The sequence below is a fragment of the Ipomoea nil genome, unplaced genomic scaffold (genome assembly GCF_001879475.1).
Source record: "Ipomoea nil cultivar Tokyo-kokei standard unplaced genomic scaffold, Asagao_1.1 scaffold1129, whole genome shotgun sequence".
Classification (NCBI taxonomy): Eukaryota; Viridiplantae; Streptophyta; class Magnoliopsida; order Solanales; family Convolvulaceae; genus Ipomoea; species Ipomoea nil.
Window position 1 is genome coordinate 1,176,288 of NW_017617557.1, and position 72,089 is coordinate 1,248,376.

Genomic DNA, 72,089 nt, shown 5'->3' on the forward strand with positions numbered 1-72,089 from the left:
CTGACTCGCCCGAGCCTTGGGGGTCGACCGCCTACGTATCAAGCCTCGTGGTCAGGAAAGTAACTGGAGCCTGTGAAGTTAAGAGTGCCAGGTTGGTATAGTACAAAGAAAAGACTGAGGAATTGCTAAAAGGGTTGACATCGTACGAGATAGAGCATATCTCACGAGCAGAGAATACGAAAGTCGACATCTTATCGAAAATCGCTCTGGAAAGGGTGCCGGACCACCTCTTAAAGATCTGTCAAAAAGAAGAGCTGCGTCGACCAAGCATCAAGGAGTCGGGGGAAAAATTCAACAGGTGACAGTGCTAGACTGGGATCGTGCTAAAAACCCCGAGATGTTTTGGATCGAAGACATTCGGCACTACAAGGAAGAGGGGAAACTGCCCGACGACCCCGAGGTCGCCGCCCGAGTCTGTAAAAAAGCTCCCTCCTTCGTAATTATAGATGGGCAGCTATACAAAAGATCATTTGGGGGTCCTATCCTCAAATTCTTGCTTAGGCCAGAGGCCGAAAAGATACTGGACGAGGCCCACCGCGGGATATGCGCCGCTCACTAAGGGGCCCACATCCTCGCACGGAAATTGGTCATCCAAGGGTACTATTGGCCCACCATGATGAGGGACTGCATTGATTGGATAGCTAAGTGCACTATATGCCAAGCCTTCGCGCGAAATGACACTCGACCTGCCACTTTTTATACATCGGTCGCCACCGCCATTCCATTCGCTAAATGGGAAATCCACCTGTTGGGCCCTTTACCACTTGCTCCGGGACGCTTTAAGTTCTGTGTGGTGGCCATTGATTACTTCACCAAATGGGTGGAGGCGGAGCCCTTAGTCACCATCACGGAGTACCAATGCCGGCATTTCCTGTGGAAGAAAGTGATCTGCCGTTTTGGCTTGCCCGAGCACCTAGTTAGCCATAACGGCCGACAATTTGATTGCTAGCCCTTCGCAAAATTCTGCCAGCGGCATAGTATTCATCGACACACCAAAGTATCGGTCACCTATCCTCAGGCCAACGGACAGGTCAAAAACGTGAATCGCACCATTGTGGATGGCATCCGCAAGAAGCTTGAAGATGTGGGAGTAAATTGGGCCGACGAGTTAGATCGAGTACTATGGGCCTACCGAACTATCCAGAGACGGGCTACCGGCTAGAGCCCCTTCTCGCTGGCTTACAGCTTCGAAGCAAAGGTACCCATGGAAGTGGTCAAGCCCACGCACACGGTCAGCCAGTACACGGACGAGGGAAACGAGGAAAGCTTAAGAATTGAAAAGAATTTCCTCGAGGAACGAAGGGAGACAGCAATATCAGCAAGCTGTCAAACGGTATCGCGATAAACGAATTCGACCTCGAGCCTTCCAAGTGGAGGGGGAACTTTTGTTGCGCGATCGGCAAGCCAGCCGATCCACCGAGGGGGGGAAGTTCGCGCTCAAATGGGAAGGACCGTACCGGATAGCGGCTGTGGTGCAAGCTGGCACCTACAAACTAGAAACCTTTGAGGGAGAGCCTGTCTGTAACACCCCAAAATTTCGAAACTTTTAAAACTTATATAATAAAGGTAAATTCTCATTAAATCCCAAAACACAGTATTACTAAACATAAGAGTGCGGGGTGCTATGCCACATCTGAGCTGGAAAACTCAGATGCACAGGCTAAACTAACTAAATATCCTCAATACATCATCATGGCACGCAGGCCGAAAGGAAAACTATCTATCTAATCCAAGTTCTTCTAGCGCGCTCCGGAAGCTAATCATCTGTGCCTGAAAGCCAAATATATCTGTTCAGCGAATGATGCCGGTAACCCACTCCAACGCGTTGAAATACAATATAGGTAAATATATATATAGATATACGAAAACCATTTTGAAGCAAGAAGATATATACTTAGGAGACTCTAGCTTTAAAACCAGGAATAAATTCAACAGGTAGGGATAAGCACATTAAACAAGAATAATCAGTTATATAGAGATAATATCAAAAAGAACATGTATCTAAGGTCACAATTCACTTTCAACTCATTCACATCATCATTCGATCAACATTCATGTCCACAAGCACACTTTGGTGGCGCCACGGGACCAATCGCATGCCCCGAACATGAGGGTTAGTACATATAGTACTAACACGGTCCCGCAGCACCCTACCTCATACCGCAGCATGAAGGAGTTTACCGCAGCCAACTGCATAGACCGTCGATAGTTTCAACGGCGGATCACAGCCCCACACACCGCTGACGCGCTCAGTCGGTTGACTGTGATCCTCTTTAGGGGACTGCGACCCTACACTCCACTTGACGAGCTCAGTCGGTGGGTCATAACCGATCAAAGCCCTACACACCGCTTGAGGGACTCATTCAGTGGGCAATGATCTTCGGGGACTACGACCCTACACACCGCTGGCACATACACTCGGTGGATCGCAGCCGACCATAGCCCTACACACCGCCTGATCACTCATTCGGTGGACTATGGCCTTCCTCAGACTAGTGGCCCTACACACCGCCTGGCGCGTCCAGTTGGTGGACCATAGCACACAAGGCCCATGTGGACCGCAGCCCAAGAAGTGAGTCACTGACCGCAGCCAGGAGAATGAACCGCAGCTCATGAGTAACCAGTTTGACCGCAGCCAACTTCTGAACCGCAGCTTAGGAATAACCAATTCGATCGCAACCAAATTGGGGTATCATGCTCACATAACACATAGTAACACATAATAGCACATTGGGAATGGGGAAAGCGTATAAATAAACTTATGTGTGATTATCCACATACTAAGAATAGTCCTAAGGGGTACCCGAAACATCAACTAGACTCATGCACGACAAACGGAGTCCGTTGGGACACCACGGGGATTGGGGAACATCAAACGGGGAAGCCAAACTCCCGAGGTGGGCAACAACCAGCGGGTAGCCGGTGGGTGGATGGCCACCCGCCGGCGATAAACTTCCGGGCAGCGGGTGCCCGGCGGGCAGTCGCCTGCCCGCTGCCGGCGGAGTCTCTTTGGGCAGCGGGTAGGTGGCGGGTCCCCCTACCCCCACCTATCCCTCACTGACTCCTTATCAAAATAAACGTCCCGGGATCCTTCGTGGAACCCGAAACCATGCTTAGACACCTTTAAACGCAAATAATGACACCACGAAGACAATTAATGGATCGAAAGCAATGATCACATAGGACACATCCTATCATGACTTCTAAACATAATAACACCCGAACATGTGAATTCCCGCCCAAATATACCAAGAAAATCCCAATACGAAATTCATGATTCAACCTAGGGCTCTAATCATATTTAAATCAACAAGATCATAGTTCATCTTTAATATCAAGACTTATCAAGAATATCACACAATCATCAAGATCCTCTTATCATCATCAAGATTATTAAGATCACACATAAAATCATCTCATCAATCATCAAGATTACATCACAATTATCATATCAAGACACAAGCATATAGATGAAGCCAAAGAAGAAGATTATAGCAAAGAAAATAGGTTTTGTTGAGACATGGGTTACCTCTTAGCCTTAATTAAATTCCTTGGCTATGAAGGGTCTTTCTTTAAGATCTCTTCTTTCTTGATTTCGCCTATGGGAGTTCTTAGAATTCTTGTGTGGTGAAAGTTATTGTGGTGTGGGTTCTAGGTGCCTCCTATGCCCCTATTTATATATCTAAGAGTTCTAATTAGGGTCTAAATGGTATGGGCTTGCTAATTCTATTCCTTACAGGACTAAGGGGTTGGTTTTAGGGATAAGGGTCCATGGGCTATGGTGGACCCCTTTTTAGTTAATTAATGGATTTTAATTCTCTTTTTAGGGTAGGTAATTAAATAATTATTTTGGGTTAGAGGTCGTAACACGGGGTGTTACACTGTCGACCATACCTGGAATGTAAAATAAACATAAGCTTCCGTGTACTCAATACGAGCAAACTTTGAATAAATATCTTCGGCCCTTATTGCACGAGGTCGTCTTCGCTTAAAAGAGAAAAAAGCCTAAGGAGTCACCTCGACCACAAGCTTGGCAAGAAAATAAAAGAAACAAAGGGCACTGACCCTTAGTCGTTTCTTAAGAGAAAAAACCCAAAGAGTCACCTCAAACGAGGGACTCGAAAAGAAAATAAAAGAAACAAAGGGCACGGACCCTTAGTCGTTTCTTAAGAGAAAAAGCCTAAGGAGTCACCTAGATCAGGGGCTCGGCAAGGAAATAAAAGAAACAAAGGGCACTGACCCTTAGTCATTTCTTAAGAGAAAAAGTCTAAGGAGTCACCTCGACCAGGGGCACGGCATGAAAATAAAATAAACAAAGGGCACTGACCCTTAGTCGTTTCTTAAGAGAAAAAGCCTAAGGAGTCACATCGATCGAGGGACTCGGCAAAAAAATAAAAGAAACAAAGGGCACTGACTCTTAGTCGTTTCTTAAGGGAAAAAGCCTAAAGACTCACCTCGACCAGGGGCTCGGCAAGAAAATAAAAGAAACACAGGGCACTGACCTTAGATTTTTCTTAAGAAAAAAAAAAACCTAAGGAGTCACCTCGACCAGGGGCTCGGCAAGAAAATAAAAGAAACACATGGCACTGACCCTTAGTCGATTCTTAAGAGAAAAAGCCTAAGGAGTCACCTCGACCAGGGGCTCGGCAAGAAAATAAAAGAAAAAGGGCACTGACCCTTAGTCGTTTCTTAAGAGAAAAAAGCCTAAGGAGTCACCTCGACCAGGGGCTCGGCAAGAAAATAAAAGAAACAAAGGGCACTAACCCTTAGTCGTTTCTTAAGAGAAAAAAAACCTAAGGAGTTACCTCGACCAGGGGCTTGGCAAGAAAATAAAAGAAACACATGGCATTGACCCTTAGTCGTTTCTTAAGAGAAAAAACCTAAGGATTCACCTCGACCAGGGGCTCGGGGAGAAAATAAAAGAAACAAAGGGCACTGACCCTTAGTCGTTTCTTAAGAGAAAAAGCCTAAGGACTCACCTCAACCGAGGGACTCGGCAAGAAAATAAAAGAAACAAAGGGCACTGACCCTTAGTCGTTTCTTAAGAGAAAAAGCCTAAGGACTCACCTCAACCGAAGGACTCGGCAAGAAAATAAAAGAAACAAAGGGCACTGACCCTTAGTCGTTTCTTAAGGGAAAAAGCCTAAGGAGTCACCTCGACCAGGGGCTCGGCAAGAAAATAAAAGAAACAAAGGGCACTGACCCTTAGTTGTTTCTTAAGAGAAAAAACCTAAGGAGTCACCTCGACCTGGGGCTCGGCAAGAAAATAAAATAAACAAAGGGCATTGACCCTCAGTCGTTTCTTAAGAGAAAAAGGGAGTTACTTCGACCAGGCACTTGGTAAGAAAAAAGAGAAGGGAACAAAGGGCATCGACCTAAGACTCGGCAATATTTCAAGCAGAAACACAATATTTAAAACAGTCAAATAGGCAAGTGCTCGACAGAAATGCAATGTTCAAGTAGATGAGTTTTTTCATTTCTTTCAAAGGGGACAGGAGCCCACTACAAAAACATACAAGCTTGGGGAAAGGAAATCCGCTTGAGCTTCGCCTTTATCCTTTGCCATTGGTCCAGTCGGAGGAAAAAACGAGGGGCCTTCTGGTAAAGGAGATGCAACGCTCACAACAGCCGCCTCTTGGCTTGGGAGAGTGGTAACAGGCTGAGCTGTGCTAACCGTCTTGGCCACCGGTGGAAGCGGGGGAACTCCAGAAGGGACCTCCGAGGCAGGAGAAGGGGGCAGCATCATCATCGGCTTCAGGCCCTAGCCCTCGGGGGTGAAAGATGGATCACGTGCCAGTAAAGTAGCGTGAATCTCGGTTTGTGCCTCGCGATAGCCGATGCGGACGTCGCGCTCGCCCAGGTCGAGTAGATAGTCGTCCTCCTCCGGTGATGCCAGCCATTCCATGGCCAACTCTTTCAGTCGTCCCCGCGACCACTCCCTCGTGTCATCTTCAAATGCCGCTGACTCCTTGTAGCTAGCAACAGCGGTCGCCACCTTCTTCTTTTCCTCCTCCCACAGGCGTATCACTCTAAGAAGCTCGGCTTGGAGAGCTTCCCTCTCCTTACCAAAGGCCAGATGGTCTTGCGCTCGGCCTTAGTTTGCCTGGAGTAAGTGCGCGCTGAGGCTGGCGGCTCCTTTTTTAGGGCTTGCACCAATTTCGACATCTCCAGCTGGAGGACCAAATTCTGCACACAAAAAAAAATGGACGTTAGAAGTTGACACAAGGGGGAAAGCCTTAGCACAACATGAAAGGTGACCTACCCTATAAGACTGCAGAAGCGAAGCCTCGAGGATGTGCTCCTCTTTGAGGGGAATGGCCGACTCGAAATCTTTGGGTAGTATCACTTGCTCTGCCCAGGTTCGCACGGGATACGTCCCCTTCCAGATCTTGGCCTCGGCATCGACTTCCACGCCCCGTCTGATCTTCTTTGGAGGCGGGGTCTCAGAGTGACCTCGAATCCGCTTGGAGCTCGTACCCGCAGAAGAAGTACGGGCCAGTGAGGCCGTCGGGGAAGTCGAGAGGTCGACCAGAGCACTCAGCGAAGAAACCCGTGAGGGAGGTGGCACAGAGGAGGCAACGAGGCCGGCGCATGAGGAGGTAGAGAGGTCGGTTCAGAAGAGCCCCCTGCCGCCCGTTGCGCTAAACGAAGTTGCATCTTTTCGGAACGGTCGCCCATGACTTCAGGAGTATAGCCGACTCCACCGGATGAAGTATCAGAGTCGTCAAGGCCTACATTCAGAAGGGAGAAAAGTCAAAACCTTAGTAGACGACGAAAAGTAAAAGGGGGAAAAAGAGGGGGTTAGACGGAAGACGCTACCTATGGTGGCAGCCCCCGGAGGCAAAAGGCCCCACTTTTCCATGGCACGCAGGTGAGACCACCGAAGAGCGTAGTAAGGACCAAACTTCTTCAAAATTTTGGCACCTCGAACCGCCTCCTTCGTGAAATCGGTTTGCTGAACCTTGAAAAAGGTGGCCGGTCACATGGTCGGAACGGAGAAAGTTGGTAGACGAGGCCTCGGCCAAACAAAGAAAAAATAGGGCTTCCAGCGCTTCACTGAATCCGGAAGACCTTTGAACAACACATATCCCAACCGGTGGGATATGTGAACAAATCTCGGAGAAAGGGACCCTACCTTGTTCACGGTGTATATGCACCGGAACAATTCGATGCATGGCTCGCAGAGCCACCACCGGCAGAGGACCATGAAACATACTAGAAGCCGATGAGAGTTTGCCACTAGTTGGCCGGGGACCAGGTTGTAATAGCGAAAGAAGAGGAAGAGAAAGGGCTGAAACGGAATACGGAGGCCGAAAATCACAAAGTGAAGATGCACCCCCAGATAACCCTCCGGTGGGTCGTAGATGGGACGGTCCTCGGGGTTGAAAATTTCCGCCGATAGACCCAGAAGAAAGCGGGCGTTTTTATAGTCCGCCTCCGACATCTACGAAAGAATGACGTCCATCGATTCGAAAGAACCCTCCGAGCGAAGAAGCCCACCTGGGAGAGCCGCCACTGTAGTAAGCGGGGCCGGGCTCAGAGGGGTGGTTGCCTCCACTACAGGAGGAGGCTGCGAGGAAGAAGAAGGAGCAGACCAGTCGGGAGTCCCCACCGGATGGTGAACGGAAAAAGGGGAAGGGGGAAGAAACGAAGACGCCGTTTGGCGACGGGAAGAAGACTGAGAAGAAGATGTCGACATTGTGAGTAGAAGTGCTAACTTTGATTGTGGGAAATGGAAATTGGAGAAGATAAGGGAAGGAGCTTCAGTTACAAGAGGGTTTCCTTCTTTAAAACCCACTGTAACACCCCGTGTTACGGCCCCTAAAACCAATTAGTTAATTAATCAATAGTCCAAGAGAAAGAATAAATTATAATGATTAATTAGGGAAAAAGGCCCACCATAGTCCGTGGGCCCTCATATCTAAACCCAACCCCTAATCCCAATAGGATTAGACTCTAAATAAGATCCCTAGATCTATAAATAGGGAACTTAGGAGGTACCTAGAATCCCCACCACAATAATCTCTCACCACCCAAAGAGCTCCAAGAATTCCCCTAGGAGAAATCAAGAAATCAAGAAAGCTTAAAGAAAGATCCTTCATAGCCAAGGAATTAATTAAGGCTAAGAGGTAACCCATGTCTCAACAAAACCTATTTTCATAGCTATGATTCCCCCTTAGGGTTTCCCCCATATTATTGTGATTGGCGAGATATGATGATGATTATTGATGTCTGATGTGATGATCCCATGAGGGATCTTGATAGTCTTGATATTGGGAGATTCTTGATAATTATGGAGTTCTTGATGATTATATGGAGTTCTTGATGATTATGTGTTGTTCTGGATAATTGTGTGATGCTCTTAATGGTTATGTGTTATTCTTACCGAATCTTGCAATTAGAAGACGAATCGTATCCTTGTTGATATAAAAGTGATTAGAACCCTAGGTTGTATCGTATGTTATGATTCTTGGATTGTGGGGTGGGGAAATCGCATGTTTGGGTGTTGATTATGTCTAGAAAAGCATGATAGGTTATGTGCCGTTCGTTTCTCGTATTTGATCCGTTAATTGTCTACGTGTTGTCGTTAATTGCGTTGTAAGGTGTCTAAGCATGGTTTCGGGTTCCACAATGGTTCCCGGGGCGCAAAAGTGATGAAAAGAGTCAGTGGGGGGTAGGTGGGGGGGTAGGGGACCCGCCACCTACCCACGGCCGTGATACACCGCCCGGCAGCGGGTAGCCGGCGGGCGGGCAGCTGCCCGCCGGCGACCTGCTGCCCGGAACAGTACTTTCCGGCGGGCAGCCGGCGGGTGGCCCCCACCCACCGACTACCCGCTGGAATTTCCCCCACCTTGGGTTCCCGTCTTCCCCGTTTGATGTTCCCCTGTTCCCCGTGGTGTCCCAACGGACTCCGTTTATCGTGCCTATGTCTAGTTTGATGTTTCGGGTACCGTTCGTAGGTTTATGAGCCTATTATATTGCATGCTAGTTGAATTCGTATCCCGTTGACCTAGGTGGAAGGAGTATGAACCCCTTAGGACTATTCTTAGTATGTGATGGATCACGCATAGGTTTTGTTATGCGCTTTCTCCCCCTTCCCAATGTGTAATATGGGTTGCATGTGCTTGCTATGTGTTATGTGTGGGTGTTACCCCAATTCAGTTGCGACCGGATTGGTTATCCTGAGCTGCGGTTCAGAAGCTGGCTGCGGTCAGATTGATACTCTTGGGCTGCGGTCCACCGTTTGGTTGCGATCAAACGTTTCTATACGAGCTGCGGTTCGTCCTTTTTCCTGGCTGCGGTCAGATGACATTCTCTTGGGCTGCGGTCCACTGTTTGGTTGCGATCAAACACTATGATGAGCTGCGGTTCATCGGTCGGTTGCGATCGACCCCTCCGTGTTGCGATACGGGGCAGGGTGCTGCGGGGCCGTGTCAGAGCTATATGCGCTGACCCTCATGTATGGGCATGCGATTGGTCCTGTGGCGCCAACAAAGTGTGTTATGTGTTGTGACATGGACGAGTTGTGATTACGAGTGTCTTGGGGGATGTGACTATGGGATTTATATTGGGGATTGTTCATGTTGGGTTATGATCATTGTTTATGCTTTGCCTTATCTGCCTTATCTGTTGTGAACTGCATATGCTCGTTATAACTGTTGCTTGTGTCTGGCCTTATCTGTCGAGTCATTCCCGGTTTTTAAAGCTAGAGTTCGTAGGATATATCTTCATGCTCAAAATGGTTTTCGTATATCTATATATATCTCTATATGTATTGTATTTCAATGCGTTGGAGTGGGTTACCAACATCTCTCGCTGAACAGATATATTTGGCTTTCAGGCACAGAAGATTAAGTCACTGGAGCGCGCTAGAACTTGGAGTATAGAAGTAGACAGTTTTCCCTTTTGGCCTGCGTGCCACGTTTACGTAATTACGCTTTAAGGATATTAGTTAGTTAGCCTGTGCACTTGGGTTCTCTAGCCCAGGTGTGGCATAGCACCCCGTACGCTTGTATTTATTTCTTGGGATTTAATGAGATTCTACCTTTATTATAAGTTTTAAAAAGTCTTGAAAATCTGGGGTGTTACACCCACAATATATGCAAGCCAGAATGGAAAGAGGAAAAGCCTCCTCGGACGAACGAACGGGATTAAGACACGTGTCCGTCATCCGTGCCTTGTCAGAAGTGACTGATGGTATGACGAGACGTGAAAGGACGGGGCACTTAATGCACCTAGAAACCCGGAACGACGGCAGAATTAGGGTTTGAAATTCAAAATGGTGTTAAGGATCGTCAAGGGCCCGCTCAGCTCGACCCAACACCGGCCCCAGGCTCGGGCCGCAGCCAAGAATAGAAGGCCGGCCCAAAGGGCCCAAGGATGCGCGAGACAAGCAAATATATATCCTCTACTAGAAAATCGAGAGACCATTCGTCCCTACAGATCAGGTCGGCCAGAAACCTCCCGACAGTCTCGTCAGCAGGGACATAAGATCCTTATACGGTCGATCAACGAGTTCATCATAAGGTCAAGCGCATGATCGGATAAAAAGGAAAAAGCAAGGCGATATTAAGGGCGAGATGCCCTCTGATCATAAAAACCGACATCGTCGCCCAAAAAGGGAAAAGGTTCGTTATTAAAACGGTAAAGAGCATTCAACGAAGGGATAACATCCCAAATTAAAAAGAAACAACAGCCAGCTTTCCTCTCAGACGGACTGAGCAAAAACTCGACCATCTCGAACACAAAGAAACTGGAAGGAAACAGGAAAAAAGCTAAGGATCAGCTTTTTCTTCGGACGGCTTGGGAGGGCGCTCGGACGCAGACGGAGGAGGGCCCTCCAGGTGGAGCAACGGCGGATATGGAGTCCGGGCCGGTGCCTCATCCGGTGCATCATCGATGAAGATCGGCGGCACCTTGTCGTACACCATCTGCAGAGGAAGTTCCAGGGCACTAGGGGACATGGCCACGCCAAACAAGGGAGGTACCACCCACGCCTCCTCCTCGCCTGACGGTGGTCCCTCCGGCATGGGTTCCGCCCTGTGATCAACGGAAGGAGCAAACACCACGTCCAAGACATCTGGCAGAACCACCATGGGATCTGAGCGTGAATCCCCCGGTAGATAGCCACCTTGCTCTCGTCGGCGCTGCCATAAAGCCTCCAGCCTTGTCATCTCTTTCAGACGCTTGGAGTAACGCCGGTTACCATCACGATAACTCATGGGGAATGAAGGATGAGAGGACTGGAATGAGAGTAATAACGAAGGGTGGAAGTAGAGGCCTATTTATAGTCCGGTGGCATGAATATTCTGGAACCAATCCTGGAAAAGGAAACTGCCATAATCTGGCAAAGATGGGATGGAAATCAGGAATCTATCGCTATCAGTCCCATCCCGGCCAGGAAAGATTCCTGGCCATGTCAGAAAAGCAAGATTCTCCCTAGATATGGGAAGATTGTGACGGAGGATCACGTGACTAGTCCCCAAAGATATCCCAGAAAGTGGTCAGAATCTAACCACAAATACATATGAGTAAGAAAGGAAAGGAAAACTTGCATTTTATTAAAGATACGAGCAGGTACATGACAAAGAAAGACTTTATTTAAAAGAGATATTCAACAAGTCTTCTTCGAGGCACCTCACTTAGCTCCATCACCCCCTTCTTACGCACATCACTCCAACACCACCGCCAGCATAGCTCACTTCTCATTTGGAGAGGATGGCTGGTCCAGAAAGGCCAGCTCGTCAGACGAGCCAGAGTCAGCAGGAGAGGGGCAGACTGCGTCCCAGAAGGCCGGCATTAGCGGAGGAACTACAGGTGGCCCCTCCTCTGGGTACAGTTCGAGAAAACGAGCGTAGTCAGCCTCCGGATCATCCTCTGGCTCGGCGGGATCATAAACAGGCAGGGTGAACGTCATTTGGAATGACAGTTGCTCCGGGACAGCCACTTCTACGAAAGTACCATCCTCCGTTATCACGCGAGCTGTGGCCTGACGAGGTTGATTGGTCGGTGGAGAGGGGTCGGCGGCCCGAGGAGGAACCTCCTCCGTCAGTCGATACCTTGAAGATGTTGAGCCGGCGGAGCATTTGCGAGGAGCCGACTTGCAGATCTTCCTCTTTCCTTTTCCGGACTTCGATCGCTTGGCCGAAGGGGAACAAGAAGGAGACTCAAAGTCGATCTTTTTTCCTCTAATAGGAGGACAGCCCATGGTGAAGAATGAGATAGAGCAAAACGGAGCCGCCCTTTATAGGCTTGGAGGGCAGGTTGCAGGTCAAGAGTAAGGAAAGGAATCAAGAGGATTAAGAAAATCCGATCGTGATAGGGCCATTAAAAGGAAGATTGGCCGGGGAGCGATTCGAGTGATTTGCATTAAATAAGCGGATACTTTCCAACATTCGATCTAGAGAAAGGGCTCAATATTGGAAAGTGAGGGACTAGTTGATGGGGTACGGACCCAGGGGCCCAAGGCCCAAGAAAATAAAAGTGTCAGGCCCAGTGGCATGAAGGCCCAAAAGATAAACGCGAAGCGAAGCAGGAGGTCGGCCCGAGCCTGGACTCGGCGCGAGCAAGAGGTCGGCACAAGCAGGTAGTCGGCCCGGAAATAGCTGTTAGCCTTTAAGAGAACTCATTAAAGAGCCCAGTTAAGCAAGCCATTGGGAAACCTAGCAACGGCTCTATAATTAATGGAAACCAATTTATGGCCTATTGAATGTAAAGCTTTAAGGACCCAAGGGACAACCCACTATAAAAGGGGCTCATTGGGAATGTAAAAAGGGAGGATAACCCAAGAATACAAAAAGAACACTTTTGGCATTTCTTTTCTAGCAATTCTTGTGAAAGGTGAATCCACCAACCACAGTTGTGTTGTACCTCCCTGGGCCCAAAAACCCTAAAACCAACACACATAATGAGGCTTGGTCTGTTCGGATGAACGGAGTGAGGTCACCATGACGTAAGCATTAAACGCGCGCATTTTGTGCTTGGGCGCACACTGCTATGCGGGGCGTGGTGCACGATATAATTTGCCCTTATTGCTGGAAAATTATGTTGTGCAACCGTGTGCACCATGGTTGCAAAAATGACGATGTCTGACTTTTAAAAAAAAAATCATTTTTGATTGCCGTTAACAGTATTATGTTGTGCATAATTTGAACTATATATCTAGAATTAATGAACTATATATCCAGAATTAATGAACTATGTATCTAGAATTAGTGAACTATATATCCAGAATTAGTGAACTATATATCCACACTGGTTACTGGTACTTTGTTTTGGCTTATGGCAGTTCGCTATGTCTGTGCATTTAGAATGAATGAACTATATATTCAGAATTAATGAACTATAAATTCAGAATTAGTGAACTATATATCCAGAATTAGTGAATTATATATCCAGAATTAGTGAACTATGTATTCAGAATTAATGAACTATACATCCAGAATTAGTGAACTATACATCCACACCGAAATGGTGAAAATCCCGTCGATTGGAGTTTTTTAAAAAAATGATTGGTGGAGTTAAACGATGCCACTAACGGCACCGTTATTCTACCATAGTGAAACGACGTCGTTCGCAATCGTGTGCACCATGCATGGTGCACACGGTTGCACAACATAACGATTGCTTATTGCTCACAAAAAGGCAAAATTCTCGTGCTTCCAAGGTCCTCACACGATCATCCTAACCCGGCATGATAATGAATTGGTAAATCATAATGACTCAGTGACCCATTAAGTGGGAAGACTAGTGTCTGGTGTCCACCATATTAGATGTAACTCTAACATGGCCGCTGTCATGGCAATATTTTGTCCTTGTTTACAATCTACCACCCAAGACATGACTGAGCTATTAGTGTGGTTGTTTAGATATCTTATTTATCGATAAGGCTGAGGCTTATATAGATTTGAACTAGTCTTTTCTATGCGCGATGCACAAAAATATATGCCCAATATTTATAATTTTAAAAATAACTAATAGATTTTTACTAAATAAAATCTAAGTGAAATAAAATTTATTTATTATATTAATTCAATATATAATGAATATATAATGTCTTACAAATATTGTTATAATTAAAAAATATATAATAAAAGATATGGTGGATGCATGTGCATGGTATGTAAAAGTAATGAAAAAGATAATGGAAGTTATAACGGTAAGGGTATTTTTGTCCAAAAAATTGTATAGTACAACTTTAAAAGCACAATGTACAAAATGATTAGCTTTAAAAACATGGACATAAATGAGGGATATAACTTTGATTGAGACTTATTATATTTTTATTTTTATATTAAGGTGAACATCGGTTGGCTAAATTTAACTGGGCAAATTATGCTGTGGAACCTTGCCCACCTTGCAAGGTTGGCACAGTTCCACAACGACGTCGTTTTTGCCGTTCTAATTTAAAAAAAAAATCATATTTCACTTGTCGTTAACGGCATTTCTCTCTTCGCAATCGCAAAGTTTAGAAATTATGAATCTACTGTATTTAAATTATGAATATACAATATAGAAATTATGAATCTACAGTATCAGGTTTGTGAACATGTGATAGAGCTATATGTTCATAATTTTATAAATATATGTTCATAATTATAGAGCTATGTGTTCATACTTTTTGATGTTCATATTTCCAATTGTTGAACTCTATATTCACAAATCACAAGACTATATGTTCATAATTTGATAACTATACAGTTTAGAAATTATGAATCTACAGTACAGATATTATGAATCTGCAGTATAAAAATTATGAATCTACTGTATAGAAATTATGAATCTACTATATTTAAATTATGAATATACGGTATAGAAATTATGAATCTATAGTTTAGAAATTATGAATCTACAGTATAGATTTTATGAATCTACAGTATAAAAATTATGAATCTACAGTATATAAATTATGGAGGGTAACGGTGCCACTAACAACACCGTTACTCAACCACATGAAACAGCATCGCTTGGAACCGTGCCCACCCTGCAAGGTGGGCACGGTTCCACAGCATAACGATCCATTTACCGAATGCTTTACTGGGTTGCTACAATGTTGTCAACTTTATGGAATGTTACGAACCAACCTGTGTTACGTATAATTGATTGCCTCAAATTGAGAAAGTTAATAGGCAACTATCACAAGAATAATAATCTTAGTAACTTGTTAAGTCAGAATATTATTTGTAGCGAAACCCCCCCCCCCCCCCCCCCCCCCGTCCCTAAAATTATTGTGGAGGTAAATCATGAGTTGCGCAATCAGCCTACTGGTCAGATCCTCAATCCAAACCTTCCAATGTCTTTGAGTCTTTTTTTTCATACATTCTTCCAGTGAAATTCGAGGTCCCACAATGTTGCATCTAATCGTTATTTTAAATTAAGGGTGCGTTTGGAAACCCAAAAAATGACTTCTGGAAAATGTTTTCCGAGTTTCCAGTGTTTAGCAAAAAGGAGGAAAATGAGGTCAACGGAAAATGATGTTGTAGTCAATGGAAAATAAGCATGTTTTGGAGGAAAATGACTTCCCCTTTTTTTGGGGGGAATTCATTTTTCAATGTTCATGCTTGGTATGTATAGTATATAATTTGAGTGTGATATAGGTACACTACACATATTGTTAATATATATATATATATATATTTAGATGCTGCACACACACATATATTTTTTAGGGCTACTGGCTCTATTACAATGTATTGAGGCTCGAACTCACAACCTTCCAAATGAAAGTCTAACCCAGATACCATTAGACCACACACACACATATATATTGACATTCAAAATTATCCACAAGGCTTAATGAATACTATTAACAAAAAGATTTTTTTAATAAAAAATATCAAATAATTAAAATGTTGAAGTATACAATTTTTACCATTTTTCTACTCATTTTTTGAAAAATGAACCAAACACACGAAAACAATTTTCCGTTGTGCAGCTAAACATCAAAAATTAAAATATTTTCTGAAAAATGACTCATTTTTCGAAAAACATTTTTCAGAAGCCATTTTTTAAATTTCCAAACGCACCCTAATTGACGAACCAACTACGTTAAGCCCGAAACGTTTATCGCCAATTTTTCAATTGATGTTCGGAGGTTTTTCAAACAACGAACATTTGTACCTTATATTTTATATATAATTAAATCAGTTAAATTTATTTATTTGTTTATGTAGACACATATCTCACGTGTTATTTAAGGGGTCCGACCACAAATAATTGTGTCTCACTAGGTGGTGCACCATATGTGGTCCACTACTTTCCTTGAAATTACGCTATGTAATAACATATATTGTGTACATAGTTAAATCTTACCAAAAATCAAAACATAAATGTATAAATTTGACTATGTATTGGACACTAATATATATATATATATATATATATAAAAATTGAAAACTTGTAAGTGAATTGAAATATATTTACAAATTTACCTCACCCACACGTCTTCAAGCGAAAATAATGAAGGCAATTCAATTTGGACAATCATTATTGTATATTTGTATGGGCCTTATTTTGTATATACTATAAAATGATATACATTTAGTACACAAATAATGTATTTTTAGTATATTATATTAAAAATGTACTTTGTTTTTAGAAAAAAATACACTATTTGAATACTAAATGTAAATTATTTTATATAATGTACTTTTAGTATATTAAAAATGTATTTTCTTTTATAGTCCGTACAAGCTACTAGGATTCAAACTTATTTATACAGAGTGATATCGTATATAAATTACTAAGTATATAACTGCATAGCCCAATATAACAAGGAAAACGTAAAATAATTGTATAATATATAGTTTCACTTCATATAGATTTATCTCTCATGTATTATTTGCAAGCTATTACATAAAATAATATTTACCGCATACCCCTCAAATAAGAATTGTGAATTTTTCTCTTCATAACAAAAAGTGAAAGGTCAATATAATTGCAGAAATCGACTATTGTACATATTCACTATGCTAAAGAATTCTGAACTATATTTTTCATTCCTGAGTAATAGCCAAATTTATAAACACGGCTTAAGCAAATTTTGAATAGTTAGTTTCTAGTGGAATTATGGGAAAAAATAAGAGGAAATTTCAATTTTGGTCATATGACTATAGGGGTCTTGTTAATTTTAGTTCTTGACTTTTAAAAGTGTCAATTTAGTATCTTAACTATGCAATTTTTGTTAATTTTGATCATTCCGGCCAAATTTCGCGGAAAAATTTTAATAATTAAAATAATGAGAATATTTTGGTCGTTTCACGTCTCTTTTCTTCTTTCCAGGCGAGTCCATCCTTCCTCTACCGTTTTCGGAGAATGCAATGAACTAAGATGATGGGGAAAGGAGGCTTGATGATATTAAAGATAGGGTTTTCAGGGAGAAAAAATGCCGGAAACAGGAGAGAAATGGATGGATTCGCCGGAGAAGGAGAAAAGAGGCATGAAACGACCAAAATATCCTTATTATTTTAATTATTAAAATTTTTCGGCAAAATTTAGTCGGCAATTTGGCCGAAGTGATCAAAATTGACAAAAATTGCATAGTTAAGGTACTAAATTGACACTTTTGAAAGTCAGAGACTAAAATTAACAAGACCTCTATATAGGGATGGCAACGAGGCGGGCCGGGGCCGGGGAATGGGGTCCCCGTCCCCGTCCCCGAAATATTTCCCCATTCCCCGTCCCCGCCCCGTTCCCCGACGGGGATGGGAAATTATTCCCCATCTCCGTCCCCACGGGGAATTTTCGGGGGCGGGAAATCCCCGCCCCGTTTTTTATTTATGCCTATTAAAAAAAAGACTAATTTTTCTATAAAAAAAAAAAAAAAAAGAGACTAATATTATTACAAATCCATATTGTTAAGCCTTGAATCATTAATCAAAATACATAGATTAATAAAATTAAAATATTCAAACTCTAAAATCCCTACAAATATGCAAACTTACAAAGTTCCAACTTTCTAACATAAATAATAATCATAAAATGTTCAAACACTTTAAATTTTTTTAAAGTCCTCCAAAGTCCAAACATATTACATTAGTACATGACAAAACAAAATAAACTTCAAAACTTCAATTTTCAAGTTTTGAATATTCAACTCTTCCTCAAAATAATTTATCACTTCAGAGTCTACTACGATGAGGCGATATCAATCTACCACTAGTACTGAAAGCGGATTCTAAAGCAATGGTAGAAACTGGGCTAGTTGCTTGAGTTTCTGAAGCGGATTCTGAAGCAACAAAATAAACAAGTGTAAAATCAAAATAATAAGATAAACAAAAAGTAAATTTAATAATTTAATAACTACAAAAATACACAAGAATCTCACCTTCAACAGTTGGGCTAGTTTCTTGAGTTCACAGGCATTGGAGTAAATGAGTCACAAACGCCAACATGAGAATTATCACCTTCAATTCTAATAAGTAATAATATATGAAAAAATAAAATTAGTTTAACAATAAATTCTGTTTGTAATTATTTTAATACATTATATGAACCAGTGATTGAGAAATGGTAATTAAAATAACTAAACTGAATTACAGAAATGACTAAACAGAAATTAAAATATGCTAATTATTCTATGAACCAGTGATTGCTAATTATTCTAACTAAACAGAATTACAGAAATGACTAAACATAAATAGTAATACATTCTATGAACCAGTGATTGAGAACTATGCTAATTATTAATTAGTAATTAAAATAACTAAACAGAAATGAAAAATGGTTCATTTACCTTCACTATTGCAGACTTGTAGCCTGAGACCCGTAAGAATAGAGATGGAGTCAGGGAGGCGGCGGCGCGGCGAGGCGACGGAACAGAGAGGGAGGCGGTCGACGGAAGTCATGGAACAGAGAGGGAGGCGGCGACTCCGGCGAGTACTTCAGGTTGGAGAATGGAGAGAATGGAGATAATGGAGAGACTAGGGTTATGAGAATATGTGAGACAGAGTGGCAGACTTAGAGAATAGAGAGTTAGGGTTATGACTTATGACTTTATGAGCGGTTATCTACTTATCTTTTGTTTTAATTTTTAAACTTTTATTATTAATATTATATATATTCTATCTAATATTATTAATTTATTACTTATTAGCGGGGAATTCAGGGCGGGATCGGGGTTGGGAATCGGGGTCGGGGTCGGGGCGGGGAATGCAATCCCCGTCCCCGTTCCCGTCCCCGGCGGGGATTGGGTAATTCCCCCCATCCCCGCCCCCGTTCCCCGAAATAAATCCCCGAATCCGTCCCCGTCGGGGAGGGGGTCGGTTTTCCCCGTCGGGAACGGGTTCAATTGCCATCCCTACCTCTATAGTCATATGACCAAAATAGAAATTTCCTCAAAAAATAATTATATTACTCATTCTATCTCATTTTATTTGTCATACTTACTATTCATTGGTCAAACCAACTTTTTCTTCTTAGTTTATTTTCTTTAGTATTCTTTACTTATTTTTAAATTTAAGTTTTTGTGTTTAATAGTATTTTTAGTGTAGTTTCTAAATATATAAATTTTATAAACTAATACTAAATTTAATAATATGAAAAATTGGATTAAAAATAACTTCAGTTAAGCTTCGTTAATCGAATCAGACGCATAAAATCGGACGGAGGACATATTATATTGTTGGTGTCAATAGGAGCATTATGTTGTGGACCCTTGTCCACCATGTGCATGGTGGGCATGCTGTAAATTCATAATTTTTATACTGTAAATTCATAATTTCTATAATGTAGATTCATAAAATTTATAATGTAGATTCATTATTTCTATACTGCACATTCATAATTTCTGTACTGTAGATTCATAATTTCTATATTGCACATTCATAAATTTTGTACTGTAAATTCATAATTTCTATACTGTAGATTCATAAAATTTATAATGTAGATTCATAATTTCTATACTGCACATTCATAATTTATGTACTGTAGATTCATAATTTGATAGCTATGTGTTCATAATTTAACAACTATACAGTTTAGAAATTATGAATGTGCAGTATAGAAATTATAAATCTACAGTACATAAATTATTAATATGCAGTATAGAAATTATTAATCTACATTATAAATTTTATGAATCTACAATACAGAAATTATTGATTTACAGTATTGAAATTATGAATGTACAACATGTCCACCATAGACATGGTGGCCGGACAAGGGTCCAGCATAATTTGCCGTGTCAATAAACGTGGGCCTTTATTTACCTGTAGGTGCGTGTATATATAGTGAGCTACAAGTTTCAATGGCGCAGTTGAAAGACGAGCGGAGAGAAATATCAGTGACACAGTGACGTGGCCGGCCGGTCGCCGGAGAGAGTGAAAAGATGGGGAGATCTCCGTGCTGTGAGAAGATGGGACTGAAGAAAGGTCCCTGGACCAAGGAAGAAGACGAAATCCTCGTCGACTACATCAGCCGACACGGCCATGGCAACTGGCGAGCTCTTCCCAAATAAGCCGGTACGCATATTCATCATATCGTTCTGCCCAGGATTCGATTCTAATCCCGATCCGTCGAGTATAACAGCTATTTATCAAACACCTCAAAATAATAAATGTGTAGTTTCAGCGGCTTTTATATATGTATGTATTTCTTTTTGATGTTATATATATTACTGGAAATTATAAAATTTCCGACCACCAAGTGATATTAAATCAAGTTGATACCAAAAAGTGGTCGGAAATAGTAACAAAGGTTTTTTCGGATACCAAAAATGATTGGAACAAGACTTTCGACTTAATTTAAAATCACTTTCAGGTGGTCGGAAATTCTATAATTTCCAGTACTGATATGTTGCTGGATGGCCGCCGGCAGGTTTGTTGAGGTGCGGGAAGAGTTGCAGACTCCGATGGATAAATTACCTGCGACCGGACATCAAACGAGGAAACTTCAGCCATGAAGAAGAAGACGCCATTATCAAGCTGCATCAAGTTCTAGGAAACAGGTGCTTGCTTATATACAATATACTTTAATTAATAATTACTCTGTATTATATTTCTCAGCAACTTTAGCAGAGTTAATCAGAAAACTAATTTGGTAATCACAATATTTTTTTTCAATTAAGCCAGTTAAATTTATCTCTTTACAATAAATATACTTTCAAATAATGACAGTAAACTTTTCTATTAATCAAAATAATTATTATATTCAAGAAAATCCAAAAACGTGGATCACAAGCTAGTTAACTTCAATTATTTTTCAATGAGGAGCATATACCATATAGTATAATATTTGCGTATTATAAATTAAAATAGTGATATTTTCGTATCACAACTTGGATCTTTAAATAATATAATATATATTTTTATATTCTAAATCATTCGTAATTAAGTTTTTCAATATTAGTTATTTTATATAGATAGTCTAAATTGAATTGAGAGTACTAATAGAGATCTGTATTTATACTATGTCGAGAAGTAAAGAGTATGGCCTTATTACTAGATTAGAATACAAAATAGACATTGTGACTTGTGAGGCTCTAGTACCACTAAGATCGGAAAAATCTAAGCAATTTTAGTTAGTATAAATGACTAAATGAGATGTCGGGCCAGGTGTCCCGAAATATTATTATGGAATTATTTATACTTAGCTTCGTTCAACTTGTTTACCCTGTTTGGTAAATGGCGGTTAGCTTTTAACTGATTAGGTTAAGTAGAGGGTATAACTAGTTGATAACATTAGCTGGTTGTAGAAAAGTGTTTGGTAAATTAGTTGTTAGTTCGTAGTTATTTGGTATAATTTCTTTTCTCAAAAAGCTAATTGAAAAAGTTGCTTTGAGTAGCTTTTTGAATTTTATTAGCATTTTGGAGTTACAAAAAGTTAATTAATCAAACATTTATATTGATTTGTTAACTAAATCAAAAAGTTAATAGTGGCCAAATAAGCTAAAATTGGTCTATATCATGATAACGAACACCTTACTATCTTCTAATTGCTAATGGTGATTTTTTGGTCAGGCTATGTATCACGTTGTGTCAAATGTCATGCAAAACTAGTTAATTAGCCAATTGTGTTCACTACTAGCCTAGGCAAGTTGGGTGATGACTTGCTAGCTTATTGCACCCAAGTTGTGTCAATTTGAAATCGAGTTTAAGTTCAAAGTATTGAGCTAATTAAAATATTCAATAACCTCCGACAAAAATTATACTAGAATCGATATATCATATCATTTCTTCTCTCAAAAAGCTGAATTCTCAACTTTAAGGGTCCAAAAGAGCATTTGGGAGAATGTAAATGGATTTGTTTATTTTGGACATAATTTCACACCGCTGTCGAGGTTCAAACTTTGATCTCTTCTCTCATATTGTCTACTGAACCAGTGAGCTAAACATGTACGGACTTGATATATCATTTCTAATGCATGCTTCCTCGCTAAATATTTAATTTGTTTCAAATTTATAGTTATATTGATTAATTTAGGAGCTGAGTAATTAATAATTAAAGTTTGTCCATGTTTGATTTGCAGATGGTCCGTAATTGCTGCAAGATTGCCGGGACGTACGGACAACGAAATCAAGAACATATGGCACACCCGTTTGAAGAAACGGTTAAACGACTACGGTCTTGTTCCGCCGCAGCCCAGCTTGAAATCCAAATCCCAACCGTTGAAACCCTTCGCCATGGATCTCCAGACCCCGAGCTCTCCGCCGCATTCCTCGACGACAACCTCGACCGACGTCCACGCATCGTCCTACTGCAGCATTTCCAGCCACTGCGTGGTCTCCGACGCGGTATTATTGCAGAGTGATCTGCCGGAAGTCGACGAGAGTTTTTGGTCGCAGGTATTTTCGTCGGAGAATTCCAGTGATGCTGATGACCTTTCGGCCACGGTTGACGGCGGGAACCGCTTTGATTCGACGGAGAACGAGGCATACGAGACCAATTCCAGCGTAGAATTCTGGCACCGCCTTTTTAGTAAGGCGGAGAACTTGCCAGTGTTGCCGGAACTTTGACACGCCGGTGTTACCCATCGGTGTAATATCTAATATCTTTAAAAATGTAACAAAATATAAATTAAAAAAAAAAAATACAGAACCAAGCTTGTAAACAGAATCAAATATGTATTAATCATAGTATGAATAAAAATGACTATCGATATTTAAACAATTTACATTTAAAATATTTTAAAATTGTTTGTGTATCTTCTTCTATAGGGGAAAGCTTCATTTTGATCTCAATAAAAATAAAATAAAAAATAAAAAATTATAAATAGGTAAACTAGTTTAGATTGTTCATAATTATTCGATTGAAATCAATAAAGTTAATAGACAGTACTTTGCGGTTATTAAATCAATTACTTGACCAATTTTGTTAGGTTGTACTAAATTATTTATGCATGGTTTAATATGTTTAATGAATTATACTTTTACAAGTTTGAACAAATGATATTGAATGTAACATTGTCGATCGACATCGCAATCAAGAAATATTATTTCAATTTTTTGACTAATATTATTTTAATTTCCAAGATGGTCTGCCATTTGCAATGCGTGAAACATGGAATTCATTTGCAAATAAAGAAAATCGATCATGTCTTGATTTATTGGTTTGTTTTGTTGAAAAAGATTGTGTGAATATACTTGTATCATTGTGTAAATGGTGGTTGTTACTTTTACGGGTTTTGACTAGTTGTTGACGGGCTAATACACTTGTTCATGTGATAAAATATAATATAAATAAGAAAATGAAAAAATAAATTAGACATAATATTTTAATTTAAAAAATCGAAAGGTAAAAATCACAGAGTTTTTATTTTTAATTTTTATTTTTTTTCCAAGTTGACGAGGAGGTTGGTACTTGATAGTATAATTTACCTCTACTGATTAGTATAGTTAATATACTATTATATATGATGATATTCCGTGCACCTTTGAATGGTATATAATTTGTTTAATGAAGTAATTAGTTAATTGAATGCCGACAAAATGAAATAATACATACAAAGGATACGTATTCACGTGTAAATCTGTCTGCACGTACCACTGTATTGCCTGTCTGTCTTGTTGTGTACTAACGATAAAGACTGCATTATTTCTTGGGTGTGAGGGCCAACTTGAATTCCGAGAAACACGTTTTTGCATCACCGAGTCATCTAACCTTAATAAATTTATGATTGATTGAACAGATAGAATGAGAAAAGAGCTTATTAACCAGTAATCTAGTGATTAATAAATTACATTTAAAACTAATTTTCAGTGATAGAGTGAAATTTTATATCCTGCCACCTTAAGTTGGGATTATATTGTGCATGCAAAGGTATATAGTTTAGTGTTGGATAGTGCTTCTAGTAGCAAAGTGAGTGTTCAAATCTTATCACTAAGGTGGGTTCCTTATGCACGTAAAAGTTTACAGTTTTGTGTTGAGTGTCGCTTCCGATGACATAATGAATGGGAGTTCGAACTTTGCCACTTGGTTGAAATTCTTGTACACACATAAGTGTATAATTTGGTGTTGAGTTTTGAAGATGGACATGCTCAATTTATCTCATTATATGCTCAATACAAACGACATTACTTTACTTAGTTTGTGAAGCATCCAGTGCAACAACAACACCGGCAACAAGGCCAGCTCGAAAAGTGTGGCGAAAGGGAGAGGGCCCCGAGCTATCCGCCTCTAACACGAAAAAGAGGGGGTACAATCACATCGTGGAAGAAGGAGACAAAGAGTCAGAAGAGGAATCGCACAACGCAAAAAGCATGTTATTCGCTAAAACGCATAAGATCAACAATAAGATTATTGATGTAACTATTGGTCATGTCTGCCCTGATCAGATCAATTTTGTTGAATGAAGAAATGTGTATACTCTTGTCCACGGAACCCTTTGTGTTAGCAGAGTGGGAGCCTGGGATCATGTCTTCGAACTCATTTGAATGAGGCATGTCCTCGTTCCCAAAAAAAAAAAAAAAAAAAAAAAAAAAAAAAGGAAGAGCTCGCACACTCTATTCTCTAAGGGGCGGCAAGGGATCCGATCACGCTAGCTACCTGATGGAAGGACGTTTTATTGGTCAAGTTCAAGACTTGGTTACGAAAACGCTATCCCCTAAGGCCAGTATAGGGTCTGACCTCGTTCACTATCCTGCGAAGAGTTGACCATTGACCGAGTCCAGCTGGCTGAAGTGAGCTATGAACACACACACAAAAAAAAAAAAAAAAAAAAAACAAACAAACAAATAAAAACATAAAGAAAAATATATATAAAAAAAAAAAACAAAATTCAATAAATATTTTTAAAAAAAAAAAACATGGTCAACGCAGTCCTCGGCATCTGCCATGGCCGAGGCAATCCTTAGCCAATGCCTTTGCCATGGCCGAGGCCGCCCTTGGCCATGGCCTTCACCGAGGCAATCCTCGGCCATAACCTTGGTCGAGGTAGTCCTCGACCAAGGCCTTTGCCATAAAAAATTAAAAAAAAAAAACTAATAATAATAAATGAATAAATAAAAAATAAAATATTATTATAAATAAAAAAATAAAAACTAATTTATAAAAATATATATTAAAAAAAATTAGTCGACTGATTTCTCTACGTGTACCCTGTAGGCAAAGGGATGTGACAGAATATTCAACGAGTTTACATTATTATTATTCCCACTCCACTACTCTCTCAACTTGGGAGTAAGGGTTGGTGACGGAATAATTGGACAAGGTACTAGATCCGATTCGATGCGTCTAGCCGGTCAAAGCAGTCAAACAACAGTTAGGAGTAGAGAACATGTGGAACGGTTAGAAGAGCCCGCACATCATTACTGGAAATTATGGAATTTCTGACCACCTGAAAGTGATCTTAAATCAAGTTGAAAGCCTTGTTCCGACCACTTTTGGTATCCGGAAAAACCTTTGTTGCTATTTTCGACCATTTTTTGGACTTTTTGGTATCAACTTAATTTAAGATCATTTTCAGGTGGTCGGAAATTCTATAATTTCCAGTAGTGCATTAAAAGCATTGGACAAGGTACTAGATCCGATTCGATGCGTCTAGCCGGTCAAAGCAATCAAACAACAGTTAGGAGTAGAGAACATGTGGAACGGTTAGAAGAGCCCGCACATTAAAAGCACCGTGTAATCAAATATAGGAGTTATGGATGACAACATCTCTTATTATGAGGTCGTTGCTGTCATTATTGTAACCGTTACATGTTTATAATATAAAAGCTGACCCTCTGTAGCAAGAGGTGAACACACGTTGTTGTTGGTGATAATGAACCAAAAATTGATTTAATATCACAAAATAATATTTATATATACACACACGAAAGTATATAAAATATTATTCGATATATCTATCTGAAATATATAAATACACACAAATATATATATATATATATATATATATATATATATATATATATATATATATATATATATATATATATATATATATATATATATATATATATATATATATATATAAATTAGACCATCATGGTTATATGCATGAATATCTACGGAAAAGATATATACATATCAACCAAATGGAACTTATAATCCACAGATTATAATTCCAACCAAACTATATCAAAAAGAGAGGATTTTTGCTTAGAAGCATAATCCAAAAACACATAAGAAGAAGAAATTGGCTCGTGTTTGGGTATAGAGTTTCTAGCGCGAGTCAAGAGATCACTCTTTCCTTAAAACCTTATTTGCCACCTCCCAAAAGTGCTAGGAGCGTTGTGGCCTAGGTTTCCCAGGAAAAACGTGCTACGGTTCGACGTTTGAGCACCCAAACGAACGAACCCGGCGAACTAGAGCAAAGCCTTGAACACAGTTAGGCTTAAGAAAGGAGTAGAAGCAGAAGTATTTTGAAGCTGAAAAATATATTTTCTTGTTGTGTGCTTGTTCATTGTGTTGTAAAAAACTTCTGCCCTCTACCCCTTCTTATGTAGGGATGTTGGACTTCAATAGCATTAAACAAAGTCATTAATCTTAGCTTTGTAACATCTGAAACAGCAAGCAATTACTCAGGATTTAAATTCAAAAATTGAAATTGAAATTAATTTTGTAACTGAAGAATTTAATCCCACGTTCGTCTGTTGGCCTTCAGCCTTCAGCCCTAGGCCGAAACTGTACTGCTTCAGTTTCCAAACCAATGTGGGACAAAAACTCACTTTTTCCCTTCATTTTTCCAACTCAATGGGTCTACTTTGAGAATCAATATCTCATTCACCCATTATCCGTTTTGAGTGTACAATATATCAATCTGTTCGTCTCACTACGAAGAATCCGAATCCACTTTGACCCGACCCATTTCGGAAGTGGACCCCACTGATAATTGTACCACAAAATAGCCACTTAAAATGCCATTTTAATGCTATTTTTCCAACAATCCGCCACATGAATGAAAAATTGATTTTCAAGGTATTTTGAAATCGGAAACAACGGTGTTCAAACGACCGATCCCTGCATAGGATAGGTAGAGGGTACCGCACCCTTTGAACCTTCCCTTGTGAAGACATGTTTACTCTACTGGCTGTACGGTAGAACACGATGTCTTTTAACCGACTGCCATTTGTGTAGACGATGACATATCTCACACAGGAACCTCCCAACCATGTTCTGTTCTCATGAGTGTGCCCATTTTGGTCGTGGGTCACCGTTCATGGTTCTGCGAGAGTTTCTAAAGAATTGTGCCCAACAATTCTCCTTTGAAGCGACCCTCACTTCTCTCTTACATAGGTGATTCTTTCTCGAGTATCCCGCATACTCACATATGTCAACCGATATTCGAACCATTAAAGCATTAACGTGCTAGCCTCGTACGGGAGTCATTGTTTTCAACGAGGAGTGGTAGGGAGTCCGAGACCCCCATAGTGACACGCTCCGTTCCATAATTTAGTTGTCCCATTGAACCTAGGTGCCAGCTAGGTTGGGTATCCATTATAGAACTTTTAGTCCAAGGGCTTTAGACCCATTCCTCGTTCCAACTTCTCAACAACCATTTGTTTACCCTCGGGTTAGCGAGTTAGTGGCCGCTACGTTATCTTTTGACATCACGTAGTCAATAGAGATAACCCTTGTTGTGAGAAATTGTTTAATGGTATTATGTCTACGACTTATAAGTATAGACTTACCATTCCACATCTAACTCTGTACTTAACCAATTTTGGCTTGACTATCGCAACGCACACAAATTAGAGGTCCGAGTTTACCTCTAGGAACATTCCCAAAAAATTGCATAGCCATTCGGCCTACTCACTCGCGACACGAGTGTAAGGCTCTCAGCTTTGATCCATCATGGATCATAGCTATCACAAATCGTTTGGAGAATTTCCATACAACCAACTGCACTGGCCTACGTAAACACATAGCCTTTAATGGACTTAGTGTCCTTTGATATCTGTGCTATACTTTCCAAGTACGGCTAGATATCCCATGTAGTGCAATCCGAAGTCACGAGTATACCTTAAGTATCTCATAACTCTCACTATTTCCTTCTAGTGCGTAACACTAGGGTTACTCGTATGTCTATTGAGTTCATTAACCGCCAAGGCAATATCCGACCTAGTACAACCCATTAGATATAATTAAACTACCAATAATCTGAATGTATTCTCCGCGAGAAGTACAATCTTCGTGATTATTGGCTAGTTATACGTTAGTATCTAACGGTGTCCAAGCCACTTGATTATCATCCTTTACAAGGATTTAATCAACACAATGAGATTGACTTAACACGAGACCATATGGTCTTCTCACGATTTTAATCTCGAAGATTAAATCTGCCAAACTCACACCTCTCATGTCAAATCTCGAATTTAACATGTTCCTGGTAGAATTGATCATTTGATCGTTACTACCCACGATGAGTTTATCGTGTATAAATAAACAGTGATATCACCGTCTATCGTACGCAATACGTAGACACACTTTCACTTTCGTTTATACCAAACTCGTTGGTCATCATTGTATGATCAAAGCCTCACATACCGAATACTAAGGCAATTGTTTCGAACCATACAATGATCTCACCAATTAGACACTTTCTTTTCACAGCGTGGAACCACAAACTGTAACAACCCAAAATTTCATTTTATAAATCCAGTATTAAGAAATCCCAAAGTAGCTTTTTCACTCCATTAAAAATTTTCGCGATCAATCGGTGTTTGAATAAAATAATTTTTTTCCATTTTAAAGTTAATTCGATACCGAAGAAATGAATTTCATTCGAAAATTCCAAAGTTTCCGGGTACTTCGCGTACCAAGATTTAAATCGAGAATTTTATCTGAGTGAGACCAGGAGAATTCAAAAGGGAATTTTGAACAAGTGTTCATCCATATAGCTTTTGGAAAAACAATCCCAAAGTAATAAAAGATAACATTTCTAGCCCATGGTTCACGTTACATGGTGGACCACAAGACATCCAAAATCCCTTATAGAATCATCTTTTAGCTTTGGAAATTACCCCTTTACCCTCAACCAATCATTGTGAATCATCCTAGGGTTTTGAACCCTATATAAACCCCTTCATTCCATCTCATTTTCCTGATCTCATTCTTTGCCTCTTCCTCATTTCTTGGCTGCCAACAACAAGAAGAAAGACAACAAGCTAGTAAGCTTGTTCATCCTTCATTCTAGCATCTTTTCTCTTCTAGTTTTCTTTAGTCTTTGAGGTTCTAGGCTAAGGATAGGATAGGAGACATAGGTCTACCTGCCTGCGAGAGCTGCTCGACCAAAAGCTGCGCACGTCCCAGATACTCGGCAGCCGAACTGTCTCCTTGCCGGAGAGATTGGAATTGACCGAGGAGGTTCAGGCACCAGGCACGCGTTGATGATCCGAGAGCTGCGGTGATGGAGAGCCACACCGCCCTGGAGGTCTCACGGCCAACCGCCAAGTGCATGCATTCGTCCGAGAGAGAAGAAACGAGGAGACTAAGGATCGACTGATCTTGTTGTATCCATTGGGCGTACGCTGGATTCGCTACTGGTGACGGAGACGAACTGCCGGAGCCATCGCTGTAGGAGGCCGCTGCAATGGTGGCTGGTGGACACGGAACATCTCATTCAACGTAACCAATGAGCCCTTGTCCACGTAGGAACGGTATGATCTGCATGCGCTAAAACAAAAAATTCCGGTTGGTGAGTTTTAGGGAGATGAAGTGATGAGCGGAGGTGAGATTGTTTGTGGTGATCGGTGAGGGAAGGGTGGCAGCAGTATTCGTGCGTTCCGAAGAGTGTGGCGACATGGCTAGGATACGGTAAGAACCTAACACAAAGCTGATACCAGATGAAGTTACGGTAAATTGATTGATAGATTGAAACTGTTACACTGAGAGTCCTAATACAAGAGGACTCCTAAAGAACTCCTAAACTATAGGCTATGTACAAGCAAGACTAAGCACAACCACATAATTATATTAAGACTCTAATAGATAGAAGGTGTGTTGGGAAGTGTAGGTGGTGAAGGAGGCTCAAGTTAGGCCAAGAGGAAAAAGAAATCCAAGCAAGAAGACTAGACTACAAGAGGTATAACCCCATGGATTCCTCTTTAGATTTGGCTCTGTGAAACCTAGTTTTGAGTAGAAATGAGTAGAAACTATGAGCTTTTGATGTGTTTATGCTTAGAAGTGATCTAGTATGTGTTTGTGAGTTGTTGAGATTGTTTTGGAATTGTTTGGATAAGTTTTTGCAGGTAAAATCTCATCTGGTGCACTACACATTGTGCACCAGATCAAAGTGACGGCCCTAGCCGCGGCCCATCAGAAGGGCAGCCGGCTAGAGCCGTGGTGGCACGAGACTAGGGGAACGGCCCTAGAGGATGGCCGTTGCCTAGTCCCGGCACATCAACGGGACTCTAGGGGCGGACTATGGAGAGTCCCGCCCCAGGTCCCTGAGTATGGTCTGTGAAGAAATTTTGTGCAGTGGCCGGGCCCTTGTGGCTCAGCTACGTGTCGTCTTGGACCGAGTGTTACGGGCCCTTGTGGCTCGGCTCTTCGGGTTCGTCTCAACACACGTTTTGGCTTTGAATTCGTGGAATTTGGATTAAAAACAAGTATGTTAAGAAGGATTTTGTGAAGAATTGTTACACAGTGCATATTTTGCTAAATTCTCTGTGTTTGTGAAATTGTTGTTTATGTGATCAAATAATGTTTTTATTGAGTAAAGAAGCATGATCCTTTGAGAATATGATTTATTATGAAAGCATGATTAAATTGTATTATTTAATCAACGAGAATAGAAGCATACTTGTTGAGTAAAATGTATAGAAATTCCTATTTCGCAAACCGAGAATGATGATATATCCTTGAATACTTCATGTTAGTTTATACATGATTTAGAAGCATGTTTTAGAGCATTTTGACATTTCACATGAGTCATATTTCAAAAATGCATAAAGGGCCAACTTGAGTCCAAGAATACTTTCAAAAACCATAAGCATGTGGTATATTATTCTTTGATGCATTGAGAAGTAGTAGAGTTGTTTGCATGCATGAGATTGATGCATGAGAGATATATTTATATATTATCTATATCGGTGAGGTTTTGGAGGATACCGTCTGGACTATATTCCTCTCGGGAGATATTTATGGACATTGCGGTCCCAGTATATGTAACGCGACGTATTACCACGTTTCGAGGTTGGAAACTTCCCGCTGGGCTTGGAATCCTGGTTAGGGGGTGTGCACACTAATAGTTCGATACCTGATTCCACAGAGTTTGAACCACGAGATTGGTTCCGTAGACGGTAGGAGATATTGGGTTGGAGTTATGCCGTTCCCGATGGGGTAAGCCACACTTCTGTGAAACCCTAAGCCGTCTACGAATATAAGAGAAAGAGAGAGAGTCAACAGAGACTCAAGAAAGAGAGTCAACAGAGACTCAAGTATGAGAGTCAATATAGACTCGATAGAAAGAAAGAGAGTCAAGAGAGACTCGAGAATGTAACAAAGAAACCTCCACAGAAAGTACTCTAATTTATATATGAGTGTATGATTATATTGTTGCACTAGATTGCATACGAGTATGATTATATTGTTGCACGAGATTGCATAAGAGCATGAGTATATTGTTGCACTAGATTGCATACGAGTATGATTATATTGTTGCACAAGATTGCATAAGAGCATGAGTATATTGTCGCACTAGATTGCATACGAGTATGATTATATTGTTGCACGAGATTGCATAAGAGAATGAGTATATTGTTGCACGAGATTGCATAAGAGTATGAGTATATTGTCGCACTAGATTGCATACGAGTATGATTATATTGTTGCACGAGATTGCATAAGAGAATGAGTATATTGTTGTACTAGATTGCATAAGAGTATGGGTATATTGTTGCACTAGAATGCATGAGAGTATGATTATATTGTTGTACAAGATTGCATAAGAGTACGAGTATGTTGTTGCATTAGATTGCATAAGAAGCATGACCATAATGTTATACATGATTGTATGTGAATGAAGCATCGTAAGAGAATTGTTTAAATGAGAAGCTTAACTTAAGGTATTCCTTTGAGCATGATTATCGTGTTGTAGTAGAAGTTTCACTTATCAAGTTATGTGGTAAGAATGTGAAAGCATGTAAATACCTGTGGTATAGTCTTTTAGCATGATCCTATCTGTAAAATAATAGTGTGTATATGTATCTACATCTACATCTACAATTTTAATAAAAGCCAATAATGTCAGGCCCTTAACTGGAATAAAAAAATATTGGTCCTAATTGTTTCTTAAAATAAATAGTTCATATTATTTTGAGGGACTTTCAAAAAAAATATTATTTTGAGGGAAAATGTCACTTTTTCCCCCTAAATTATGTACTTATAGCACTTCTTCCCCCTCAATTATTTATGTAAGCACATTAGCCCCCTCAATTATTTTAAAAGTGGTGGTTTTTCCCCCAAATATATTAAATTGACATTTCTACCCTTAAAGCAAACATTTTATTTATTTCACTTCTCCAACAAATTATTGCGTATATGTAGCGATTACCACGGTTCGGTTCGAACTGAACCAGACACTATAGCAATCGAATTAAAATTTTTCAGTTATGATTCAGATCTAGAACCCAATATTTGGATTTTAATTTATTAAATTTAAGAATTAAAAAAAAAAAAAAAAAAAAACAGGATCATGAACCGTGAACTGGTGGTTCCGGATCCAGTTCACGATTTTGAACCGTCTTTATTTTAAAATTTTATTTTTTATTTTAAAATAGTTAAATTCAACAATAAATGTATTTTATTTTTTCAGTTCGGAACATGAATCAGTCATTCCGGTTCGCGATTTTAATAAACTCTAAGTATCGCGTTTTGATTATAAATTCTAATTGAAATATTTTGGTTTGGTTGCTATAGTATCTGTTTGGTTTGAACCAAATTATAGTAATAATTTGTTGGAGAATAAAAATAAATGAAATATTAATTTTAAATATTTATTTTAAGGGTAAATATGTCCATTTAACATTTTAGGGGGAAAAGAGCCACTTAAATAATTCAGGGGGGAAAAGTGCTATAAGTATATAGCTTAGGGGGAAAAAGTGCCATTTTCCCTTATTTTGATTTTAGTATTTCTTAATGATTTTCCTTATTTATCTTTTATTATATTACTAGTTTTTTACGCGCATTGCGCGATTGGGATAATGCCCAATGTTTTTTTTAAATAAGTACTTAGTATATTAACGCAGGATTATATTGAAATTGTTCATGCATAGATAATTGAAGGTTGAATTTGCGTATTTAAATAGGTAATTCTTCTCCCAGAGGTTGAGTCTCCAACCCCAAGGGCCCCCCACACTCCGACCTGACAGAGCATTGTGGACAAGGAATCTGCCCACTTTGGACATAATTCCCGCACTGCCGCCGCCGAGGTTCAAAACCATTGAGCTAAGCCGGTGCGGGTTAAATAGGTAATTCTAAGTTTACAAATGCAAGATAACATAGTCAAGATTGATTATAATTGTCAATAAAATAATTGTATAGGTATGGTTGAAACCAAATACGGGACATAAGGGAGAACAAAAAAAAATTAGGGCATAAAATATTAAATATATACTAATATTGTTTGAGGAGATTCCGACATTAGGATTTGTGGTTAAGTTCTATTAAGACTTTAATATTAGAATCAGATTAATGGTGTAGTTATAATTCTATATTAGACTTTAATATTAGAATTAGACTAACGGTGAATTAACGAAAAAATTAAATGGATAATCATATAATTAAGGATAAATTAGAAAATCTTAAAAGAAAAAAGTTAAAACCTGAACAATATAAACCATTCATTTGATTTAATAATTTGGCGGTCATTTTTTCTACCCAATGTTAATAATTAAATAAATTCGCTGGTCAAATCCGCTAGTATAATCCGCTAACGCTAACCCCTAACTGCTGATTGTCAAACAAGGACATTGCGAGGTAGTTCTCACTTCAATTTGTTCTGTGATTTGAATACTTTCTTTGTCACAAAATCTCTCAAGTAGTTAATATGGTTGGCTTTATTAATTATATTTTTTTTAATTTTTTCATGGTATTAATAAAATACTTGGTAAATAAATATATAGCATTATTTTGTATTATAACTTTAATATTTAATTAGAAAAATAGTGCAAAAAAAAGATAATAGATAATATAGTGAATATAATCAATTGATGAATTTGAATGTAAAAATTTTTACATTTGAGAAAAATAAAGACAATATAACTAATGAAAATATTTCTTTTAATTAATTTATTGATAATTAATAATTTTTTTTCACTGAATAAAGACATTGTAAGGATAATATATCGAATATAATCAATTAATAAATTTGAATATAAAAAAATTTTTATATTGAAGAAAAATAAAGACAATATAACTAATAAAATTATTTCTCTTAGTTAATTTATTGATAATGAAATTTTTTGTTTTGAATAAAGGCATTGTGGACACATAATTATAAATTAAAGAAATGCATATGTATTATTTTTTGTTGTAACTACTAAATTATTATTTATATAATTTAATAAGAGTAAAATAGAGTACTAATTATGACAACTTTGATTGGGATGAGATTCGAACCTAAGACCTTTTTCTATTGAAATCAATGAGTAAGTTAACGGTGAACTAACAGCAATTCTTAAAATTTTAACGGAATTAGTAACGGTGTGTGGGTATTTTAGGAAATTTTAGTGTAAAATTTAAATCTGATCAATCTTTCAATCAATCTGAGCCATTCATTTGATTAAAATCTGTGACCGCCATTTTTTCTACCCATTATAGGCCTAACTCTCTTGGGCTCTTATTAGTATAGTAGATCTTATTAGTATAGTAGATTTTCTTCCCTTAAATAAACTTAAATTCCGTTAGTATAAACTTTCTTAACGGAATATTCCGTTAACTATTTATTATTCTTAACTTACTCATTAATTCTATAGGGTTGAACCACATCCCAATTAGAGTTGGTATAATTGTTAAACATATACCTACGAATATGTTACAAAGTATAAAAAAAAAATTAATATAAACTTTGGTCAAATAATTAGCCCATCTAAATACATAGCATTCAATGATTATAAACCAGAAACTTTGAAAATCATTTGATTTTCTTTCATTTAAAAAAAAATAAATTTAAGTTAAGTTTTTTTTTTTTCGTTTAATTAATCTTATTTTGATTATTGAGAATAAAACTTACTATTTCAGTTATGCTTTTATCCATGCTTGAAAATTTCTAAAGAACTGAAATTTTTAGGTTAATTACTACTCCGTATATTATTATATAACAATACATATTGTAACCTTATATTTTGAATTATTTATTATAATTCTCTATTAATAGTAATTGTCATTGACAAACTCTCAAAACAATTTGTCTCAACAACAAATGGAAATTAAAAAATCAACGATTTCATTATTGTGGATGAAAAGTATGTACGCCACTTAATTGCTCTTATTAAATTAAAAAAATAAATTAGTAGCTACAAAAAAATAATACATATGCATTTAATTATGTTAGAATTAGATGGCATTCTGATTGCTATAATTTGCAAGCGCACAGAGTCAATCACAATTACAGTATAAATTCCTGGAGTATTACAGGGTCGATCCCATGAAGAACACTATTAACTGTTAACTTAAATAATCAATTTGTTGATAAAGAAAGATGCAAATAAATAGAATTAATGTAATTAAGTAGAACATTTATGAATTTAATGTAAATTAAAGCAAATTCCAATTGAGAGAAGACTAGGGATTTGGGTTCACCTATTAGATAATTAACTAACTCTCCTAAGTATTAATTCTTATGATTATAGTGATGATTGCTTCAAATATATCCTAATACTCCGTCGAGCTACTAGGTTGTATCCAATTAACTGTGTTCATCCGTCGATATCTCACCAACATTAATTAAACCCATTAAGCAACAATCAATATCACCACAAATACCTAAAGCTATGTCTAGTTTAGGTCAATTGTGTTTATCTTATGAGTTCTAGGTTCATAATTCACCTGTCAGTTCTTCTTATGAACCCTAATATTAGAATTATGTAATGGCCAGTCATACAATCCACAATTAAAATACATAAAATAAATATAATCAAGTTCAATTATTAAACTGAAATTGGAAGAATCAACACATGGAAAATAGTCAATTAATCTAATCTAGGCTAATCCAAATCCCTAATTAAAAGTTCTAGCCAAGAATTATAATTAAATTTATGAATTGTACAAGAAATAAAATTCTGGAAATCTAAACAAGAATAAAAGTGAGGGAGAAAAATAATTCAAACCTAATAGATGATAGCCGTCCGCTGCCGCTCCCAAGCTTCCGTAGTCTTCTTTCGTATTTTTCCTCTATTCCTTTCTGTTTCTCCCCCCTATTCCCTATTCTGCCGTCTCTCCCCTCCTTAAAACAGAGCCCCCAACACCTTTTTATTTCTTCCTTATCTGCTGCGCAAATCTGGAAAAGGAAAAATAAAACAAAAACAAATTAAGTTAAAATAATAATAATTATATTAACTTAATGACACCCGGGTTAGACTTCAATTTGAAAGGTTGTGAGTTTGAGCCTCAGTAGAGGCGTTATTGGTTCTTTGTGTTTCAGTAGGTTGAGAAAGTATATGAACAGATACTACAATGTAATAGAATCAGTAACATACAAAAAAAAAAAAAAAAACTTAATGACACTACTTAACTAAACTTAATAATTAAAACATTAATTTAAAATTTAAGATATAAAACTACCAAATAAATTTAATACTATAGATAAAATAAAACTCCTATTTATATTAATAAAAATGTAACATTAGCCTAATATTTATTAAAACTCATCTAAACTAGTCTAAACTAGTAACATATAACTAAATATAATATTCATAATATAATTAACCCTAAAACTTAATTTATTTTTACAAATCACTAACTAAAATTACTTTAAATAATACCTAGAAATTAAGCTTATCACATTCAAAAAAAAATAGAATTAGATGGGGACCCATTTCTTGGTATCCGGAATCTCTGGATGCTCCTTCACGGCCTCCACGAATAGCTGGCCTATATAAACCGGTGTCGGTTTCTTATGAAAATCGATCCTTTTCGTCGTCTTGAAAAGAAACTTCTTCCGCTTTGCCCTGTCGATTAGCTTCAGCCATTGGCCGAAACCACCTTTCTTGATGATAGCCTTGTCGGCGAACAGTGTCTTCCGCTGCTGTTGCTGCTTCTTGATGACCTTGGAGCGGTTGAGGCGGTGCAGCTTGAACGGAATCAGCTTGGTGGACAAGAGCTTCAACACCTTCGTGGTGGTAAACTGTCCCTTCAAATTTAGGCAAGACATATTTTCCGGTGATCAGAGATGGAGTGAAATACATGCACCGTATATATAGTAGTGACTGAAGGTGAAAGAAGAATAACAGAGTTTCTTTCTTTATAGTGGTAGTGGCGGAGTTTAATTTAATTTGGGGTTAGTTTACTTTGGTAATTCAATAATATATTTATTCTTACGCAGACAAACTGAAAATCAAAATGATAGTAGGAAACATACACTAAGGTTAGTGTAAAAATACTTTTGTTTTATTTTCTTTCTTTTTCACATATTTTAGTTATACTATAATCCCTATAATTGTTGCACTTGCCTTATATATTGGACGACCAGCCCCCACTGGACTTCAAAGCTTCATTGAGACAAATAAAATTTTCTGTAAAGAGAGATGTAAAAAGAGATTGATGGTAGACATTGTAAATCTAGACTACTTAAGGTGCATTGTTGGTACTTACATACTAAAGCCAACTATAAAATCAGATAGCAATTGTGTTTATATATATATATATATATATATATATATATATATATATATATATATAAAGAGAGAGAGAGAGAGAGAAAGATAGATAGATAAACAGATTGACAGACTTTGATACCTCATTCCAGAATTCTATTGGAAGCTTTCCCAAATCTTCTAAGAGGTATTTCCATGGATATATTCTCTCTGGAAATACAGGTAGTTAGATGAGAAAGATAAACACAGTAGGAAAAAAGAAAAGAAAAAAAAGAAACAGAGATTTACCTCAGCATCATGGAATAAACATTCAAAACTCTTGCTTGTATGACTCCCTCTAACCTCCGAGACTTCATATACCCTAATAGCCCTAACTCTTATTGCTCTCATAGTGTGTAGAGGTCTTATCTCTTTTTCTGAGACTTCATATACCCTAATTGCCCTAACTCTTATTGCTCTCATAGTGTGTAGATGTCTTATCTCTTTTACAGATACATATCGAGAAAGCATGTTGAAAGATTGATTCACAAATGGTACACAATACTTTGTAGATAATCTGGCAGTGAAATAGTTTGAGACCAAGAAGGTTTATATAGACTTTGGCTCTGTTTGGCAACGCTAAGCTAGGAGCTTATAGCTTATTTTAAGCTACTAATAAGCTATAAGCTCTGTTTGGTAATGTTCCCAAAATAAGCTCCTAGCTTAAAATAAGAGCTTATTTTAGAACGCTACTTTAGGTAGCTTTTCAAAATAAGCTACTAGCTTCCTAACTTTTTTTCCATCTTTACCCTTATTATTTTAAAGTAATGACATATTTTAACCTTATGAATTAAAACCCTTTCTCTTCCCCTATCCTAACTTTCACGTCAATCCTTTCCTTAGTCTTGTTTCCTGCTAAACAATTATGTTGAAACTTTAGCTTATTATTATTATTATTATTACTATTATTATTAATGTTATTTTTAAATTAGCAATATGGCTTCAATCTCAATTTGAACAAGAGCCGCCAACTAATGCTCAAGAAGCATTCAATCGTGCACATTATTCTCTTCGGAGTTGTATTGAGAGATCGTTTGAAGTATTGAATAAGAGATAGAAGATACTTGCTAAAATGCTGCAGTTTAGTGAGGAGACCCAAATTGATGTTATTATGGCCACATTTGCACTACATAATTATATTCGGAAGAATTCACAAGATGACATGATGTTTAATGTGCTTGAGCAGCTTCCAGATTACATACCGCCCGATGAACTTCAAGATTCAAGTAGTAATATCTCCATCAACGAAAATTTAAGTCACACCTCTATGGAGATGAAGGAGATTCGCAACAATATTGCTACTTCATTATGCGATGCTAGATCATGATCATGCTAATAGTTTTATTTTAAAAAGTGTTTACTTTTTTTGGAAGACGAAATGTTAAATTTTAATATGTAAACAAACTAATTTAAATTTTATGAAGATGTCTTTTTTAGTCTTTTTACATTTATCAGCTTATCAAAAAGCTAATTTTACCAAACACTTTCAATCATAACAGCTAGCTTAACAGCTCTTCAATTTTCAGCTCCGAGCTTATAGCTTTTCAGCTTTCAGCTCCTTTTCAGCTATCAGCTCCTAGCTTATAGCTTTTCAGCTAGGTTTGCCAAACAGAGCCTTTGAAGTCATTAAAATCTGCTATTGAAGAATGGAAAGTTCAAAAGACGTATTGGGAGTATTAAAATTAAACCATCATACCGTTTCAGCACTCTTGTCTTGAATCTTGAATTATCCTTTAGAGCATCCACATTTGTGGATAATAAGAAGATATTTCAGAATTAATTCTTCCCACTCAAGATAATAGCTAATGTGAGGAAGAATTATTTGTGAAATAACTCTCCTGCAAATGAAGAGTTATTTCAGAAATGGTGGGACCCACCACAAAAATAAAAATAAAGGATCACAGGTGACAGCCACGCGTGGCTGTCACCATAGCGCCTGACGGGCGCGTGCAGTGCACGCGCTCGTCAGGCGCGTCAGGCGCGCCGACAGTTTTTCTTTTTTTAAAAAAAATAAAATTATTTTTCCTTTTTTTTCTCTCCCTTCCCATCTTCTCTTTCCTAATCACTCTTACATTATCCCCCTATTCTCCCCAACAAATGTGGATGCTCTTATATTTAAATCAATATTTAAAAGTAGTGTTATTCTGATTTGTAATATTCTGATCCTTCTATATATTAAAGTCATATAGCTATGGCCAATCAAATTGCTTCATTTTTCCACCAACTTAAAACTATGTCGTTTTGATCATCGTTTTGATCATTGTGTGTTTAACCTTCATATTATTATTTTTTTAAACACATTGCTTTAAAGCCACTGATCAGGTTTAGCTTTGGTTAATTATCTATTTGGACGGCTGAATTAATGGTTTTGAAAGCCCCGAGCCAAGGCATGCACGCATAATTCCAATAACCTGGGAAATCGAAAAATAGGCTGTAAATTACAAATTTCATCTGAGTAATGTGAATACAAAATTTTGAAATAACATTTGAAATAACATAATCATTATGATCTATTGTTCCAAAGGACTCTTCGTTTCTCGAGTCCTGATTTAAGTCTTCTTCTATATAAAGAAGTCGACTCAGATCAACAATTGCAACCCTGAAAAACTTTCGCATAATACGTATTACTCTGCAAAAAGAGTTAGATAACAGAAGTTAGAGAAGGCGAAATCATCAAAAGTAAAGAATGTTTATTTCTCGATGAGGTAAAAAAAATTCCAATTTTGTTTTTGTTTTTTTTTTATCATACTAACACCAGTTTTCCAGGTCTTTTTGTCTATGTTTTATGAATAAAATTAATATGGACTTACGTAGTGTTAATTTACTTACCAGAGACCTTGATGTATGTATGTGCCTCTCTCTCTCTCTCTCTCTCTCTCTCTCTCTCTCTATATATATATATATATATATATATATATATATATATATATATATATATATATATATATATATATATATATATATATATATGTAAAAACTTTTTTAAATATTCAATTGTCAGGGGATGAAGTCACAGTGAAGGTGTTAATGTTAAGAAGGCTAAACTGGATTCCATAGATATGGAAAAAATCTAATTGAGTGTAATTAGATTTTTAAAAATGATTGAATAATAGGCTAAACCTGCTTGATATATATATATATATATATATATATATATATATATATATATATATATATTATAGATTAAATGGAAACACAAAATGAAGGGAGCTAGAAATATACTTGCTTTCTGTAGTTTTGTGTTTTTTGGTGTGGTTTCATTTAGTTCTCCACAGTCTTTACTCCTATGTTAAGAACATAGAAGCCAGGATTTGCTGATGGGCCACATTATCAACTATTTGAAAACCATTTGGCTTTCATCTTCCACAGGTTGTTCCAATGAAGGTGGTCTCCTGCATATAGTCATTATGGATTGCACAACCTTGCATTCTGTGAGCAAAAATCCAGCAAAAACAACTAAAACAATTTGGGCTTGGATTCATACCTGAAAGCCATTTTTCACAGTGTGATTATCTTCTGTGGTAGAGAAGTCTTTTTTTTCTTTAATGATTATTTGAGCTCTGCTTTCCATGTGACTATCTTTGCAGTACATTCAAAAGAATGTAAGCATACCATATGAGCATAACACATTGAAGTTATGATGCAGTCAAATTTGTTTTTTAGAACTGTAAAACATTTAAATCCAAGCAGCAATAGAGGATAAAAACGTCAAAATGTATGGATTTTGCTATCTATGCTCAGCAATAGAGGACTCCCATGTTGATGATGTCCTACCATAACTCAGGATGAAGATTTGGTCGAAGCACACTGTACCCTAACAGATGAGAAGGATGAGCTATCAAAACCAATTGCTCAAGAAGAAGATGATGATGACCCAAATGTATGTAACTGACCTATTATACACTTTGTTTTCTGTTTGGTTTGATTGTTTTTAAAAATCTAATTTTTTAAAAATCAGGATTATAGATCTGGAGTTAGTTCTGATAAGGCCAGTAGTCCTGCTGTTCAGCAAATTTAAAAACCTATGAGGGCAAATACTGATGAACAGATATCTCCAGGTTCAACCAAGAGAAATTTGATGTACCAATTCTCATCTACTCAGGATGCAAAAAAATGTAAAGCTATTGCGATCAAGCAAGAGAAAATTTGAACAGAGTTACTGTGTTGTTTTAATGTGGTTTACTAAGGGCTTGTGAACAAAGAAAATTGAATTATAATATAGTAATATTCAAAATTCTGATTACATGTCAAATATCAATGGGGTGTGGGTACAAGATCTCTAGATGTCCTCTGATTTTTCAATTTGATGTCTTGAACACTCCACCATTGAAGGGCCTCCGGGTTTCAAGTGGCTTGATCTTCAAAGAAGGGCTTGTATATATAGCTTGTTCTTCTTGAAGGGCCTCTGGGTTCAAATGGCTTGATCTTCAATAGAGGTTTGGATCAACATGCATCAACATATGGAGGAGGAAAGACTTTTACTTTCAGGATCACATTTTTATTGTGATCTCTGAATAAACTTCAGAGTTCTTTCTATAATTTTTCTTAGGATGTGTGTGATTACATAGAAATGAAAGGCCCTATTTATAGTTGTAGGATAGAGAGTTTTGATAAGCTCAAACTCTTTTGATATTATCTAATTAACAAATTAGATAATATCAATATTATCCAAAATATTTCAAATATATTAATATTGACAAATAATCAATATTTATCAAAATTTAAGTGTCTACAGGGCTATTCTGTAAGCCCTTAGTAAATGCTGTTGTTCTAATGTTGTGACATTCTGCAACTTTTATGGTTTTCTGGACATGGACTTTTGGGTTTTTTTTTAATTAAATTTCATGAATTTGGACTTTGAAAATTGTCTAATTATTTAATTGAAATCTAAGTCCATGACTTAAGAGTTCAATTGATATCTTGGTTGTTTTAACTATCTTATTCTATGTTTTTTTTATTGTGTATTCTTCTATGTTTGTTATCTATTGTCTAATGCAGGTTTTATAAATGCTCATGACACATTACACATTGAAGAATGAGGATCACTAAGAAGTTTTAAATACAATTCTATATACACATAGAATTGGAATTAGATATAGGTCAGGGTATCAATTTGTAGGAATTTGTAATCTTAAGTCCTTTTTACTTTGTAAATGTCAATTGTTTCTACATCAACAAGAATGGGAAAATACTTACCTTTCAAATATCTGTCTTCATTTATAGTGTATACCTTCACACAACCATTGTCATGTCTCTGGATTTTTTGAAACTTTAACAGTGTTATATACGGTTAAGGTTGATATATTTTCAATCCAAAATTGAATGGCCTACTAACAAATAGAAGAAAAAATTAGCTTCAAATACTTCAGTGATTTTATATGGTAAAATCAAAATACTTGATTGCAAAAAATTACCTTTCAAGGGGACTTTGTCTTCAGCCAGCTGTGTAAGGATTCTCATCAACATTCACATTGGTTATGACAGCTTTGAAATAATCACTATATTAAAATGCACAATGAAGCCTTACAATTTTTGGAAATACTTAACTCAATTAAATTTTAAAAAAAAAATCAATTCTTAACTGAAAAAAATTAGGTGTTAAACTCTATGTTTGCAGCCAGCTGTGTCTGGCTTCTCATGTATTTGGGACAGTACTTATGAAATATCTTAAACTGGCACTCAATTGATAGTAAGTTTCAAAGGTAAAATAGCCTTAATTAGAACATAAAAACATATATATAGATATACGAAAAATAGTTTTAAGGCAAAAAGATTAGCATGATATTGCAAATTCAAAAATAATACAGTATTAACAGTCATTTGAGATAACTATGTGTTCTTAAACATATGAACTGCCTTACAGCTAACACAATTTTGGCCTTAGAAATAAATAAATTGATAAAAATTGTTGATTTTAAAATCAAAGGTTCCATATTCATTTTTTAAGAAAGAAAGGAAATACCTAAGTAATTGTTTTATTCCAAAAAAAACAAGCTCCAGTTTAAAGAGGAAATACCTAACTAATAAGTACTTTTTGGAATGAAATCAGTTTGAGCAGTACATTCAGCTGTCTAAAATTAATTCAAATTTAAGAGTATTTTTTTGGGCATCTATTGAGTAAATAGTAATACAAATAACCAAAAACAGTTTAATAACAACAAAAATTGATGACTTACAAACAAAGATTGTAGCTACCACCAAACAAATTTAAATTAATACAAGTCAACAGTGAACTATACAACTAAATTAAAGCTAGACGGGCATCAGAATCAGAATTCATCACATGTCATTTTCTGCAAACAACTGCTAGGTATTGGATACAGAACTACATTCAACTATAGCTCGGCCATAATGTGATACATGGGCATCAGAATAAGATTTCATCATATGCCATTTCCTGCAAATAAATGGTTAGCATTGGCTACATATATTAAAGTAAAATTCATATATAAGAAAGACAAATTAATTGCAAAGCTGGAATACTAAAAGACTTTTCTTGGTACCAGTCTACGATCGGACAATTTTTTTTAGGACAGTGTTAGAGAGAAGGTCAGAAGAGATGAGAGAATGCTAGCTCATCGATATGGCAAGAGGGGTCTGTGGTGGAATGTAAAAGACACAACAGATCTCACATTTGCGCACATCTCTAATGGGTCGGGTTTGGATCGATCTTCACTACACATTTGCGCACAAAAAAACCAGATCTGTACTCAGATCTTACATGCACTGGATCGGTCTTCACTAAACATACAATATATAAGAAATACATTAGCTTTTCGTAGAAATCTTAGAAATTAAACTCAGCAACTGTAAGAAATCGTAAAAACCCAAATCAAAATGGAAGAATCCACACTTAGCTTTTCGTAGATATCCCAGACAGCACTTGGATTGTAGAAGCTCCGACCACTTAGAGATTTGTATCTTGAAAATTTCAGATCAATCAAACAAAAAGGAAACTCAAATTCGAAGCGGTGTTCAATCTTCTAGAATTACACATAAATGGATTGTAGAAGCTCTGACCCATAAATGTGTTTGAGAAATCAAAGAAGAAGCAAATGAAAGTGTAGAACGGAAGGGATGAAGAAGCATGGTTTCTAGAACCACACACGTCCTCCATCTCATCTCAGTAACATTGAGATGTATACATATTCCGGCTAAGCTACACTACAGAAGTCCTTAAAGCTTAGGAATTAGTAGACACTGTCGGAGATCGGAGTGTATAGCTCATTCCATTTGGCCAGAGACTATTAATATTTTTATTTTTTAAAAATCCACCAAATGTAATTAAAGTATTATTTTAATTTCATTATTTGAAATTTGTTTTTACAATTAAAGCATGAATTTGGTGGAAATTTGTTAATCAGTGTTAATTATTAATTTAATATGGCAGAAGATGACAATATTCAAAAACAATCAGCAATATGAATAATCATCTGGATAAAAAGAATCATATCAACTATAGAAATCATGACATGTCAATACTATTATAACAATTCAACACCCCGTCCAGCAGTCGAATTGGTGGTAAATAAATTTACTGATTTATATTTTTTTGGTACAAAATTTAGTTATTTTTTTTAATATATAAGGATTGCTTTTTCTTAATGTTTTTCCCAAGGTAATGAAAACTTACAGTTGTCAAGCACTTCAAGATCTATTTTGACATTCCAAAACACTGCAACAACGAATAAGAAACATGTATTTAGACCTGTTCGTAGTTCACTGGATACCTCATATAGCACAGTGACGGTATTGGTGAATTGTTCTTAATTTGTTAATTTCATTTTTCGTTAAACATTCAAAAATTTATTCAATTGGTTTGGTAATATTCATATTATAGCATGGTTAAATACCGCTACAATGTTCTGGTTTGTAAAATATTATATTTTAAAAATTTCTAATTACTCTTTAAAGTTATTATTATTTTATAATCATGGTATGTTCTAATACAAATTCAACAACATGCGAACAGACAAACATGTAAATACCGAATGTGAATCAAGATATTATTTGTCAGCCGTTTAAAAACATCATAAACGGTAAGTTTATTAAAATTAAATAATTTGATTGTTCAATTAGTGTTGTAATTCTTGCCATTCATAATATTTTTTTTTAAGTTTTTTTTTTGGACATATTTTAAGTTCATGTGTCGTTAATCCAACCTTGACTCAAGGCAATGTACGGTTGAATCATTTGTTAATGCCTGAGTTTGACACTTCCACTAAAGGATCAACTTCTATTAAATCTTTACCGAATGGTTAGTATATTATTTTAATTTTTTTGGAATTGTAAGGCTTAGGTTTTTGGATTTTTTTTTATTCTTTAATTCAATTTTAAAAAAAAGTCAAATTTTATATAATTTATATAGGCACATATTTGTACTTTGGTGATCCAATATATTCATGTGACCATTGTGGTGCTCTGTTTTGGATGCAAGAAAGAATCAAACAAATTTTGGAAACTTCAAAACCAAAGTATTCGCTTTGTTATACTCACGGGAAAATAAAGTTGCCTGCTAAAGCAACTCCGTCTGCTGCTATATTTGATTATTGAATTAATGTTGTAATTCCTGCCATTCATAATATTTTTTTAAAGTTTTTTTTATGACATATTTTAGATTCATGTGTCGTTAATCCAACCTTGACTCAAGGCAATGTACGGTTGAATCGTTTGTTAATGCCTGAGTTTGACACTTCCACTAAAGGATCAACTTCTATTACATCTTTGCAGAATGGTTAGTATATTATTTTAAATTTTTTGGAATTGTAAGGCTTAGGTTTTTGTATTTTTTTATTCTTTAATTCAATTCCACCAGGGTACTAATACCACGATTAGGATTGACCTCTTCTGACCGAGACTACGGTTTAAATTTCAGAGGAAGCAATTTCCAATAATGTTGTCATATGCTATGACAATAAACAAGAGTCAAGGACAAACTTTATCTTATGTGGGACTACTATTAAAGAAACCGGTGTTTAACCATGGACAGTTGTATGTAGCAGCATCTCGGGTTAGTAATCCAGATGGGCTAAAAATCTTACTATGTGGAAACTCTACTGCTGGTTTGAAGTTTGAACACGACAAAAAATGTAGTGTACAAAGAAATTTTCAATAATTTATAATTTTTTGGGGATTTTAAATGTCAGATCATAATATTATCATTGTTTTGTATATATGTAACAGTTTTTTTAAATTTAGAAACGCTTTCAATTTCGAAATATTGTGTAATGATGCAACTATAATAACAAAAATAATTACTATCAATTTCTTAACAGACATTCAATATTTAGAATTTTATGTCCGTGCATCGCACAGGTGAAATACTAGTATTTAAAAGTAGTGTTATATTGATATGATAGGATTTGAATTGTAATTATTGCAGTTTAGTTTCTCAATGTATGTTGCTTGGGAAATCAATAGGCTATTTAATTGGACGGCTATTACTTGCATTGGTATTACAAAGTACTAGTAGTTGCACCGTGCGGTGCACGGCAATATGTAATAATATTATAATATATATAGTATAATTGTCAAAAAAATAATTAGATAGACCACTATTTGAAATTTATTAGACATTATTGAATACTTCTTTGTATACGACATTTGTAGTCGTATTTTTAGATTTTACATTTTCATCACAAATAAGAATTTTTAATCCCTTAGGATTACTAACTCTTGACACTGCTACATACATTTGACCATGATTAAATATCGGCCTTTTCAAAAACAAACCCACGTTGAACAGTATTGACCCTGGCTTTTATTTATTGACATGGCATATGACAACATTATGGGAAATTGTTTTCTCTGGAACTTAAAAGGCAATCATGGATTAGAAGGTGTTAAGGACATCATTGGAATTAAGACCTTTGTACCAGCACTTGATCCACACAGTATTTGAGCTTCTAAAACATGATCAGCCAACTTTGAAATGATCATCCTTGTACCATTGCACAATCCCAATGAGTGATCAATATTTCTCAAAACATCGTAAGCCCTAAAAATTCCGGTGTGTGCAGATCAGCTAGCATGTCAATATTTGAATAGATTTACATATTGAATCACAACTAAGATACATCCTTCCTTCAGCATTATTATATTCATTCATGTATTCATTGACTGTATCTACCACATCCAAAATTGAAGAATTGCACGATCTTTTAGATATTTAAGATCTCTATTGCAACTGCGAAACCCCGGGAATTGAAGAATTGCTTATTATGTTTCTGGGATTTTAGTTGAGCCACCAAGGTTCTTCACTAACAAACCAACATGTTATAAAGTCTACTACTCTAATATTAAAATCTAGCTCAATACAAATTTAACTATTATGTTATTAAATTATAACATTCCATTCATGAGATGCACTGAATAAACTTAAATAATTTTATTGTTGATCATGTGTTAAAAAATGATTCCATTTAACTTCATTTTTTTCGAGGGAAAGTCTGTCTCTCTCTAAAATGGTCCTGCGAGTTTGCTCCCACTTTTATAGTATTGCACCCCGTGCAATGTACGACCATATATATAATATATAAAATAAAATATATAGTATAATAATATAATAAGAGAAAAGAATAGAAAAGTATGAAAATCTAAAAAATTTAAACGATAACCCAAATATATAATTATACTTTTGTATATATAACCCAAATACCATTCTATTTATTAGTCACAAACAAAATATTAAGTCCCACAAATTCATATATTTGTAAATGATTTAAAAGTCAGCGCTAATATGTAGTCAGTCCAAAAAAAATAACTTTGGCTCAAGTATAAAATATTAATCCTATCTAAATTTATATAATTAAATATTAAGTGTTGTTACGCAACTCATTAGTGTATGTATTGAATATGTGTCTGCTGATAATAATAGTCGCTTTAGTGTTGGTTCCACTCGTTTAGGTTGATTGTTCTCATCTTGGACATAAAAATTTTCGTATTTCAATTTAAATTCCATCAAACTCATGCCCATTATTAATAACATCTTTTCAATTTCAATTAAGGCAAAATTCGTTTTTTTTAAGAGTCATTCATGTTGTGGGAGATTACGCCCGTTGGTCATTTAGCTCCTAATCGGTGAATACACAGTTGCAAGCAGCACAAAATAAGAAAAGTAGAGACAAGATAAGAGACAAGGTAAATGGGATAGTTTTATTAATCTTGCATTCAAAACCTCAACTTTACAAGAAGGTATAAGCACATATATATATAATGTACAATTGTAACGGAAACCATAAGTGTAGTCATAAACCTCCGACCGTTACAAGTGTTATAAACACTATAATAATGTCCACTTAATATTATTTACAACACTCCCCCTTGGACATTATTTGGCCACGACCTTGCCTCGTTAAAAACTTGCTAGGAAAATCCTGTGGGAAAAAACCTAAACAAGAAAAGAGTACAAGGTATACCAATAGTATATTCAAATACATTCATGCCTCGTTAAAAACTTCACTAGGAAAACCACGTCGGAAAAACCTAGTTGAAGAAAAGAGTACATGATATTTACAAAATCATATATGGTACGAGTTGCCTCATTAAAAACCTTAACTTATAAAACCTCGTGGGAAAACTTAGTTAAGGGAAAAAGAGTACAACCATAAGCCTTCAGGGCATAATCTTCAGGATTTCGGGGTTCGTCTATTTAAGTATTTATATATTTGCAACACCCCAATTGACATTACTATATCATACTCGTGTCTCGTTAAAAACCACAATAGAAAAACCCATTGGGAAAAACCTAGTGAGGAAAAGAGTACATGGTATGTATATGCTACAAAAATTATAATTATTAGTCCTTTTAAGACCCAATCTACAGGATTGATTTGAGTGAATATACACGCTGCAAAAGGTGCAACTATTAGTCCTTTTAAGACCCAATCTACAGGATTGATTAATCTACAAGATTGACTCGAGTGAATGTACTTCTTGTCTCCCCCTGAAGATAACAATCTTCAAATTCTACATTGCTTAAAGTAAAATCATTATTTCAAAAAGGGTGTGGAGAAGGGATATGGTACAATCTTCAGGATTGTCATTTAGAATTTATCATATTTTCTCATGATCATCTGGACCAATAAAATTATTTATAGTTATATTTTGTTGCTCCCCCTAAATATAATAATTTTCTTTACCCACGCATATCAATCTCATAAATATTTTGTAGGTATACATTTGCTAACTTGTCACTGGAGCAAATCTTCTGGACAAATATTTTATCACTCTTCTGGAGTTTATATCATGAAAACTATATACGTTTATTTGTCCAAGTATATATGATGACTTCATGTCAAAAAAACATCAATATGAATATTTGTACCTTGATTTGCTATTCTTGATCTCATCTCATAACTTAACAATCGCTATAACAAAGCAAGAGCATAGTAGAGTAATGATGAGATAAAAATGTACAAAGTACATCTATAAGAACAAGTAATGATTGATTTATAATATCAGTCCGAGTCATGACATTTAACACAATGCCAATATTCAAATGACTTCTCGAAAGACGTATTTTATACCCTAAGGATATTAATGGATATTATTTGACATCATTTCCTTTTCTTTCTAGGAGAATCACCAAATCACTCTTTATAAATTACAAAAATAATATGCGAATTTGGGAACTATCTATCTCAAAGAAAAGGTATTAAAAAAATGATGTTTTGAAGCAGCAGACTTCTGGTCCTGAATTATCCTTTTAGGTTAAAATGGTCATTTATCTACTTCGGGAGATTATTTGGACATAGACCAATTAGTATGTGAAATTCCTTTTAAGGAAATGCTCGATCTACCGGTCGAGATAATACTTGATTTTCCATCTCCTTTATTTTACAAATAAGCCCCTTAATAAGTACCTAATGGTACATATTCATTTCTATAATTTCCTTATTTTAAGAGGAAATTACTCAATCAATTGCTTCACTATTTTAAGTTAAGTAAAGCATTTGTACTTCAACAACAAACATGTTGTGATATTTACTCTCTTTCATTTTTGAGAATTATAAATCCATCAAGGATTTTCATATAAACATAGTGTCTAATGACCCATAATTTCTAGGTCATGACTTTAATAAGCTGCATATCTAAATTTATTATTCTGCCAATTATGTAGCGGAACTTTTAATGATATTCATCATGGGAGAGTATACTTGATTATGGGTTTCTGCGTGAACCCTTAGGCTACAGACTCGCTTTATATCTCACCACTTTGTCATTCTTGTTTTTCCTTTATACAAACACCATTTGTAACCTAGAGGGTTAATACTTCAATGGTGTATAAAAGGATTAGCGAGTTGAGCTATATATGCCTTTAATTGCTCTCCTTATATGTTAATCAATCTAGGCGCTTCTGGCACCTAGTTCTGGATCCAGATTGTCATATAATATGAGCAATTTGAAGGCAACTGTGTTGTCGACAACTTATAATATTTTCAAGAATTTCTCCCATATATATAAAAGTAATTTTTGAAGTTAACCAAATTATAGCCATTTCCCGGATATTTATATCTGGTTGTTCTGCAACCCAATATTATGATTATTTGGTGCACCTATAAATTTACTGGGTTTTCTCGTCGTCTGGACGATCGTTATTAAGATTTTCAAGAGCTCTAAGATTTTCAAGAGTGACATAAATTCTTTACTAGATCTAGTTGATTCTTTATTTTTCTATCCCAATGAATCTCCCGCACTTCTGGCGTCAAGGAGTATCGATAGATATTTATGGTCCAAATTTTGGGGAATATATATGGGACCTAGTCACTCTTTTTATGAAATAGATTTATTTGGCAGATATGTTTGATTTCTTTCTGAACTTCCAGTTCAATCTAATTGGTCCGTGGATTTAATTTTTGAAGATCATTTAATGAAATTTCTCGGCATTACATTTCAATTTTGATCATATCTCCCCCTAATGCCGTGAACCGATCTTCATGCAGTCAGCGTATCCATCGCGTCTCTCTTAGGGGCTTTAAATATTAGAGACAACAGATGGAGGTTTAAATGGATACGCTATGGTGGTTATGTAATTGATTGGACTGCATTCATAAGAATAGAAACGCAGATTTGGGAAATGTTTGTTTGAAAACCACGTATTAGATGTAAGGGGAGAATAAGGATATGCAGTGTGCCGGATTTTTAAAGCAGCAGCATGAATACTGCATTTCCCCAACAAATATCCGGCAAGTTGGATTGTTGAAAAATAATAATAATAATAATAATGGTCTAGCAATAAATCATAACGTTATTAATTAGCTAAACTATTTAGGTATGTGCATAAGGTACTTGATGCTCCGCCTTAATGCTCAATGTCATATAGTAATCGCCAAAAAGCGGGCGAAGTTAATAGGATAATCCCGGGAATTGGGCATTCAACTTAATGATTTCGCTCATGAATTTTGCAAATGCCATGTTTCGAGTGGACATCAACCATACATGTGCCCATCGGGTGGAAGCATCGATGAGGACCATGAAATACCGAAATGGTCCAGAGGAATGATGAATTGGTCCACAAATATCACCATGTAACATTTGCAAGAAAACAAGTGATTCGAAACCAATCTTAGAACGCGAGGGTCGAACAATAAGCTTTCCCTTTGCACAGGGAACACAAGTGTAATCTTGTGGAGATAGAAGGGTGACCTAAACACTTATGCCACAGACCAAAAGAATGTGTATTTTTAAATTTCTCTGTGAGTGCAACACATGAGTTCTGCGGTCTAATATATGAATAATACAGACCTGAAGAAAAGGAAGGAAGTTCTTCGATTTCCTTTTTGTGATTATTGATCGTTTTGATAAAGACAAGATATTCGGTATTGTTTTTAGTTGTAGTTTCTATGTGGAAACTAGTCGACCGAATATCCTTGGAACTAAGAAACGTCCTTTTGATTGAGGGTATAGGAGAGCTTTTTCAATTTTTAAACAAGTACCCTTAGGTAATATGAGTGACGCTCTTCCGGAGCCCACAATAGAAAACCCTTATCAAATGGAAGGAAGAAGTTAGAGGGTTTGTAGATAATGATCAAACATTGAGCTCATGTTTCAGTAGATCAACATCATTACCAACAAGAGTGTTTGCTTCAGGCAATGCAACATGGTTGGATTCAACCTTGTGCTTCACATTATCGTAGTTGTACAATCTATTGGTAATTTTCAACAAAATGCTTCGGGGTGTGGCATGTACTTGATCAGTGCCATGTACACCCGCACTTGAAGCATACTTGCTACTGGACCAGAGTTCTAATTGTATGAAAAAGGTTGTCCTCGACGAGTTGGATCATTTTGCTATGTACTATGGTTTTGGGAGTTATTGTTGCCACCTTTGCCTTGATTCCTATCGCGACCTCTTCCTTGGCCCCTCTTGGTGTTGCATGAATGATCAACATTGTGTGCTTCGGGCACAGGTGCAGAGTTAAATTGGGACACAATTTTGTGTAAAGCCAAATTATAATCAGTCACTGACTTCAGAAATCTTGAAATCTCAAGTTAAATCAATCAAATTGTGTCTAAAGAAGGGCTAGGAATATTTGCAAGTTAAAACTATCCTTCAGGGATTTTTATAAGGCAAAGGAATCCTTTTTCAGAAAGGGATTCATTTTTCAGGTCATGGTTCAGATGGTGGCGAGGAAAAAAGAAAAATTAGGGCTTTTAGCTTTCCAAGCCTCATCGCTCGTGGACTTCTAAGTAATTGCTCCCGTTGAAACCAAGCTCAGTGAATTCATACTCGATGATAGCAGCCAAGATCGAGATTTTGCAAAAAAAAATTATATATACTAAGGCTGCCTAAAAACGAGGATCCACTTCTAAAGAATAATTTGTCATTCGCATAATAATAAAACTATATATTATGCAAATAAGACAGAATATGTATATGAATTCATCAAATTATCCAAAATAAATTGCACAAAATAGCAATTTAATATATAAGCATATTCAACCATAATTTGAATGACAACATAATATTTACCAAACCAAATTACAGGCCAAAAAAACAAATGATGGAAAAAGATTTTAAGAAATTGGATTAATCCAAAATTGAGAAAATTAAACCCAAATCTTAAATTAAATGGGTCCAGAATTTAAAACAATTCCTAATGCTTTAAATAAACCAAGGAAGCCCAAAAAAAAGAATTGGGCCAGTCATGATCCAACATAATCTATCATCCCTGTTCAATAACTTATGAACACAAAATGAGTCCAGGAACAATAATAGACCCTTATTAAAAAAAATTGGACCAAGTCTGGCCGAATTGGGCCAGACACGGCCCAAACTAAATCCATCAAATATTAGTCAGGATCTCACAACCCTAGCAGCCACTTTAATATCATACAAACGGGGGTCGTTTTTCCGGCCAGGAGGATTTCTGACATGGGACTCGTGATAAGGAAATACGGGGAAGTGTCTTTCTCATAGGCGAGATTGACTTTTGGGTATCTTGCCTTTCCCTTAGGCAAGATACGTTTTCCATTTAATTTCCCCCCAAAAGTGGAGTAAATATAGTAAACCACCGTATTTACTCCTCCACCGTATTTAATTTTTTTTTGTTTTTTTGAAATTCTGAAAAATGCATATTCCCAATAACTAATATTTATTTTTCTCCAAGATTTATAATGTGTTAATTTTCTTCTTAATTTTACTGTTTAAACAATTATTGATAGTGACATGTAGGAAGTATTGATTAATTAATTAATAAAATGATCGTTAATTATTTTTTAAATGTTGAATTAATATTAATATTAATTTTAGTATCGAATACATATACATGAATTTGACTTCATTTCCACCACGAACTGCAAAAATTTTGTGTTACAAAGATGCTCCAACAAGACTATGTTTCTTCTGATTTATGAAGGCATTTGACATCATTGATTTGTCTTTGAATTATATGATTCAACTGAATATTTAAAAGCTTGTAGCTAGTATTTCGCGTGTGTATGAAGTGTGGAAAATTCCAATGTCGCCTATACCTTAAGCGACGACATTGATGTATTTATTGTCAAATTCCATTGTCGCCTAAGGTTACGGTCTGTCCAACAACATTTTTTTTTTTGAAATAAAGAGGGAAAACTTAAACTAATGTGCAAAGCAAGTATTTAATTGTAAAATAAATTAATTGTAATTCAATCATATAATATATTTATTTTTCTTAACAATTATGGCTCGTCGAATGTTGAATCTCGGTCCGATCGACCCATCTATGTTGACTTTGCAGCACGTCCATCGTTCAAGAGCATTTTTGACAGATGCTGATGTTGCTAACAGTGCTCATATAAAAGTTTGTCGGTATGAAGGCACTTTAAATGCGCCACGCGATCGTAGAATGATCCCCCAACATATTCAATTGATGTATAAAGATATCGTTCATTGTATACTGATTTCTCTCAACCTGGAGAGGTAAGAAATAATATACATTCATAATATTCTAATTTGACGTGTATTCTCTATCAATTATTTACTCATTCATTTTTTTTCTTACGTCTCAATAGAAAGCTACATTGTCTGCATTCCTCGGAGATTCTGACGAGATTGTTGATGCTACACTGAAAAATAGTATTTGGATCTCGAAAGTTAGAGCTCTACTTTGACACAACTTTAACTTTTTTCACAGAGCAGTGGGAAGAAATAACAACGCATTTTAATATTAATACAACGCAGGATGATGTGGTTTTATTCAATTTGGATGACAACGTTGTACTAATCATGGTTATTGATCAATGTCATGTTGAAAAAATTTATCCTTGGTCGGTTAAATATTTCATTCATGACAGTGTGTATGATGAACTTAACGCTTTAAATATATGATACTAATAATAATGTTAACAGCTTTTGTATTTTATCTTATTATAATTATGTTTCATTTTTACTAATTATTTACTTATTTATTTAGTTAAACATCATTAATCATGTTACTAATCATTACTTATTAATTGCATTAATCATTATCCCTAAAAGAAAATAAAAAAAACAAATTTTGTACTAATTATTACTAATTATTTACTTATTTATTTAGTTAAACATCATTAATCATGTTACTAATCATTACTTATTAATTGCATTAATCATTATCCCTAAAAGAAAATAAAAAAACAAATTTTGTATTTTTTTTTAAATGTTACTAGCTCTTTCTCAACCTACTGAAACACAAAGAACCCCATTGAAGTTCGAACTCACAACCTTCCAAATGGAAGTCCAACCCGGGTACCATTAGACCACATAGTCCTGGTAACAAATTTTGTATTTGATTGTGTATAAATTTATATATCTGTATTTCATAGTGTATAATGGTATATGGTTGGTATTTTATATTTTTTTGCAATATGAAGTAATGTTGCCATTTCAAAAGACAACATCCTTTGTATTCAATTTCGCCTTTAGAAAAGACACTTTCCTTCTTTTGTATCCAAAGGAGATTTCCCTATTTTGAACACCGTGCTCCAAACTTTCTTCGATTGGCAAATGGAGCAGCCAGGAGAGAAAGACAGACGCGACCAGACGGACAGACGCCATCGCCAGAACGCAGAATGGAGAAAAAAATGGTGGTGGGTCGGCCAAAAAAAAGGTTTTTGTTTTTTGTTTCATTCGGAAAAAAATATATGACAAGAGTACATACATTCGAATTTTTCAAAAAAAATTCGTATATTTAGGAATAGTTTTCTGAGTAAAAATCATACATTCTGGAGATGTATGTATTCAGACTACATATATTTATTATTATATTTTTTTTTCGAAAAAAATATATTTCGAAATAGTCTGTTTTTCAAAAAAAAAATGTAATTTTGAATTTGTTGATGAAAAATTTTCGAAGGAATATGTATATATTTCGAAAATATGTGTATTCAATCAAAAAATATATATACAAAAATTGTACTGACATTTTGATGAAAGAATATTTTGACATACCGGAAAAAAAATATTCTATGTTATGCAGAAAATATGTATATACGCATACGAAAATATATACATCTATGAATGGTGATATTGCTTTCTATATTTAAACACAAAAACAGCCATATTGCATACAAATTGTATAGTAGAAGCACTTGCATATTAAGACATACGAATTGCATATACAAGAAAACATACGAATTGCATATTCGAATAAAGGGGATTTGTACCGTTCACCGCAACTGAGCGTGCATGCCGATAACGTGTTGTGGGAGATTACGCCCGTTGGTCATTTAGCTCCTAATCGGTGAATGCACAGTTGCAAGCAGCACAAAATAAGAAAAGTAGAGACAAGATAAGAGACAAGGTAAATGGGAGAGTTTTATTAATCTTGCATTCAAAACCTCAACTTTACAAGAAGGTATAAGCACATATATATAATGTACAATTGTAACGGAAACCATAAGTGTAGTAATAAACCTCCGACCGTTACAAGTGTTATAAACACTATAATAATGTCCACTTAATATTATTTACAACAATTCAAGACTAAATCTGCCAGAATTGATAGCATAAATTATCATTTAATTTAATATATATAACATCAATTAAAATTAATAATTTACCTCTATTAAATAACAACCATTACTACATGGACTATGGTCCACAAAAGTGTGTGGACCATAAATAAAAAATACATTTTTAAAAATATAGTTAAAGAATATTATTTTTGTACGTAAAGTATTGGAAGTACATTATTTAAACACGAAAATACATTATTTTATATATACTATCAAATAATGTGACTTTAGTACACTACAAATGTACTTTTAATATATTTAAAATATACATGATATTCATGGTCCACACAATAATTTGCCATTAAATAATCAGACCTTAATATTACAACTTCTACTATATATATATATATATATATATATATATATATATATATATATATATATATATATATATATATATATATATATATATATATATATATATATATATATATATATACTAATAAGAGCCCAAGAGAGTTAGACCTATAATGGGTAGAAAAAATGGCGGTCAAATATTTTAATCAAATGAATGGCTCAGATTGATCAGATTTTAATTTTATTCTTGAGATTTACTAATTTATTCTTAATGAATATGATTATCCGTTAACTTTTCCGTTAAATATTATCTTTTCTGTTAATTTATGTTATTTCTCCGTTAACTATTTAACTTACTCATTGATTGATTTCAATAACAAAGGTCTTAGGTTCGAACCCCATCCCAATCAAAGTTGGCATAATTAGTACTCTATTTTCCTCTTATTAAATTAAATAATAATTTAGTAGCTACAACAAAAAATAATACATATGCATTTCTTTAATTTATAATTATGTGTCTACAATGTCTTTATTCATAAAAAATTATTCATTATCAATAAATTAAATAACATAAATAAATTCATTAGTTATATTGTCTTTATTCATTATCAATAAATTAATTAAGATAAGTAATTTTATTAGTTATATTGTCTTTATTTTTCTCCAATGTAAAAATTCTTTACATTCAAATTCATCAATTGCATTCAAAAAATAATTCATCAATTGATTATATTCACTACATTGTCTATTATCTTTTTTTGTGCACTATTTTTTTAATTAAATATCAACGTTATAATAATACAAAATAATGTTATATATTTATTTACCAAGTTTTTTATTAATAGCATGAAAAAATAATATATATATATATATATATATATATATATATATATATATATATATATAATTAATTAATTAATAAAGCCAATCATATTGACTACTTGAGGGATTTGTTGACAAAGAGAGTATTCAAATCACACAACAAATTGAAGTAAAAACTATCTCGCAATGTCCTTGTTTGACAATCAGCAGCGGTTAGCGGATTATATTAGTGGATTTGACAAGCAAATTATATAAATGGTTGGTAAAAAGATATTTGAAAAAATTAGCTGTTTAAATTAACATGTAAAATGACCTAAGGGTATACATATATTTAATAATAATAATAATAATAATAATAATAATAATAATAATAATAATAATAATAATAATAATAATTGTTTAAAAAATATATAATTAAGTCAATCATATTAACTACTTGGGGGATTTATTGACAAAAAGAGTATTCAAATCACACAACAAATTGAAGTGGGAAACTAACTCGCAATGTCCTTGTTTGGTAATCAGTACTTAACTCTTTCAATATTAGTATATATTTAATACTTTATACCCTAATTTTTATTTGCTCTCCATTATGTTCCGTATTTGGTTTCAACCAAACCTATACAATTATTTTATTGACAATTATAATCAATCTTGACTATATTATCTTGCATTTGTAAATTTAGAATTACCTATTTAAATACGCAAATTCAACATTCAATTATTTATGCATGAAAAATTCTAATTTAATATTGCCTTGATACACTTTAAAGTACTTATTTAAAAAAAAAAAAAAAAAGTATTGGCATTATCCCAATCGCGCAATGCGCGTAAAAAAACTAGTATATATATCTACTATCTACTATCTACTATATATATATACTAATAAGAGTCCAAGAGAGTTAGACCTATAATGGGTAGAAAAAATGGCGGTCATAATTTTTTAATTAAATGAATGGCTCAGATTGATCAGATTTTAATTTTTTCTTAAGATTTTCTAATTTATCCTTAATGATTATCCGTTAACTTTTCCGTTAAATATTATATTTTCCGTTAAGTTCTATTAGTTCACCGTTAACTTACTCATTGATTTCAATAAGAATGGTTTTAGGTTCGAACCCCATCCCAATCAAAGTTGGCATAATTAGTATTCTATTTTACTCTTATTAAATTAAATAATAATTTAGTAGCTACAACAAAAAAAAATACATATTAATTTCTTTAATTTAGAATTATGTGTCTACAATGTCTTTATTCAAAAAAATTTATTCATTATCAATAAATTAAATAAGAGAAATAATTTCATTAGTTATATTGTCTTTATTTTTCTCTAATATAAAAAGAGTGAATTCCATTTTTGGTCATACTGTTATAGGGGTGTTTCCAATTTTAGTCCACCTTAATTTTTTTTGCCACTTTATGACCACTATTATTGAATGTGTTCCACTTTTAGTCCACCGTTAGTACTTCCATCAACAAGCCATGCAATCTAGGGGTATTTTGATCTTTCTTCTCATCCAAGACTATGTTTGACTAAAAGAAATGAGAACATTAAACCTAAAACCTAAAAAACCTCGCCGGTCCATGTTGGAACGAACGAAACGATGTAGCTTTGGCTTCCCATTCTCGTTGTTCGAAGAGCCATCTTCGAATACCGGAGGAGGAGGACGAAGCACCTGGATTAAAAGAGAAGAGACAACCATAAAAAGACCAAAATATCCGTGGATTATACAGCCTCTTGACGAAAATATTAACAGTGGACTAAAGTGGAACACATTCAATAACAGTGGTTGTAAAATGGCAAAAAAAATTAAGGTGGACTAAAATTGGAAACGCTCCTATAACAGTAGGACCAAAAATGGAATTCACTCATATAAAAATTATTTACATTTAAATTCATCAATTTCATTAGTCAAGATTGATTATAATTGTCAATAAAATAATTGTTACTCTTATTTAATTGGTGAATTTGAATGTAAATAATTGTTACTCTTATTCAATTGGTGAATTTGAATGTAAATAATTTTTATATTAGAGAAAAATAAACACAATATAACTAATGAAATTATTACTCTTATTTAATTTGTTGATAATGAATAATTTTTTTGAATAAATATATTGTAGACACATAATTTTAAATTAAAGAAATACATATGTATTATTTGTTGTTGTGGCTACTAAATTATTTTTTAATTATTTTAATTAATAAGAGTAAAATAGATTACTAATTATGAAAATTGTTTAAAATAAATGAGAAAAAGTTAATTTTAACTATAAATGATAAACATAACAGATCAGATAAAATGAAATTGAAAATATAATAGTGTATATATACCGTGAAAATATAATTTTAAAATAGTAAAAATATGTAAAAGTATTTGATCAACATTTTTTTAAAGATAAGAAATTGTTATCTCATCTTATCTCCCTGTTATGAGAGTCAAACGAGGCGTAGTCAAAATTAACATTATATTACGTCTTATTAGGCAAAATTTGTCTTTTCCGTGAAGTCTGATCTGAAGAATACCACATGGGAGATGGATTATTACTATTACTTTCGACTCTTATATAATTTATTGATAATGAATAATTTTTTTTAATAAAGACATTGTAGGGACAATGAAACGAATATAATCAATTGGTGAATTTAAACGTAAATAATTTTTATATTAGAGAAAAATAAACACAATATAACTAATAAAATTATTACTCTTATATAATTTGTTGATAATGAATAATTTTTTTAAATAAATATATTGTAGACACATAATTCTAAATTAAATAAATACATATGTATTATTTGTTGTTGTGACTACTAAATTATTATTTTAATTAATAAGAGTAAAATAGAGTACTAATTATGCCAACTTTGATTGGAATGAGGTTCGAACCTAAAACCTTTCTTATTGAAATCAATGAGTAAGTTAACGGTGAACTAACAGAAATTAACGAAAAAGATAATATTTAACGGAAAAGTTAACGGATAATCATATTCATTAAGGATAAATTAGGAAATCTTAAGGAAAAATTAAAATCGGATCAATCTGAGCCATTCATTTGATTAAAAATTTTGACCGCCATTTTTTCTACCCATTATAGCCATAATTCTAAATTAAAGAAATACATATGTATTATTTGTTGTTGTGACTACTAAATTATTATTTTAATTAATAAGAGTAAAATAGAGTACTAATTATGCCAACTTTGATTGGAATGAGGTTCGAACCTAAAACCTTTCTTATTGAAATCAATGAGTAAGTTAACGGTGAACTAACAGAAATTAACGGAAAAGATAATATTTAACGGAAAAATTAACGGATAATCATATTCATTAAGGATAAATTAGGAAATTTTAAGGAAAAATTAAAATCGGATCAATCTGAGCCATTCATTTGATTAAAAATTTTGACCGCCATTTTTTCTACCCATTATAGCCCTAACTCTCTTGGGCTCTTATTAGTATAGTAGATTTCCCATCAAAAGTATTGTAATTCTGATATGCAAAACTTTCAAATTTCAAATGTTTAAACATTAATGATTTTTAGAAAAAAAAAAAAAAAAAAACTTTTTTCAAATCCAATACATATTGGATAACGTAAAGTTTCAAAAGCAATTAATTAAGTCAAAATTCTGACATCCAAAACGATGTCGTATTCATTTGGGCGGGAAAACACTTTTTGCAGAAGTTTTTGCTATTATATAGAGTAATAATATAAGATAAGATTTCTTGAATTTAAAGTCCAAGAACACATTATCTAAGAATATCTTTAACGATCTGACCAATATATTCACTTTATCCTAGATCTAGGGTTTTTAATTTTCATTAAATTGTGAAATGCATGTCTTGGTAATCTTAATTATTTCAGGAAACCTTTCTTGTTCTGTGATTATCGGCCCTAGATTGTTGTAGATCTATGGTTTTTTCTTTCTTCTCTTTACCTACAAATGTTTGTATCTGTGATTTTATTTTTTATTTGAATATAATTGCATATTCAACAGCTAAATACATGTGTTTGAAGAAAGATAAGTATTTTGTGTATGGTGATTTTTGTCGACTGATAATAATAAAAAAAATAGAAGTAAAAATGAAATATATTTGTTGTCAGACTGAGATTTTCGCTTACTTCCTATAATACACAATCTGGTCAATTTCTTCATCTCTTTAACTGTCGAAGTATAGGACAATTTTAGCTGGTGAATGATACTATTTGATTAGAAATATTTGAGTGGTTGTTCCTTTTATAGCTAGGCTTTGAGAATAGCAATTCTTAATTAGTTGTTGTTACAGGTAATTTATCATGGGAATTCCAACAGGTTTATGAGTTTATCATTATTTATGATAGCACACAATAATTAATAGCTTAATTAGATTGTGCTTTACTGTCATTTTTAGGCAGAAATTGGAAGTTATGTTTTGTGATTTAATTTTTAAGCCTTTTTGTATAGTTTTATTGAAATTATAGTTCCTGTTATCTAATAAAAATAAAAACTGTATCCAAGTAACATAAATTTATGCATGCAGAAAATATAGTTAATCTGGAAGAGTATATATATATATATATATATATATATATATATATATATATATATATATATATATATATATATATATATATATATACTAGTAATGCGCGATTGGGATAATGTCCAATGCTTTTTTGTTAAATAAGTACTTTAAAGTATATTAAGGCAGGATTATATTGAAATTGTTCATGCATAGATAATTGAAAGTTGAATTTGCGTATTTAAATAGGTAATTTTTCTCCCAAAGGTTGAGTCCCCAACCCCAAGGGCCCCCACACTCCGACCCGACAGAGCATTGTGGGAAGTTGTAAATCACGGTGACTTAATGGTTCAGCAAACAGGGCCAAATGCTGATACGCACAAGGAATTTGCTCACTTTGGACATAATTCCCGCATTGCCGCCGCCGAGGTTCAAACCTTGGTCTCTTCTCCCAAATACTACCCACTAAACCATTGAGCTAAGCCAGTGCGAGTTAAATAGGTAATTCTAAGTTTACAAATGCAAGATAATATAGTCAAGATTGATTATAATTGTCAATAAAATAATTGCATAGGTATAGTTGAAACCAAATACGGAACATAAGGGAGAACAAATAAAAATTAGGGCATAAAATATTAAATATATACTAATATTGTTTGAGGAGATTCCGACATTAGGATTTGTGGTTAAGTTCTATTAAGACTTTAATATTAGAATTAGATTAATGGTGTAGTTATAATTCTATATTAGACTTTAATATTAGAATTAGACTAACGGTGAATTAACGGAAAAGTTAAATGGATAATCATATAATTAAGGATAAATTAGAAAATCTTAAAAGAAAAAAATTAAAACTTGAACAATATGAACCATTCATTTGATTTAATAATTTGGCGGTCATTTTTTCTACCCAATGTTAATAATTGAATAAATTCGCTGGTCAAATCCGCTAGTATAATCCGCTAACGCTAACCGCTGATTGTCAAACAAGGACATTGCGAGGTAGTTCTCACTTCAATTTGTTGTGTGATTTGAATACTCTCTTTGTCACAAAATCTCTCAAGTAGTTAATATGGTTGGCTTTATTAATTATATTTTTTTAATTCTTTCATGGTATTAATACAATACTTGGTAAATAAATATATAGCATTATTTTGTATTATAACTTTGATATTTAATTAGAAAAATAGTGCACAAAAAAGATAATAGATAATGTAGTGAATATAATCAATTGATGAATTTGAATGTAAAAATTTTTACATTTGAGAAAAATAAAGACAATATAACTAATGAAAATATTTCTTTTAATTAATTTATTGATAATTAATATTTTTTTCACTGAATAAAGACATTGTAAGGACAATGTAGCGAGTATAATCAATTAATAAATTTGAATATAAAGAATTTTTATATTGAAGAAAAATAAAGACAATATAACTAATAAAATTATTTCTCTTATTTAATTTATTGATAATGAATTTTTTTTTTGAATAAAGGCATTGTGGACACATAATTCTAAATTAAAGAAATGCATATATATTATTTTTTATTGTAACTACTAAATTATTATTTATATAATTTAATAAGAGTAAAATAGAGTACTAATTATGCCAACTTTGATTGGGATGAGGTTCGAACCTAAGACTTTTTTTTATTGAAATCAATGAGTAAGTTAACGGTGAACTAACGGCAATTCTTAAAATTTTAACGGAATTAGCAACGGTGTGTGGGTATTTTAGGAAATTTTAGTGTAAAATTTAAATATGATCAATCTTTTAATCAATCTGAGCCATTCATTTGATTAAAATCTGTGACCGCCATTTTTTCTACCCATTATAGGCCTAACTCTCTTGGACTCTTATTAGTATACTAGTTTTTACACGCGTTGCGCGATTGAGATAATGCCCAATATTTTTTTTTTTAAATAAGTACTTTAAAATATATCAAAGCAAGATTATATTGAAAGTGTTCATACATAGATAATTGAATGTTGAATTTGCGTACTTAAATAGGTAATTCTAAGTTTACAAATGCAAGATAATATAGTCAAGATTTATTATAAATTTATAATTGTATAGGTTTGTTGAAACCAAGTACGGGACATAAAGGAGAACAAATAAAAATTAGGGCATAAAATATTAAATATATACTAATATTAAAGAGTTAACTGCTGATAGCCAAACAAGGATTGCGAGGTAGTTTCCTACCTTAATTTGTTGTGTGATTTGAATACTTTTTTGTCAATAAATCCCCCAATTAGTTAATATGATTGACATAATTATATATTTTTTTATTTTTTTAAAACAATTATTATTATTATTATTATTATTATTATTATTATTATTATTATTATTATTATTATTATTGTTATTATTATTATTATTATTATTATTATTATTATTATTACTATTATTATTATTAAATATAAGTATGCCCATAGATCATTTTACATGTTAATCTAAGCAGCTAATTTTTTCAAATATCTTTTTACCAACCGTTGATATAATTCGCTGGTCAAATCAACCGAATCCGCTAACGCTAACTGCTAACTGCTGATTGTCAAGCAAAGACATTGTGCTAACTGCTGATTGTCAAACAAGGACATTGTGAGGTAGTTCTCAGGGCCGTTCCAATAAAAATTGGGGTCCTATGCAATATTTTGATTTGGGCCCCATTTTTCAACTAATTTTTATATATAAATAATAGTTGTTCAAAAAGTTGTCTTCAAAAATTTAAAATATAAATATTGTATAAAAAATACATCTAAAATTTCATTTAAAAATACATTTAAAATTTCATCTAAAATCCTAAGGAAAAAATAAAAATTTATTTAGCAACTCTATGAATAAATAATTAATCAAGAAACGAATTCTTGAATATATTATTCTGAAATCAGAATTATTAAGCCATGTAAATAAAATAATAAACAAGAATTGTAAAATAATACGTAATTTTAATTACCTATCAAGAGAATTGAAGAACTTGAGAGTTTGAGAATTGAAGAATCAATAGCACACGAGTAAAATCTGTCGTCTTTCCCAAATTTGAATTACCTAATCTAGTTCAAATACACAAACATTCAAATTACAAAATTTCAATATTTGAATTAATTCAAATACCTAGAATTCACAAATAGAACCCTCAATTAAAAGAATAAAAGTTCAAATATCCTGGTAGACAGTAAGTAATTTGTTGTAGTTTTGTCTCTCGTAAATCTCGTCAAGTTGACGTCAATGGTCTGCGGTGTGTCTTTCGTCTTTCGTCTGCGGTTTGTTGTACTTTAGATTAGGCATTTAGGCTAATATAGTACTCCGTAATATTTAATAGGTATTTGTTATTGTGTATGTCAGCTTATTTTTTTTTGAAGAAAGGTTCATCAGCTTTGAGCTTTGTTTAATTTGTAGTCTTCCGTGTTGAAGGCCTTGAAGCCTAAACTGCATATATATATACTATCATACTATGTTTTTTTTTTTAAATTAAGGGGCCCCCAAAATTTTGAGGGCCCTGTGCGCCTGTCCTGGGCAGACTTGCCCAGGGACGGCCCTGCTAGTTCTCACTTCAATTTGTTGTGTGATTTGAATACTTTTTTGCCAACAAATCTCTCAAGTAGTTAATATGATTGGCTTGGTTAATTTTTTTTAATTTTTTCATGGTATTAATAAAATACTTGGTAAATAAATATATAGCATTATTTTGTATTATAACTTTGACATTTAATTAAAAAATAGTGCACAAAAAAAATAATAGATAATGTAGTGAATATAATCAATTGATGAATTTGAATGTAAAGAATTTTTACATTGGAGAAAAATAAAGACAGTATAACTAATAAAATTATTTATCTTAATTAATTTATTGAATAATGAATATTTTATTTAATAAAGACATTGTAGGGACAATACAGCAAATATAATCTATTGATGAATTTGAATGTAACTAATTTTTATATTGGAGAAAAATAAAGACAATATAACTAATGAAATTATTTATCTTATTTAATTTATTGTTAATGAATTATTTTTTGAATAAAGACATTGTAGACACATTATTCTAAATTAAAGAAATGCATATGTATTTTTTTTTTTTTTTGTAGCTACTAAATTATTATTTAATTTAATAATAGTAAAATAGAGTATTAATTATGCCAACTTTGATTGGGATGAGGTTCGAACCTATGACCTTTCTTATTGAAATCAACCAATGAGTAAGTTAAATAGTTAACGGTGAACTAACGGAAAAGATAATATTTAACGGAAAAATTAACAGATAATCATATTCATTAAGGATAAATTAGTAAATCTTAAGAAAAAATTAAAATCTGATCAATCTGAGCCATTCATTTGATTAAAAAATTTGACCGCCATTTTTTCTACCCATTATAGGCCTAACTTTCTTGGGCTCTTATTAGTATAGTAGAATAGTAGATATTATTATTATTATTATTATTATTATTATTATTATTATTATTATTATTATTATTATTATTATTATTATTATTATTACTATTACTATTATTATTATTAAATATAAGTATGCCCTTAGATCATTTTACATGTTAATCTAAGCAGCTAATTTTTTCAAATATCTTTTTACCAAGCGTTGATATAATTCGCTGGTCAAATCAACCGAATCCGCTAACGCTAACTGCTAACTGCTGATTGTCAAACAAGGACATTGTGAGGTAGTTCTCACTTCAATTTGTTGTGTGATTTGAACACTCTCTTTGTCAACAAATCTCTCAAGTAGTTAATATGATTGGCTTGATTAATTTTTTTTTTTAATTTTTTCATGGTATTAATAAAATACTTGGTAAATAAATATATAGCATTATTTTGTATTATAACTTTGACATTTAATTAAAAAATAGTGCACAAAAAAAATAATAGATAATGTAGTGAATATAATCAATTGATGAATTTGAATGTAAAGAATTTTTACATTGGAGAAAAATAAAGACAGTATAACTAATAAAATTATTTATCTTAATTAATTTATTGAATAATGAATATTTTATTTAATAAAGACATTGTAGGGACAATGCAGCAAATATAATCTATTGATGAATTTGAATGTAAAGAATTTTTATATTTGAGAAAAATAAAGACAATATAACTAATGAAATTATTTATCTTATTTAATTTATTGATAATGAATAATTTTTTTGAATAAAGACATTGTAGACACATTATTCTAAATTAAAGAAATGCATATGTATTTTTTTTTTTTGTAGCTACTAAATTATTATTTAATTTAATAATAGTAAAATAGAGTATTAATTATGCCAACTTTGATTGGGATGAGGTTCGAACCTAAGACCTTTCTTATTGAAATCAACCAATGAGTAAGTTAAATAGTTAACGGTGAACTAACGGAAATTAACGGAAAAGATAATATTTAACGGAAAAATTAACAGATAATCATATTCATTAAGGATAAATTAGTAAATCTTAAGAAAAAAATAAAATCTGATCAATCTGAGCCATTCATTTGATTAAAAAATTTGACCGCCATTTTTTCTACCTATTATAGGCCTAACTCTCTTGGGCTCTTATTATTTGATTAAAAAATTTGACTGCCATTTTTTCTACCCATTATAGGCCTAACTCTCTTGGGCTCTTATTAGTATAGTAGATAGATATATATAGTAGATATGTCTCAAGAAAGAAGGCGATGATTTGCTTTATTCAACTATGATGCCTTATTGTCTGTCATCATAATGATAAATTGTGTTACTTAAAATCATTTGATCGTATTTCAAAAAAAAAAAAAAAAAAATCATTTGAACATTATATTTCCAGGGACCAATGCTGTCATGTTAAATTCGTATGGCTTAACAAAAGATAAAAAGGATGATCAACTGCTTTGGGACCTTCAAATATCAAGTAAGTGTTGCTATACATTATTTATGAAATAACATTAATTATTGTTTGAATACCTATGACATTTGAAAACCAACTAGTATTGCATCGATGCACGGATTAAATATTTATTTCACATATAAAAATTGAGTTTTTTTGGTTGTTTATATTTTTTTATTTAATAATTGTTTACTATGCTAAATAAATTAATTTATAAGAAGTATTAACTTTAATACAGTTTTATAGTTATAAAAAATAATAAATAAATAATTTTAACACGTTATTACAAATAATTTTTTTGAACTCTATAGTATATGTTCTATGTTTTATCTATCTATGGCAGTTCAAAGAGTCAATTTTTCACTACTGAAAATCAATTTTATGACCTTCCCTCAAGGAGAATCACAAAAGTGTCATATCATAAAACACTTAACTTATTACTGACAATCTAATTGTTAAAAATAGGTAAAAAAGAATACAAATACAAAACCCAATTATAATAAAACTAAAAAAAATATTTATTATAAAAGTCACAAGCTCAACCTAAACAACCCAATTAATAAAAATTTAAATTTTATATATATATATATATATATATATATATATATATATATATATATATATATATATATATATATATATATATATAGAACAAATTGCACTTTTAATCCTGTGAGTATTAGGATACTGACAATTTGAGTACGTGACTTTCAAAACTCCCAATTTAAACCTTTAACTATACAATTATTGACAGATTTGGTCCTCCGGGCCAAATTGCCGGCCAATTTTGACCGAAAAAACATAAATTGGTTCAAATTGTTTTTTGACGAGGGTAAAATTGTCATTTCACTCTCTTCTTCTTCATTCACCCCCTTCTTCTTCGTTCTTCTTCTTCATCATCCTTGCACTGGGAGTAGACATACACTGAGCAATAAATGAAATGCGAAAATGATTTAATAAAAGATAAACGAAAATAGTAAAATACGAAGTGGGTTTGAGCCAAAAAGAAGAAATTCAACGAATGAATAGTATATTGGGACTTGGGAGATGATAAAAAGAGGGAGATTGAGCAAAATGGAGATACCTCTGAAGAAGGGAGGATTTCGGAGTAGAAGCGAGGGAGGCCATCGCGAGATTGGTTTGAGTAATTTGATGAAGAAGAAGATGAGAATGATCGAAAGCTGGGTTCTTTAGACCATGGACGGCTCAGTAAGAACGCGAGGCTGAGACTCCGAACTGGGGCTTGCATTGGGAAGAACATGATCTGAACAAGCCCGCGAAACTCGAACGCCGATGACCTGAGATTGATCGCTCTGGTGCCCAAGCACGAGGACTACACCAGCGAGGAGGACGAGGCGCCGGCCGGGCACGATGGCTTTGCCGGCAACGTTGAAACGAAGAAAGTTGAATGCGTTGATTCCATTTGGCCATTAATATGAATTTCTTATTTTTATTTTCTTTAATACCCATTCATTTTAATGTTTTTTTTGTGACCAGAAAATCAACAATTGCAAGGATGAAGAAGAAGAAGAACGAAGAAGAAAGGGAAAATGAAGAAGAAGGGAGTGAAATGACAATTTTACCCTCGTCAAAAAACAATTTGAACCAATTTATGTTTTTCCGGCCAAAATTGGCCGGCAATTTGGCCCGGAGGACCAAATCTGCCAATAATTGCATAGTTAAAGGTTTAAATTGGGAGTTTTAAAAGTCACGTACTCAAATTGTCAGTACCCTAATATATATATATATATATATATATATATATATATATATATATATATATATATATATATATATATATATATATATATATATATATATATATATATATATGCATTCCTAACCAGCGGCCCATTTCTAGTAGGAATTCAAAAACACATTCATAGGCCCATTATTTATATAAATATAAATTTAAACAATTAATTTTCCATACATGGTCCAGATAAGTCCTTTTATCTAGCCCATCACTCGACCTTCGGCCCACATATAAAACCCAAAAAACCTAGATTAAGACATTATTATTATCTTCTTTCCTCTCTACTCGCTTCAGCCGTTTCTCTGTAAACTTTTACTACGCATTCAGGAAACTTCTCCACAGATTGGTTTCTCAATCTGTAATCTTTCTCCTTGTCTCTGAAACGTTATTTTCACCATTCCCTTTGTACCTCTGACTTCAATTTAATTGGTTCACAACTCGCGACCGGTTGCACGAAAGAAAACCCTAACTTTGTCTTCACCAAACTCAGGTATATCAAACACCACTCAACAAAACGATCGGTTGAAAACTTTGGAGAACCGATCTGGAAGAAAGCAAACAACACTATACATTCAACAAAAATTACGACATTTGTAAGATAATAAGTTCGATTTTTCGATTTTCACTTATTATTGTATTTCTTGTTTATAAGCATGTGTATTGTTTGTTTTTAGGAATAATATACACATGTTATAATTTTTAGATGTAGAAATCTATTAGTATATCATAACATAGTTAGCTCTAAATGATTTTTTAATCTCTGCTGTGTCTAATATTTCTGTTAATATGTGCCTTTTTTATTTTTTATTTTATACGCATGTATATTCTGGAAAAAAAGTTAGGGTTTTTTTATTTTGGGTTTATTTGGATCCACATGCCATGAATACTTTTGCACATAAATTAAGATAATATTTTTGTGTTATGTTTTTGTACTGTTTTTAATTGTTTTTATCAGTAAATATTTAAGTATACTATAATAATAGAACATAAAATAGATTAAAACATATATTACATGTTGGTTTTCATAATAATTCATCTAAAAAAATAGCTCAATAATTTTGGGTATGGTTTTGATGGGAATAACAGGTTTTGTAATCCCCTTATCATTTTTATCCAACTTGACAAAGAAGTCTTGGGATGAAAAGATT

At 34.4% G+C, this 72,089-nt stretch overlaps 1 long non-coding RNA gene and 1 pseudogene across 1 annotated transcript; one reads left to right on the top strand and one right to left on the bottom strand.

The window, feature by feature from the left end:
- Positions 1-20,228: 20,228 nt before the first annotated feature.
- On the top strand, positions 20,229-23,121 carry LOC109183507 (annotated as a pseudogene).
- A 20,268-nt stretch (positions 23,122-43,389) lies between these two features.
- On the bottom strand, positions 43,390-45,174 carry LOC109183518. Its single transcript, XR_002054562.1, has 3 exons — positions 45,085-45,174; positions 44,864-44,972; positions 43,390-43,729 (listed from the first exon to the last, which is right to left on the bottom strand). It is a non-coding gene; the product is annotated as an uncharacterized LOC109183518 (long non-coding RNA).
- Positions 45,175-72,089: the final 26,915 nt, after the last annotated feature.